The sequence below is a fragment of the Hyla sarda genome, chromosome 1 (genome assembly GCF_029499605.1).
Source record: "Hyla sarda isolate aHylSar1 chromosome 1, aHylSar1.hap1, whole genome shotgun sequence".
Classification (NCBI taxonomy): domain Eukaryota; kingdom Metazoa; phylum Chordata; class Amphibia; order Anura; family Hylidae; genus Hyla; species Hyla sarda.
Window position 1 is genome coordinate 400,994,350 of NC_079189.1, and position 69,809 is coordinate 401,064,158.

Sequence of the window (69,809 nt, forward strand, 5' to 3'; positions counted from 1 at the left end):
CGCATTACAGCAAGGCGGAAAGGATTCAGCAGGTCCAAAATAATTTAAGAAGTATCCTGTACAAAGCGTATAAGGGTCATGTCACAGCACAACAGGGATCTAACAGGGGAAGAGGTGAAAGTAATCCTCCTACTCCCACGAACACACCAGCAAGAACAGGATTCTTTACAGACATGCTGTTGATGGAGGACATGCAGAGCTTTTTAAGTCCTACGCATCATCACAGCCCTTCGGGGTCCACCATCAGAGAATGACTTGACCGACAAGTAGCAGACTACCTGGCCTTAACCACAGATATCGACACTCTGAGGAGCGATGAACCCCTTGACTACTGGGTGTGCCGGCTTGACCTGTGGCCTGAGCTATCCCAATTTGCGCTCGAACTTCTGGCCTGTTCCGCTTCAAGTGTCCTGTCAGAAAGGACCTTCAGTGCAGCAGGAGGTAGTGTCACTGAGAAGAGGAGTCGCCTTGGTCAAAAAAGTCTGGATTACCTCACCTTTCTTAAGAAGAATGAGGGATGGATCCCGAAGGGACTGACTCTGGGCGATACATTTGACTGAACAAGGCCTGATCAGATGAGCTGCCTTGGGCTAAAAATTGTCCACACGCTGCTGTATTTGAACTCTGAATGCCGGATGACTTGCGTGACTTATCCGCCACCAACTAGGGTTCAAGCCGCAATGTTTTAGGGCACTTTCTGCATGGCGAAACAAACAATACCAAATTTTCATCCATGTGTACATGCCTAATTTTTCTGGCCTCTGCTGCTGCACTTGTTATGGTGCAGCAATTTTTCTGGCCGCTGCTACAGCTGCGGCTACGACAAAACCCAATTTTTCATCCATGTGTACATTCCTAATTTTTCTGGCCTCTGCTGCTGCACTTGTTATGGTGCTGCAATTTTTCTGTCCGCTGCTACAGCTGTGGCTGCGACAATACCCAATTTTTCATCCATGTGTACATGCCTAATTTTTCTGGCCTCTGCTGCTGCACTTGTTATGGTGCTGCAATATTTCTGGCCGCTGCTACAGCTGTGGCTGCGACAATACCCAATTTTTCATCCATGTGTACATGCCTAATTTTTCTGGCCTCTGCTGCTGCACTTGTTATGGTGCTGCAATTTTTCTGGCCGCTGCTACAGCTGCGGCTGTGACAATACCTAATTTTTCATCCATGTGTACATGCCTAATTTTTCGGCCCTTTGCTGCTGCACTTGTTGTGGTGCTGCAATTTTTCTGGCCGCTGCTATAGCTGCGGCTGCGACAATACCCAATTTTTCATGCATGTGTATATGCCTAATTTTTCTGGTACTCTCTGCTGACATCTCTGTCCATTTTAGCAACCTGGATATTAGATATATGCTAAGGGTAGCATGGTGGCTCAGAGGTTAGCACTGCTGCCTTGCAGCGCTGGGGCCTTGGATTCAAATCCCACTATTTGCTGCCTCAAGGGGGGCTCTAACTATGTCCTGCCTAATATGGGGGAATCTTATGTGCTGCCTAAAGGGAGGCTCTAACTACGTGCTGCCTAAAGGGGGGCTCTAACTATGTGCTGCATAATATGGGGGAATCTATATGCTGCCTAAAGGGGGGATCTAACTATGTGCTGCCTAAAGGGGGCTAAAGCACGTTATTCCAAACCATTTAGGAATGTTAGGTGATTTATGCCCTTTATGGATTAAAACCAGACTCTGCATCAACTATGTAATTTTCCATGGGAGTTGGATCCCCCTCCGGCACGCCACAGTTCAGGTGTTAGTCCCCTTGAAACAACTTTTAAATCACTATTGTGCCCAGAAAGAGTCCCTGTGGGTTTTAAAATTCGCCTGCCCATTGAAGTTAATGGCGGTTCGCCTGGTTTCGCGGTCCGAAAATTTTATGTTCGTGACATCACTACCCAGATCAGGTTGGATTCATAAGTGGGAGAAAGGCCAGGGATAACACCCTTCGTGCCTTCTCCATGATCCATTATGCTCAAAAACACAATCACCCCCTCTTTTTGCTATCTCTTGACGCCGAGAAGGCGTTTGATCGTGTGAACTGGGGCTTCCTAGAGGCGAACCCCTCCCAGTTTGGTCAATTATTAGGGTACTGATTATATGAGACTTAAAATCATGAGGGCTTACATTTTAAATTCCTTAAATTGTGTGACTACATCAACAGATGGGAATATCTGGGGCTCAGGGCAATCTATATTGTACTAGCGTATTTTTGGCGAGAGGATTATAAGAGTGCTGAAAAAGTGAATCCTTCATTGAGTCCTTGTGGGCTCAATGATTTGAGGCGATGAATCCACCGTGATTCTTCACATAATAATTTATTATTCAAGTTGTCCTGTCGGGGTCCAAGTTTCACCTGTGTGATACCCCAGAATCGGATGGCAAGAGGATTATCTGCATGTATTTCTCTCATATGGCTTGATAATGGAGTATCTGTTCTTGTATTAATAGGGCTTATATGTTTAGAAATTCTCCTTTGTAACTGTTGTATCGTCTTCCTGATATAAAATCTGGGACTGTCATTGTGCTGCACATACGACTCCTGCAGATTGACAGTTGATGAATTGACGTATTCCATATGTTCGAAGACCTACTGAATTGGTGAATTGCTAGGTCCGAGGTAAATATGAGCAGAAGGAACATTTCCCACATGGGTGGGATCCAGTCACAGGAGATCTCAGCCACGTGGGAGAGGTCTCCTCCTGATAGAGACTATGTACCAAATATTCCTGGATGTTTTTACCTCTACGATAAGTGTCTGAAGGATATGGAGTGATGGCCTCTGCAAGGTCTACCTCTGACGTCAACAGAGGCCAATAGCGTTGAAGAATGGCTGTAATTTTGGAATTTTGTTGGTCAAAGGTACCTATACATCTAATAAGTTGTTTATAGGTCTGGGTTGGTTTATCAATGAGTAATTCTTTGCGTGGTGTAGCTCTTGCTCGTGCATAAGCACGATGTAATACTTTTTTAGGATAACCTCTGGCTGTGAAACGTCTGTATAGTAGATCACATTCGCGTTGGAAATAAAGTTCATTGCTGCAATTTCTTTTGGCTCTTAAATAATGTCCGACTGATATTCCCCTTTCGAGCGGGGTTGGATGATGGCTATGCCAATTTAAAAAACTATTTGTTGAGGTTGGTTTACGGTAGATGTTAGTAAAGACATGACCTTGGTGATTGATGGATATAGTGAGATCAAGAAAGTGTAAAGAAGATTCGTGAATTTCCGAAGTAGAGTGCATACCAATTGTGTTGGTGTTTAGGGTCTGAATAAAAGTGTAAAAGTGCTCTTTTGTGCTGTCCCAAAAAATTAAAATGTGGTCTATATAACGACCCCAAAAAAGTATGTGAGAAGTGAAGTCAGTGAGTAAGTCAGAAAACACAATAGTATCTTACCACCACCCAAGAAAGAGGTTAGCCTAATTTGGTGCACAGGGAGTGCCCATAGCAGTGCCTTTCAATTGAAAATAAAAATGGTGATTAAATAAGAAAAAATTGTGAGTGAGTAGGAATTCTAATAACGTGAGAAGGAAGTGATTGTGATGCGTGTACTGAGTGCCTTTGGTTCTTAAAAAGTGATGGACTGCTCTGATTCCTAGTTCATGCTGAATATTTGTGAGTAGGGATTCCACGTCAAGACTAGCTATAAAAGTAACAGGTGGAAAATTGATTTCTTGTAACCAATGGACTGCATCTTTAGTGTCTTTGATAAATTAAGGTAATGATGAGACAAAAGGTGTTAGAAATTGATTGACATATATACTGATGTTTTGTGTTATATTTTCACAGCCAGAGACTATCGGGCGACCTGGAATAGGATGTATCTGCTTATGTAATTTGGGTAACACATAAAATGTTGCGATTGTAGGTGTAGGAATATACAAGAACTTAAATTCATCTTCCGTGATCAGATTATCACCAACAGCATTGCGTAATAGCCCATGTAGTTGAGTAAGAAAATCTGTTGGCTTCTAATTTTTTGTACGTGGAGGTATCATTCAACAACCTAAGGACCATATCTTTATAGTCACTTTTATCCATCAATACTATATTGCCGCCTTTATCTGATGGCTTGCAAACCATATCATTGTTGTTTTGGATCTCTTTAAGAGCCTTCCATTCTTCATTAGTAAACTTGGTAAGATGTGATAATGGACATGTTTTTAATTTGGAAAGTTCAGCATTGACCGTTTTGACAAACGTGTCTATGATAGATAGTACTGAGTAATAGGTGGAGTGAAAATAGATTTGGGCTTAAGACTTGAAAACGGAGGATTTGGATTTTGTACTCCAGTGTCACTCTCTTGATACAGCTCTTGCAGTTCTAATAATGTCTGTTGGTCTCTTCTAGCACGAAATTCAGGATTGTGTTCAAGATTTTTGTGAAATTTATGAAGAGCCAACTTACGAGCAAATAGGTTAATATCCTTGGTCCATTAAAAAATTTCACATTTCGGTGTAGGGGTAAAGGAAAGTCCTTTCCGTAGGACCTGAAGATGTATCTCAGAAAGAGAAAATGAAGACAAGTTACAAATTTGCAAGAGATCTGTGTCTATTGTCTCGGTGGAGGATGATACGCCCATTTTTCTCTGTCTCTCAGTTGGACTCCTGGGTCTAAAAAACTTTGCCCTGCTAGAGAAGGAGGAACGTTTGCATGATGGACTAAAGTTCCAGGCATTATATTCAAGGAAGCATTCATAGGTAATATTGGTGCTGCTGTTGTACTGATTGGTTGAGAAATCATTGGGGTGACTTGCAAGACTGTAGAGGTCGACTGCGAACTCATAGATGATGAGAGTGATCCAGAAGAACAAGAAACGTTGGGTTGACATGCTGTATTCTGGTTTGGATATATACTTTTTGTATAAGTAATATTTGAGTTGGACCGAGGTCCTTTTTTGGGTGTGTACCATCTGCCGGTTCTTGTTTGCTGTTTTTGTAGAGGGGCTCTGTTAGAATTACTGTTTTTTTCTTCTGTACCTGAATATTCAGAGTCTAAAAAATGTCAGTGTAACGTGATGCATATGACTCTTGATTTTTGGGAATATACACTGTGCCAGTGTCGAAGTCTGTTTTGTCACGTATATATTTACGATGTTTGCGTTCTTTAATTTCAAATTGAAAGTGGTCAATATGTTTTTTATGTTTTTGTTCTAATTGTCCAAACTCAACGTGTGGCCGAAAAGTCTGAATTTCCTAAATTTGGCTTTCTAACTGGTTAGTAACTTTTACAAAAGCCCCTTTTTCGTAATCAGGTAGATATTGTAGCATACGGAGGGAGTTTTCCGTTAACAGTCTTTGCCACCCTTGTACAAATACCGGGTCATCTTGATGATAATTTGGAGTTATATTGATGCGTAATCCTCTATATACTATCTTCTGCTGAAAGTAGGTTTCTAAACTAGTAATTTCCCACCACGAGCCATGGTACCTGTTTATACGTTTTTTGTAAATTGCGAAATGCTGAGTGAATATCTGTCTGGTTCAACGGAAGAGTTTGTAGAAAGAGTACATGTGTAGCCTCCGCTTTAAAGGAGTCAATATTTGGTGTGGTTGACAGAAAACATTGAATTATATATCAATGGTCCACAAATTGAGGGTAATTAACCCAGTCTATAAATCAAAATTGAAAAGGGAGGGACCAGTGAATGGAGGATAATTTTTACATTTTATTTACAATTGGTCACTAGAGTGACCACTAGGTATCCATTCTTCCCATAGACCATGCAGTATTAAAACGTAACTTTTAGTGCCAACAAGTTTAAAATCTCTCTAACACACAGTCCTCATGTGAACTAGTAAATGTGAGGTTTAGCAGCTAAGCTGCATAAGTGCTAATATTGATTAGTAGTATAGCTGCTGACTATACTAAACTATTAGTTAGAGAACTGTGGCAGAACTTAAAAACTTAGACGCAAAACCCGTCCGACGTTTCGCCACAGGCAGTGGCTTTGTCAAGGACTCATGGGCTATGGCGTGCAAACAAGCTCAGCAGGGGTTTTTATAACCTCCTACAATGATGTCACTATCCATCAGAAAGCCAATCATGTTTATGTCCCTGTGGATTGGTACTAAAATTGCTGACAGACTAAGCTGCCAATCAGATCCATATTGTGGACCAATGTATTAGGACCACAATGCTATGCACTGTCCCAACGTTTTGATGGACAGTGCAATAGCCCTATTGAGACAGGAGACGTGTCAGCGCTGAACTGATTGGTTCCAGCGGCACTGACGTAGGTTCACGATACATAACTGCGCGCTCTGTTATCCTCAGGTCAGGTTGTCAGTCTATTTTGCGCATGTCTGCTCATCCCGACCTGCGCGAACTAATAGCTGTCAGCGCGATGAGGGGATCGCGCAAGTCTGCGCGTAGAGGCCGACTGTTTGAATTATTTTCCCGTCAAGGGTCCCATTGTTCATGTATGCACCGTACTATGTGCGCAGATTGATAGTGTACTCTGGCAGTCATCGTAGATACGTATGTCTGCGCAACACTTGTATGCGCAGCCTGTAAATTCCCTGCAGCAAACGGTAATGTTATCACATCATTATGTCTTCTTATCTGTTATATATTAAAGACATTTATCACTATGTGTTGATCACTTGTTGTTACTAATGAGAACAGTGTAATGGGCTACACTTGTCCTCCCTTCGCCAAAGAGAGCAGGGGGAGGGGGGGTGAGCCTGCATTTGCAGAGCCCTGCTTGTCCTCACTGCTCAGAGCACTGATTGTCCTCACTGCTCAGAGCACCGCTTGTCCTCACTGTTCAGATCCCTGCTTGCCCTCACAGCGAAGAGTGCCATTTGTCCTCACAGCATAGATCGCCGCTTGTCCTCAGTGTACAGAGCCTTGCTTGTCCTCACTGCTCAGAGCAATGCTTGTCCTCACTGCACAGAGCACCGCTTGTCCTCACTGCTCAGATCCCTGCTTGTCCTCACAGCACAGAGCGCCGCTTGTCCTCACAGCATAGATCGCCGCTTGTCCTCACAGCACAGAGTGCCTCTTGTCCTCACAGCACAGATTGCCGCTTGTCCTCAGTGTACAGAACGCCGCTTGTCCTCACAGCAGAGCCCCGCTTGTCCTCATAGCACAGAGCCCTGCTTGTCCTCACAGCACAGAGACCTGCTTGTCCTCACAGCACAGAGCCCTGCTTGTCCTCACAGCATAGAGCTCCACTTGTCCTCACAGCACAGAGCCCCACTAGTCCTAATAGCACGGAGCCCCGCTTGTCCTCACAACACAGAGCACCGATTGTCCTCACAGCACAGATCGCCGCTTGTCCTCACTGCACAGAGTCCTGCTTGTCCTCACAGCACAGATCGCCGCTTGTCCTCACAGCACAGATCGCAGCTTGTCCTCACAGCACAGATTGCCGCATGTCCTCACAGCACAGATCGCCGCTTGTCCTCACAGCACAGATAGCCGCTTGTCCTCAGTGTACAGGGCCCCACTTGTCCTCACTGCTCAGAGCCCTGCTTGTCCTCACTGCTCAGAGCCCTGCTTGTCCTCACTGCACAGAGCCCTGCGGGGTATGCGTGTGAGCACAGCGCTCCCACCTGTCTGATTGACAGGCAGGAAGCTGCGCTGATGCTTAGCCAGCAGTCTGCGATTTCGGACTCATTGCCAGGCTGGCGTGAGTCCGAAATCAATGCAAAAGCTTGTGGCCAGGGAGTCCTAGGGAGACCCCTAGTGGCCACATTTCAAAACATAAAAAGACATACAAGGAAGCATTTTTTTTTTTTTTTATAAAATCTTATTAAAAAGTTGTTTAATATGGAATTATCTAAAACATATAAAAAAAAATATTTGATGACAGGTACTCTTTAAGTATTTTCTATGAACTTAGATATTCACCTATGCAATAACCCAGAGAAAGAGAATATGGAATAAAAGAGGAGCTGGTGGAATGAAGGGGGTTGTAGTCCTGACTTTGACATGGTCTGGTTCAAAATGCTCACAGTTCCTGGAATAGTTTCACCAGAACTCTGTCATGCCCCCTCCCATTGACTTGCATTGAGGGGGCGTGGTCATGACATCACAAGGGGCATGGCCAACCCCCGCAGTGCGAACACAGCATTCAGAACATTTAGTTTTAAATGCTGGCCAGTGGAGTATGCCTTTAAGGGTGTCTAATGAACTACATACAGTTCACTATGTTCAATGGGCTAGCCATTAGTACACTGCATTTGTCACTATCCTTGTTATGTCTTGCATTTATTTATTGTTGATAATACAATTTGGCAGCACTGGTTTATATCTTTTTACTGGTCAAACAAAATGGAGACTGAACAAGAAACCAAAGAGGTTTTTTTTTACATATGTGACAAACAAGATAAAAATAACCGACAATACATAACAATCCTGATGTATCTTTGCGATGTAGACCAAAACATGATATAAATAGGGTCTTTATCATGTGTTCTTTTAAAACAAAAACCACAACACCATTGTGAACAGAGTGTTGGACAATGCAGCTAAACTGGGCCCATTGATCACTTCTATATGTTGATTAAAAAAAAGAGCTGAAAAGCAGCCAAGCATCTATTTCTGAAGATAAATAACATGTAAGCATACTTTCATATAATAAAACCACAACTGCACCTGGCTTTATGCAATGTGATGAATCTATTAAGTTTGTTTTTTGCAGTATTATGTATCACTGTGTTATTTCCAGGCACAGTGGCAAACATCTGCAGACTTCTTGTAAAAAACTACCATTTAATTAGAACAATAATAATTCACTATCCAAAGAGAGTGTACAGCATGGGTGTCCAACATGCGGCCCACAATGAATATATTTGCTACCTGGACATCCCTGTGTCCCGAAAGATGTTTTCGGGACACAGGGATGCCCCCGTCAATTCTCCGCGGCCCCACATTAAGTTTAAAAATGCCGGAGCCGCCAGGAGATAGGGCAAGCCAGGATGTCACTGACTTCCCATACGTGCGCCCATAGCAACGGAGGCGCGGAGGAGCAGAACATGGAGGTGGAAGACGCGCGCTGGCCAGCATGGTAAGTGACCAGCGGCACGTCAGCTTCGGTGATCAGACCACCGCTCCTCCGGTCTCGGGACCTACAACTATGGCTGGACCGGAGGAGTGGTGGTCAGAGCACTGAAGTGGGTCAGTACACAGGAATACAGCCTCCAGCCATACAGTGTATATGGCTGGAGGCTGTATGTCTGTGGGGGAACATACTGCACCCAATGTGGAGGAACTATACTGCACCTAATGTGGGGGAACATACTGCACCTAATGTGGGGGAACTATACTGCATCTAATGTGGGGGAACTATACTGCACCTAATGTGAGGAACTATACTGCACCTAATGTGGGGAACTATACTGCACCTAATGTGGGGGAACTATACTGCACCTAATGTGGGGGAACTATACTGCACCTAATGTGAGGGGAACTATACTGCACCTAATGTGGGGGGAACTATACTGCACCTAATGTGGGGGGACTGTACTGCACCTAATGTGGGGGGACTGTACTACACCTAATGTGGGGGGACTATACTGCACCTAATGTGGGGGAGCTATACTGCACCTAATGTGGGGGAACTGTACTGCACCTAATGTGGGGGACTATACTGCACCTAATGTGGGGGAACTGTACCTAATGTGAGGGAACTGTACTGCACCTAATGTGGGGGAACTGTACTGCACCTAATGTGGGGGAACTGTACTGCGCACCTAATGTGGGGGAACTGTACTGCGCACCTAATGTGGGGGAACTGTACTGCGCACCTAATGTGGGGGAACTGTACTGCGCACCTAATGTACTTCACCTAATGTGGGGGGACTGTACTGCCCCCTAATGTGGGGGAACTGTACTGCGCACCTAATGTGGGGGAACTGTACTGCGCACCTAATGTGGGGGAACTGTACTGCGCACCTAATGTGGGGGAACTGTACTGCGCACCTAATGAGGGGAAACTGTACTGGGCACCTAATGTGGGGGAACTGTACTGGGCACCTAATGTGGGGGAACTGTACTGGGCACCTAATGTGGGGGAACTGTACTGGGCACCTAATGTGGGGGAACTGTACTGGGCACCTAATGTGGGGGAACTGTACTGGGCTCCGAATGTGGGGGCCTCGTATTGACATTCGCTCACGTCACGCTCCCAGAATTCAAGGGCCAGCATTATTAAATCCTTTTTTGGATGCGGCCCACATAAACTTAAACCTTGTTTTTTTGGCCCATGTTAGCCTTTGAGTTTGACATGCTTGGTGTACAGGGAGGCACTTGTGGATGCAACAGCATTTTATTTAGGTCTGGTCACAGGATACAACAGAGGCCAACGGGCCGTTTCTCGCTCACATGCGCTTAATCATTGTCATTGTTAATGATTGTCTTTCCTATATAAAAAAAAACCCGCAGTTACAAATTAATGCATGTAACACATAACCGTTCTTACAGGTAATGACATTTCTAACTAAAATGGTTTCTCCCCCTAATCTCACTTGCTTAGTGGCATACAAGTGATGGAAAAAACTACACTGTCCACACTTGTGGTTACCCTGCGGTAGTTGTTTTTTTTTTACCAATCACCATCACTGTCCTTATCTTTTTGTTAAGTCAGTGTGTTCTTAACTAATATGTCAAGTACATTTTTTGTTCTTCTGAAATTTTTTTTAAATACTGTTACAAATCACTTTATCCAATTTTTTTTTAATACTGTTACAAATCACTTTATCCATAGGACTGTAGTCAAAAGAAAATTAAAACACTTTATTAGGTATTTTACTACTAGGGGATTTTTTACCTCTATCTGCATGGAACCCTCTTTTCGATTTCTTAGATTGTTTAGGGAACCCCCTATTAGATAATCGCTCACATAATTCTTTAGCCTATGCTAAAAATACCTCTTCACTTGTGTTAATACACCTCAATCTCAACATTTGTCCAAATGGGATTGCTCTTTTTATGTGTTGCGGATGATAGCTATCATACCTTAATAAAGCATTGGTGGCAGTAGGTTTATGATAACCCTCTACAGTTAGTTGCTCATTTCTCACTATTAATTGTACATAAAGAAACACTACATTGTACTTATTAAAAATACTTCTGTTCTGATTTCTGAGTTCTGATTTAAATACATCACAACGTCATGGAATTGTTCTGGTGGGCCCGACAACACTACCAAAATATCATCTATGTAACGAACGTAGAGAGACAAAAATAGTTTAAATGGATTATTCATCAAAAACACAAGTTTCTCCTCCAGGTGGAAAACAAATGTTTTCAAATCAACTGGTGCCAGAAAGTTACACAGATTTGTAAATTACTTCTATTTAAAAATCTGAAGCCTCCCAGTACTTATTAGCTGCTGTATACTGCAGAGAAATGTGTCAAGTTCTCTCTAGTCTGACAACAGCGCTCTCTGCTGACACCTCTGTCCGTGTCAGGAACTGTCCAGATTAGAAGCATATCCCCATAGAAAACCTGTCCTGCTCTTTACAGTTACTGACATGAACAGAGGTGTCAGCAGAGAGCATTGTTTTCAGACTGGAAAGAACTTGACAAATTTCTCTGAAGTATATCTGTAGTATACAGCAGCTGATAAGTACTATAGGGGTTAAGATATTTTAATAGAAGTAACTTACAAATCTATTTAATTTTATGGCACCAGTTGATTTGAAAATTTTTCTTACTACCGGAGTTCCCCTTTAAGGAGAGTGTGTGTGTGGAGAAGAGGTCAGTGTGGAGAGGTGTCAGTTAGTGGAGTGCTGTACAGAGTAAAGAGGAGTCGTAGAGTCTGAGTCAAAGTTCTGCAGGTGAGCAACAACACTACCTACAGGCGTTTCGCTGTCCAGGAAAAGTCCAAGTCCTAAGTTGCGAGGAGAAGAAGAAAAATTGCTGATAAGAGGCCCATAGCACAAGTTAGGAATCAGAGTAGAAAGCCTCAGACAGCTTCGGTCTAAAAAGTCTAAAGTCCAAGCCTGGCGGTAAGCTAATTCTGTGGATGCACTGTAGTGAGTCTCAAGTTAGTGTCAGTTGTCTCAAGTTTAAAGCCTAACTTCTAAAGTCTAAATTCTCCAGTAAAGAAGTCCAGTCAAGTCCATTTACATAAAAAAGTGAAGTACCAGTGTGCCTAGCCAGTTCACTACTGACTACCTTTGCATCTCTCTGTACTACCGTGCTGTGGAAAGACTGTATTGGTATGGTTATAACATCTGTCTGCAATTTTCCTCAGTAAACTTCTCAGTGGTTCTCTGTAACCTTGCATCTGGTGTCTATATTGCCCAGGGAGTGGCCCAGGAGAACTGCTTTACCTTGAAGCATGGTGGTAATGCTACTGTGGCGTCACAAATGATTGTCTGTCTGTTCACTGCACCCCAACACTAACACTACAACATGCATCAATGAATCAGTAGTGAAATGTGAAACACCTAAATGATGTTTGTGTATTTTTTACCTTTGAGTGACATTCTTGGCTCAGTGGCAGGTTTTATAAATCACAGCAAGCTCCTGCAGTGTTTTTTTTTCCTGATTTTGTGAATTCAGGAGGTTGAAAAAGAATGCTTGTGTAATTGTGTGTTTTTCCTGGTGTTTTTTATGCATTTTGACTTGTAATAAGAAAAACTCAAGAACAAGAGCACCTCAAAAAAATCACATATACTAATACACACTATTTGGAGGGAGAAATTCCACAAACTATGGAGGGCAAATCATGGAGGACAGGTGGAAAAACCCAAACAAAAGTTTCCTTTTGGCACTTTTTACTGTTAAAGCTGGTGGCAATCCAGGCCTCTTCCTTGGCAAAAAAAAGTATTTCTATTCCATGACAAAATGGTAATATATGGTGGTATCTAGCTCTCTGCCCTCTAAGATTTGGCTTACCTCTATACCATGCAGCTTTACTTTTACCTCTATTGAGAGGCTTAAGGTTACCTATTGGACCATTGATATTATCATCAAGAGGAAGAGGGTACAATTTTTCCCAGTTAACTGCAAGACCGGATAATATTCCAAATCTCTCAATGCTAGTAATAATTTCTCCCACTGTCTCCTCAGGCTTATTGATAAATAGTAAAATGCAGGGTCAGGTCTATTATGGGACTCAGTGGGACCATTGGTGCCAGGCAGCACTTTTTTTGTTTTTGTGCCCCCTTTTTTTGTTTTTGTGCCACCCAGATCCATGGTAAGGCCAGCCCTACTGCTGCGCCGCTGCTCACTGTTCTAAAGTGGCTGCGACGCCGGGGCAGCCCGAGCTGTTTAATAGCACAGTGGGCACTTTAAGGCAGTGAGCCTGTGGCCGGCCGGCCCGGGTCTGACAAGAGACTCGTCAGGCACCGCCAGAAAGAGTGTGTCTATGTGTATGTCCGTGTGTGGGTCTTTGTGTGTGTGTGTCTGTGTGTGTCTCTGTGTCGGGGGGGGGGGGGGGGGGGTCTGAGCTACCTAATGTGGGGAAACTATGCTACCTAATGTGAGGAAACTGCTACCTAATGTGAGGAAACTATGCTACCTAATGTAGGGAAACTATGCTACCTAATGTGGGGAAACTATGCTGCCTAATGTGGGGAAACTGCTACCTAATGTGGGGAAACTGCTACCTAATGTGGGAAACTGCTACCTAATGTGGGGAAACTATGCTATCTAATGTGGGGAAACTATGCTACCTAATGTGGGGAAACAATGATACCTAATGTGGGGAATCTATGCTACCTTATGTGGGGAATCTATGCTACCTCATGTGGGTAATCTATGCTACTTAATGTGGGGAAACTATGCTGCCTATCTAATGTGGGGAAACTATGCTGCCTATCTACTATGCTGCTTATCTAATGTGGGGAAACTATGCTTCCTACCTAATGTGGGGGAACTGCTGCCTACCTAATTCTTTCACTCTTGGACCCAGGCAGCACAATGTCTTGGGGCGGCCCTGGTAAAATGTAATTGGCATAGCAGATTACTTCATATGCCTAATTCATTGTAACAAAAGTGAGTTTTCAATGTTTCTGGCACTTATTTACTTAGGGGTAACAACGTCACCTTCTGCACTGAACACTCTCTCTCTCTGATGTTACACTGGAGGATGGACAAGACGGAACACCCATGGCAAACTGGGTATGCTATGGCCAATGGTCTAATCTGGTGACCCAGAAGTCTATGGGATCTGGGCGAATGGTGTCTGCTAGAAAAAAGGCACTGCTTAGTTATGCATCAACTTGGTTGTTCAGATGGTGGTGAGCATCCCTTTAGTGATGATTCAACTTAGGTTGGCATACTTGGTATAAAAACTTAGTCAACAGTAGAGATGAGCTACTTGCCGAACTTATTCAAAATCTTTGGTTCGCACACTTGCACCAAAATAAGCCCCAAACACTTTCTAACACAGCCTAACAGCTGTGAAGCTCTCTTTAACAATGCTAAATATGTATTTGAGTGTTTTTTAAGGCTAATTTATGGCAATATGTGGTAACCAATTGTAACCAACAGCTTCTTGAATGCACTGGTGGATTTTGAGGCTTATTCACACTATAATAGAGAGGCATAATTTATCCCTGGTTGTCTGCACAAACCTGCCGGTCTTAAAATGAACACGGAGGTATCGGAGGCCACAGTGTTTTTTTCCAAGCGTTAAAAACAATATTACTTTTTGAGAGTAGCAAGAACTTTTTAGTCTGTTAAGCAAAGAAGATGGCACAGATTTCTCCAGCCGTTCAAAAAATTATCCCTTTTTGAGAGTAGCTACAGAATTGGTGGACTGTAATAGCCAGTGCACAGCAGGAGGGGGCGTACTGGTGTTACTGGTATCAGCCAGCAAACAGCAGGATGTGGCGGACTGGTGTTACTGACATCAACCAGCGGACAACAAGGGTGGTGGTAGTACTGTGTAATCAGTGTCATTTGACACAGATTTTTTCCGAATTTTGCCAGCCAGACAACCCAGGCCTTAACAGATGTGTATCACACTGAAACCAGGCACAATTATATTCCAGGAATGTTTGACAGCAAGATCTAGCACCTGACCTAGACAAGTTTGCCCCAGCCATGAGGGCCAGGCCTGGCTGAAAGTAACAGGTTCAAAAAATATTTTTTGTCAATCCAGGCACAAGTACGGACCAGAAATGGACCTTTAGAAAGCGTTCTTGGAGACGTGAAACTGTTGGTGTTTGTGCTCCTCTCTATCTGAGACCTGCTATGAGGCAATAAAGAAGCAGATTTTATTTGCAAGATTCCTGAGTGCCGCCTGCTATTTCTCTTACTATTCACTATACATGGTCTTACTTTATTTGAGCACCGGATCGCTGTATTGAAGAGGCAGACTCTATAAATCTCTATGATCTACAGTGGGGCAAAAAAATATTTAGTCAGCCACCAATTGTGCAAGTTCTCCCACTTAAAAAGATGAGAGGCCTGTAATTTTCATCATAGGTAAACCTCAACTATGAGAGACATAATGAGAAAAAAAATCCATAAAATCACATTGTCTGATTTTTAAAGAATTTATTTGCAAATTATGGTGGAAAATAAGTATTTGGTCAATAACAAAAGTTAATCTCAATACTTTGTTATATACCCTTTGTTGGCAATGACAGAGGTCAAACGTTTTCTCTAAGTCTTCACAAAGTTTTCACACACTGTTGCTGGTATTTTTGCCCATTCCTCCATGCAGATGTTCTCTAGAGCAGTGATGTTTTGGGGCTGGCGCTTGGCAACACGGACTTTCAACTCCCTCCAAAGGTTTTCTATGGGGTTGAGATCTGGAGACTGGCTAGGCCACTCCAAAACCTTGAAATGCTTCTTACAAAGCCACTCCTTTCTTGCCCGGGCGGTGTGTTTGGGATCATTGTAGTGTATTACTGATGGTAGCCTTTGGTCATTTACTGGGATTTTTGCTCAACGTTCTTGTGATCATTTTGACACCACAGGGTAAGATCTTACATGGAGACTGTTAGGATTCGGCAGGCTGGATGTGGATCCTCTGTATCAGCGAGGGATTGGTGTGGACCGTACCAGTGGAACGGTTCTAAGCTGCTACTGGTATTCACCAGAGCCAGCCGCAAAGCGGGATGGTCTTGCTGCGGCGGTAGCAACCAGGTCGTATCCACCGGTAACGGCTCAACCTCGCTGACTGCTGAGAAGGCGTGGGACAGAAAGACTAGACAGAGGCGAGGTCAGACGTAGCAGAAGGTCAGGGCAGGGGGCAAGGTTCGTAGTCAATGGTGATAGCAGAAGGTCTGGAAACACTGGTATGGCAAACACAGGAAACGCTTTCTCTAGGCACAAGGCAACAAGATCCGGCAATACTGGGAAGGGGAAGTGAGGTTATATAGAGCAATGAGCAGGTGGAAGCTAATACAGTGATTGGGCCAGGCACCAATCAGTGGTGCACTGGCCCTTCAAATCTTAGAGAGCTGGCTCGCGCCCTAGAGAGCGGAGCCGCGCGCGCCAGGACGTGACAGCCGGGGACCGGGACAGGTAAGTGGATTGGGATACGATCCGCGAGCGGGCGCGTCCCGCTATGCGAATCGCATCCCCGTCGGCAATGTCAGTGCAGCGCTCCCGGTCAGCGGGTCTGACCGGGGCGCTGCAGAGAGGAGAACGCCGTGAGCGCTCCGGGGAGGAGCAGCGACCCGGAGCGCTCGGCGTAACAGTACCCCCCCTTAGGTCTCCCCCTCTCTTTGTCTGCTTGTCCCTTCATAGGAGACGAGGCCATTGGGGGAGATTCTTGAGTTTCCTTCCGGAAGGCAGAGAAGTCCTGGGTAACTTCAACACTGGCAGGCAATCCAGAAGAAGTGGGAAGGGGGAGGGGGGGCAGAGGGTGAAGCTTGCCACGGGGCAGAGTGTTACCAGGAAGGGGGCTATGAGGAGGCAAAATCCCAGCTTGCTTTTTGCCGAAAATATCCTGGCAAGCCTTGGGCGGAGTCGGTATGGGTGGCACCTCAGGAGTTAGACAAGTGGGAGCAGATGTGATGCATCGTTTGTGGCAAGATGAACCCCAATTCTTGATCTATCCGGTGGTCCAGTCAAGGGTAGGAGAATGATGTTGGAGCCATGGCAGACCGAGGAGGACTGCAGAGGTGCAGTTGGGCAGAACAAAAAATTCGATTTTTTTCGTGATGCAGTCCAATGCTCATAAGCAGGGGTTCTGTGCGGTAACGCACAGTGCAGTCCAATTTTACTCCTTTGACCGAAGAAATGTAGAGCGGCTTGATGAGACGGGTCACATGGATGCTGAACCTATTAAAAAAAGAGGCCAAAATAAAATTTCCCGCAGAACCAGAGTCCAAGAAGGCCACAGCTGAGAAGGAAGAGTTGGCAGAAGGAGAAATCCGCATGGGCAGAGTGAGACGTGGAGAAGCAGACTTCACACCAAGAGACGCCACTCCCACGTGAGCTGGGTGCGTGCGTGCTTTTCCCAGACGCGGAGGACGAATAGGGCAATCCACTAGGAAATGTTCGGTACTAGCGCAGTACAGACATACATTTTTGTCTCTGCAGCGAGTCCTCTCTTCATGGGTCAGGCGAGACCGATCCACTTGCATAGCCTCCTCGGCGGGAGGTACAGGGGTAGATTGCAAAGGATACTGGGAGAGAGGTGCCCAGAGATCAAGGTCCTTTTCCTGGCTGAGTTCCTGGTGTCTTTCAGAAAAACGCTTGTCGATGCGGATGGCCAAATGGATAAGTTCATGCAGGTTGGCAGGAATTTCTCGTGCGGCCAGCACATTCTTGATGTTACTGGATAGGCCTTTTTTGAAGGTCGCGCAGAAGGCTTCATTGTTCCAAGATAATTCAGAGGAGAGGGTACGAAATTGGATGGCATATTCACCCACAGAAGAATCTCCTTGGACGAGGTTCAACAAGGCAGTTTCGGCAGAAGAGGCTCGGGCTGGTTCCTCGAAGACACTACGAACCTCAGCGAAGAAGGACTGAACAGTGGCAGTGACAGGATTGTTGCGGTCCCAGAGCGGTGTGGCCCATGACAAGGCCTTCCCAGACAGGAGACTAACCACGAAAGCCACCTTTGACCGTTCTGTGGGAAATTGGTCCGACAACATCTCCAAATGTAGGGAACATTGAGACAGGAAACCACGGCAGTGTTTAGAGTCCCCATCATATTTGTCCGGCAGGGACAAGAGGAGGTTAGGAGCGACCACTTGCTGCGGAGGAGGTGCAGGAGCTGGTGGAGGAGATGGTTGCTGCTGTAGCTGTGGCAGAAGTTGCTGTAGCATGGCGGTCAACTGCGACAGCTGCTGACCTTGTTGGGCGATCTGTTGGGATTGCTGGGCGACCACCGTGGATAGGTCAGCGAGACTTGGCAGCAGCACCTCAGCGGGATCCATGGCCGGATCTACTGTTAGGATTCGGCAGGCTGGATGTGGATCCTCTGTTTCAGCGAGGGATTGGCGTGGACCCTACCAGTGGACCGGTTCTAAGCTGCTACTGGTATTCACCAGAGCCCGCCGCAAAGCGGGATGGTCTTGCTGAAGCGGTAGCAACCAGGTCGTATCCACCGGTAACGGCTCAACCTCGCTGACTGCTGAGAAGGAGTGGGACAGAAGGACTAGATAGAGGTGAGGTCTGACGTAGCAGAAGGTCAGGGCAGGCGGCAAGGTTCGTAGTCAATGGTGATGGCAGAAGGTCTGGAAACACTGGTATGGCAAACACAGGAAACGCTTTCTCTAGGCACAAGGGCAACAAGATCCGGCAATACTGGGAAGGGGAAGTGAGGTTATATAGAGCAAGGAGCAGGTGGATGCTAATACAGTGATTGGGCCAGGCACCAATCAGTGGTGCAGTGGCCCTTTAAATGTTAGAGAGCTGGCGCGCGCGCGCCCTAGAGAGTGGAGCCACGCGCGCCAGGACGTGACAGTCGGGGACCGGGACAGGTAAGTGGATTGGGATGCGATCTGCGAGCAGGTGCGTCCCGCTATGCGAATCGCATCCCCGTCGGCAATGTCAGTCCAGCGCTCCCGGTCAGCGGGTCTGACCGGGGCGCTGCAGAGAGGAGAACGCCCCGAGCGCTCCGGGGAGGAGCAGGGACCCGGAGCGCTCGGCGTAACTGAGCCCCAGATCGAGGGAGCTTATCAGTGGTCTTGTATGTCTTCCATTTTCTAATAATTGCTCTGACAGTTGATTTCTTTACACCAAGCTGCTTGCCTATTGCAGATTCAGTCTTCCCAGCCTGGTGCAGGTCTACAATTTTGTTTCTGGTGTCCTTCGACAGCTCTTTGGTCTTGGCCACAGTGGAGTTTGGAGTGTGACTGTTTGAGGTTGTGGATAGGTGTTTTTTATACTGATAACACATTCAAACAGGTGCCATTAATGCAGGTAAAGAGTGGAGGACAGAGGAGACTCTTAAAGAAGAAGTTACAGGTCTGTGAGAGATAGAAATCTTGCTTGTTTGTAGGTGACCGAATACTTGTTTTCCACCATAATTTGCAAATAAAAATGTTTACAAATCAGATAATGGGTTTTATGGATTTTTTTTTCTCATTATGTCTCTCATAGTTGAGGTCACTGAGGTATACCTATGATGAAAATTACAGGCCTCTCTCATCTTTTTAAGTGGGAGAACTTGCACAATTGGTGGCTGACTAAATACTTTTTTGCCCCATTGTATCCCATCACATAAGGTTGGAGTGGTGCAAACGTGTATTTTTACTTTTACTCTACAGTCCAGGAATGTTTGACAGCAAGATATAGCACCTGGGACAAAACCAGACAGGCGGCACATGCCTGGCTGGCTGGAGGTTGCACCAGCAACCGTCATGGCATAGTGGTTTACCGTGTAGAGGATGAGGTTAAAGGGGTACTACCGTGGGAAACTTTTTTTTTTTTTTTTAATCAACTGGTGCCAGACAATTAAACAGACTTGTAAATTACTTCTAATAAAAAATCTTAATCCATACAGTACTTTTTAGGGGCTGTATACTACAGAGGAAATGGTTATCTTTTTGGATTTCTCTTATGTCATGACCACAGTGCTCTCTGCTGACCTCTGCTGTTCATTTTAGGAACTGTCCAGAGCAGGAGAAAATCTCCATAGCAAACATATGCTGCTCTGAACAGTTCCTAAAATGGACAGCAGAGGTCAGCAGAGAGCACTGTGGTTGTGACATAAGAGAAATCCAAAAGGATAACCATTTCCTCTGTAGTATACAGCCCCTAAAAAGTACTGGAAGGATTAAGATTCTTTAATAGAAGTAATTTACAAATCTGTTTAACTTTCTGGCACCAGTTGATTTAAAAAAAAAAAAAAGTTTTCAACAGTAGTACCCCTTTAAGAAAAATGTGTTTTTTATTTGAATTTTCCAGCCAGGAGGCCCGGCCTGGCTAGGTATACTTCATGTGCTGACGTAGAGGCCTAATTCCTAAATTCAGACCCTGGCTGTGCATTACTTTCTCTCTGCAAATACGGCACTGTGCCTGCTTTCCTACATCTGGTAACATAGTAAAGAATTTCCACATGGCAGGATAGTGTAAATAGCTAGGTGCATCACCACCCGACTGTGCCCCTGTCCTAGAATGTTTTTTTCTCAAGCCTTCAGATCCAGCACCAGTGTCACTGTCACTTGCTCATGAGCTGCTCATACCTAAATGCCTGCTGACATCCTCCTCTCTAAACTCCTCTTCATCACCCCCACTACTCCAGAAGACTGGTGGTGCCTTACAGTATCCCCACCACGCCTTCCACCACCAGTCCCACTAGTGCTATGCTTGGCCATTGCTCCCCCTCCACCACCTCAGCAACACGCTCCAAAGGCTGACCATGACACAATTCTTCCTCGGCTCATGCTATCGATCTGCGTAGCAGTAGAGGATTAAGCAAAGACTGATATGAGGAAACAGAGCAACTAGGACCAACAATTCCCTAACCAGACATATTTTTTTAAAATATTGTTAAAGATTTTCTTTGCTGAAACCAATATAATATTCATGAATAACATATTAACAGGGCTGATCCCTGTGAAATGCACCCCCTTTTAAGGCGCTACTATGTCCCACACAGACAAATGTAAATGATATTTTCTTAAACCAATATAATAATTAAGTAAAACGAATTAACACGGCTGATCCCTGTGAAATGCTCCCCTTGTTAAGGCACTACTATGTGCCATACATGGGTTGTTTGCGGAGTAAATTGCCATGCTATGTTTAGGGCACTTTGCATATGTATCTCGATCATACAGGTCTGCCGCAGCACAGCTTTGCTCAGTTCACTACTTGTTGTGTTTTTTGTTTGCATGAGCCTTCAAAAAGGCTTTCTGGGCTGTATGGTACACGATGAGTCTTGTGTATGAATGAACAGGACATCCACCTGTAAACAACCCACACACAGGCTGGGGATGAGCACTTCTTATTAGCCTTCAAAAAGGCTTGCTGGGCTTTGTAGTACACAGTGCTTTTTACATATTTACCATGCTTTTACCGGTTCCTGCGAGCCGTGAAAAACGCGAAATTCTGGTCGAATGCGGGTTTGCCACAGTCAGTTCGCTCCTCTCTAGTCAACATGTACTCCAGCATATGCACTCCAATTTGAACATGCTGCTGCTCCCTGTGGAAGGGGTACCGCTGGCAGAGGTAGTGGAGTGTTGACTCAGTGGGGAGGGGAGAAGTCTGCTGCTGATACAGTGGTATGTTCTTTCAGCACCAATCAGATCATGTGTTTTCTGCAAAAATAAGTAAATAAAAAATAAACTTTGAAAAAATTGCTTTATGGATAAAAATTTTCAACAAGTTTAAATCTGCTGCATACAGTGGCATGTTGGCATATTTGATGTACAGGATTTGAAGCTGCAGATTTTAAGCTATAGAGTTCAATGTAAACTAATTGACTGAACACAGCTTCAAATCTGCAGCTTCAAATCCTGTACATCAAATATGTGCAGGATACTGTACAAGTCAATAGACCGTTAATAAGAATTTCAACAACTTTAAGTCAGCTACACACATGGGCATGTGTCATTCAGCGACAAGTAGAAAATGGCAATGATTTACTATTGTAAACACGACATGTCTTGTCGGGTTGTGCGCCAGATTTGGAAAAGCCCGACCAACTCACCATTCTACTTAGAAATCCCCCCCCCCCCCAAAAAAAATGGGCATGACTGTCGGGGGAAAGGGGGTGTGGCCACTGAAAAGGGGCGTGTCCCCGTCATTTTCACAAAAACCCAACATATTTACTAAGGTTTCCACAGAGAATGTGGTGGATTTGAGCTGAGGAAAACCCTACAGATCAGAGCAGGTGTAAAAAAAAAGCAAAATGTAGGGAAAAGTGCAAAATGTAGGGAAATCTTAGTAAATATCGTGGAAAAAAAATTGTAAGGAATAAAACCCACAAACAAAACTACACTCCACTCTTAGTAAATCAGGGCCAATGTGTTCTCATTATTAGTCTTGTGATCATGATGTGGATGTTCTACTGCTGGAAGCTCAGAGGAGAGGCAAAAGATGGAAGAAGATGAAGTGTCTGTCAATTACATCTATACGTCTGACAATCATTTCTATCCAGGGGAGATAGAAAGGAGGATGACCTGTAGAGAAAGACTCATGAATGATGTGAGGCAGGAGGTAATTCTGACCTGGAAGCTTTTCATCTTGCATATGGAGATCTCATTCTCACCGATCTGCATTCCCATTTTAGGCACAGGAATCAATTTTAGCACTGCAGCACTGCAGAATATGTTAGTGTTATATAGATAAACAAAAGTTAATGTCAGGGCCATCCTTAACACAGGGCGAAAGGGGCAGTTGCCCTGGGCCCAGTTATTCCCAAGCAGCTTCCCCTTGAGCCCTGCACTTTAGCTTTTAATTGTGTGTGTATCTTTAAGAGACGCACTGAAAATTCAAAGTACTTCCTGCCCACCTTTTCTCTCTCCTGTGGACAGCCATGAACTGTGATTCCCGCACACATAGGCAGACACTGCTGATACTTCCCTCCCCCCCTCTAGTGACTGCAGCCAGAGACTGGTGTAGGATACTATTGAAAAAAAGTTGTGAATGCTGCAGAGGACTTTTTGACAGGCAGGTGTGGCTTTTCCTTCAATCAAAAGCTCCATTTCCCCTGCCTATGTAAATCTGAAGCCTGGGAAAGCTGAGTGGTCCCTACTGCTGGTTCTGGTATGTCTTTTTATGAACACACATCATGTCCCTAGGGATTACGGTATTTAGGAAGTGACTAATTTAAATTTTTATATGATATTTAACATGTTTTGTCTACAGTAATAAATAAATGTCATCTAAACATTTTATCAGAGCTCCATCATTTCTTTATATTCCCTTACCTTTGGGAACGTATATTCATATAAGGAATAAGGACCAGCACCAGCTGTAGTGCCCATTTTTTAAGCAAGGCCACCTAGCTTTCCCAAGCTTCTGATATACAGTATGCGAATACTGGTAAACTACTCTCTGCCTTTGGGGGACCTTAGTACTATATGGAGGCAGTGTGGGGGACCTAACTACTATATGGTGACAGTGTGAACGGTCTAACTACTACACGATGGCACTGTGAGGGACCTTACAACTAAACGGGGGGCAGTAGGGGGGTCCTTATTACTATAGTGTGCAGTGTAGGGGCCTTACTACTAAATTAGAGGTGAGCATTGTGTGAGAAGCCTAAAACATTTGGCAGATTCTGCAGTTACAAGGCAAGAGAAGTCTTCATAATGCCATGGCTGGATAGGGAAGAGAACTGAAAATCCAATCAGAGAATACGCCACCTGTGACTTACTACATGTAACTGTAAATGATCACCTCTATGGTCTGCAGAGCCTGTGAAGTGCTGGTATCTACTTTTATATGGTCACTATATGGGGGGGGGGGGGGTAAAATATTGCTTTATATATAGTAGATTTTTTTTCAATAATAGAATGATGGTGTTATCCAGTCACTATGTGGTGTATTGGTAGCGGTCATGGTGTGGTGAGATTATGTGGTATTAAGTAATAGGTGGAGTAGAAGATGCCCCAAAAATTGCTTGCCCATGGTTAAAAGATAATTAAAGGTGGCCTGAATTATTATTTGTTTTACTGTGCAATGTAACTGTAGAGGAGGAGGAATCCACTGACACTGGGCTAAATATCATACCATCAGACTCTTCCTTCTTCTGAGATGACCGAGAATGAGTCAAACAGTCCGCATTGGTTCGCAATGTATTCCATGAGGTATTCTGCCAAAAGAAGGAACAAGATCATTCTTAGGGTGGAGGAATTTCAGCAGCAGAAAGTTCCACTGTGGAATCCCATTGACAGAATAGGACTGTGGAATTTCCCAGCCAAAATTTCAAAGCGGAAGGTGTAGGTAAGGGTTAATTTAATTATCATTCATTTTTATTTGACATATAGGTAATATGTGTACCAGGTATTATTGAAATATCTCCAGCCGTACAGAAGTTATGGGAAAACATGCATTTCCTATTTATTTGCATGGGACTTTAAACAAATACCCAGACCCTCACAAATGGGGGTAGTTAAGGGTTAAATTAACTATCCCATATTTTAAGTGGACATATAAGTAACATGTGACCAAGTATTATTGAAATATCTCCAGCCATTTGGAAGTTATGCAGTAACATGTATTTCCCATAGACTTGTATGGGACTTTAAACAAAAACCCCAACCATGGCAAATGGGGGTGAGTAAGGATTAATTACCTATCCTATGTTTGTTGTTGACATATAAGTATAATATCTTTAGCCATTTGGACGTGATTGGGGAATATAAATACACACATTGAGTTTTTATATATATATATATATATATATATATATATGTATATATAGATTAGTGTCACGATTCGGCTTACAGGTGGTGGATCCTCTGTGTCAGCGAGGGATTGGCGTGGACCGTGCTGGTGGACCGGTTCTAAGAGGCTACTGGTGTTCACCAGAGCCCGCCGCAAAGCGGGATGGTCTTGCTGCGGCAGTAGCAACCAGGTCGTATCCACTAGCAACGGCTCAACCTCGCTGACTGCTGAGAAGGCGTGGGACAGAAGGACTAGGCAGAGGCAAGGTCAGACGTAGCAGAAGGTCGGGGCAGGCGGCAAGGTTCGTAGTCAAGATGGAAAGCAGGAGTTCAGGTAACACAGGCTTTGGACAACACTAAACGCTTTCACTGGCACAAGGCAACAAGATCCGGCAAGGGAGTGCAGGGGCAGTGCGCAGATATAGCCAGGGAGCAGGTGGAAGCCAATTAAGCTAATTGGGCCAGGCACCAATCATTGGTGCACTGGCCCTTTAAGTCTCAGAGAGCCGGCGCGCGCGCGCCCTAGAGAGCGGAGCCGCGCGCGCCAGCACATGACAGCAGGGGACCGGGACGGGTAAGTGACTTGGGATGCGATTCGCGAGCGGGTGCGTCCCGCTGTGCGAATCGCATCCCCGACGGCCATGTCAGTGCAGCGCTCCCGGTCAGCGGGACCGACCGGGGCGCTGCAGGGAGAGAGACGCCGTGAGCGCTCCGGGGAGGAGCAGGGACCCGGAGCGCTCGGTGTAACAATTAGTTAGGAGTAGCCGTATTAGTCCAGTGACTATTAAAAGGTATTACAAGATACTGTAACTACCGATGATTTTGCTTTATATATATATATATATATATATACATATATATATATACATATATATATATATATATATATATATATATATGTAGTAAAATATTGTGATTTTCAGTCCACCATAGACTATGCATTAAAAAAAAAAACACACAAGTCTGCTTTAACAAGTGTGGGGGGCGTAAAAAGAAAAAAAATACCTCAGGAAAGCTCTAACCAACTTTTTGACAACATTTTATTGGGAATTATATAGGTATATAATCCTCAATCTCCCTATACAAACTCTTACCCTAATAAATAATCATAAATCCCTAAAAACAATTGTAAAATAAGCAAGGTGGCTATGACGTTTCTTTGTTCATGGTGGCAGTGTTTTGGTTCAACTTATTAGGCACCACGATCTGAACAAAGGTAAGTGTTGTGAAGTCAATAAAAGACCTAATTAAGCACAAAAGGAAGGATTAAAGTGTCTGTACCTGTGTGTGACAGTGGTCTCGCAATTCTTCTGTGATTTTTACCCCAATATTTATTTTTAATAGCATACAAAAGGACGGAGGTGATTTACCCAGGATGCAGTGTGGCCGAGACATGACATCACTAGTCAGGTGTACAAAACGAGCCTGTCCTGCTTTAATGGGTGGAGTGAACGCTGGATGGGAGGAAGATCATTCTGCAACTAATTGTGCTTTAACAGCTGTAGGCACCCTGGTCAGAAAACACTGGTGTAGTTTGAGGGAACAAACTCCAACTGGAAATACCCAGTTCACAAAAAGCCACAGCATTATAGTAATCTCCCAACATAGCCATTTAGCCCCAAAACAAGCGCAGATCCTTCCTAAGCAGTCTTACTGTCTGGCAGGTATGTACTAAAATCGCCTTATGGTGGATAACCCCTTTAAATGAGCATGCGTCATCTTCTTGCGAACTTGCGGAAATATTCTGCTCAAATATTCTGCTGCAACACAGCAGAAACATCTGCCACATATTTCTGTGTCTGCAGAAACAATGAGCTTGTTCGATTTTTCTGTGGATTCCACAGGTCTACACAATTGGCTGTTAAAAATAGCCAAGAGATAAAAAGGATAAAAAGTAAGAGTCCTCAGCTGTTGATCACTTATAATGTCTAACTGAAAAAATTATAGCAAATAGTAAGCAAGATGCACCAATGACAAAGATCCTGAGGAAAATATATGTATTTTCAGTTACAACTTTTTAATCTGTTACAACATATTATGGTTAAATGAACTACCTATTTTCTCATTTTTATATATATATATATATATATATATATATATATATATATATATATATATATATATATGAACTTCAAAAGGTTATATACCCCACCTTCATACTATACACATTTACGTTGAGGGAGTTTTTGAACAGGCATATTTCATAGTGTACCTGGAGTACCACAGTGATACATGCAGAGCATCCACCTGTACAAAAACTGTGAAATAGATTAAAACCAACTATAATATAGAAAAAATCAACTGGATTATAACCAATAATTATAGCTAATAGCTATAATATACTTAGAGCTTAGCTCTTTTTGAAAAAATATCTAAAATAAAAAAAAATATATATAAAACACATAGAGCATTTGCAACGTGATATAGTATAGTTTACTTTTCCAAACACTAATGTCTCTAGTGTTTCACAGTTTTCGTTATAGATATTATCATTAATATCTGTAATCATCATAAACCTTTTTTTCTGGAAAAGTCAATTTTAAGAAGTTAATTAATTTCCCTGGAACTCATGTCAGTTTTGTGACAGTGAACTTCCACTGTGTTGGGAAACTGATAGACTGATTTTTGGAACTGGAACACGACTTTATGTCCAGCCAAGTAAGTAACTGAAATATTGCATATCTTTCTATTTTTTATTTGTCTTTTGTATTCAATTTATGTTCAATTCATGGTTTCTGTTAAACATTTTTATCATAATCTGCTTTGTTTATGGTTTGAAATTTGGTTTAAATCTATGTTGTTGTCACTTTTATTACGATTACTCAAATGACTGTATTTTATTAAAACTAGTTTATTCTTAGACAAATGTATATAATTACTAAAATCGAGTGAATTAAGCATATGTAATTGAAATATTTTTAAAAACAAATTTACCCATAACTTAATATACAGTAAATTTAAATATGTAACATGTAAAGGGAACAATATACATTATTTTCAAAATTATGAAAAATGTTACATACCGTATTTCCCCATTACAATTTTATATACTTTCTTATATGTAATACAATTTTATAGCATTCAAAATGGGGAAAAAAATAAGGTAATGTGAAGTATACTTATTTTTAAATTAACGAAACATAATATAATGATAATTAAAAACAGGTACTCCTTGTACACATGTCATGTACACAGAGTATACATGAGACACAGTTTAAGAACCTAAGATTTAGACAATAAACTAATTACATTCAGCTACATTATATTCTGTAATTGGGTAACATTCATTTTTAAGTATAGGTCTACCCCTAGTATAACATTATTTTCATCTCATCCTTATGATGCAAAATATCTCAAAATACAAATGTCATGTCTATAGCTGATGAGCAACTGCTTTTAAACCCAATGCCCTTACTTTGGCCAGTTTCTGTAGGTTATTGATTCTATTTCTTCAGATCATTAGACTAGATTTTACATCATTAGACTAGATGTATTCGAGGCCCAATAAGGTCTCTATATTACGCACATGTTCTTGTTCTTCGGCTGATCGATGGGCATTTTTCACAGGGCAATAGTGTTCGGATAATAATTGCGCCATGTAATAGGACCCCAAGGCTATGATCACCGAGGGTTTTTCAGGGATATTTAATTTGTAAAAATGTATCCGCAAAATCACTGACAAATTGCATCCGCATTCTAAACATTAAAGTGCTCTGTGTAATTCTATGTAAAAATACAGATGCATTTTTTTTTATTTAACAATTTGTTTCTCATTATATATGCATGTTGTATACGTATATGTATCTAAACTAAAAAGTAGTTTAGATTTAAGTTGAAAAAGTCAAATGTGATGAATCTTAAAAATGCTAAACATGCTTAAAACTAAAGAGCATTCATGGGGATAGTATAGATGAAGCAAGAGACTTGTGTAAAATGTGTGACACTTTTGCATCTGAACTTGCTTCATCGATATATTTATCAAGAATTTGTGCCATTTAATGCAACTTTTTGCCATGTTCATCATTTATTGGATTTTTTAGGCTATAAAGGAGGGCATGGCTTAAGAGTTGTGGGTTTTTAGAAACATTTATTATATACAAAAATTAAAGGGGGAAAAGATCTAAGATGCACTTCTTTTCCCCCTTTAATTTTTGTATATAATTGTGCTGGGAAAGACCTTTTGGTTGGGTGCATGACTGCTAACAATATTTCCAGTTTTCTATGTAAACATTTATTATATGCAACTTTTTAAAAAGTCGCATTATTTGTGTGTAACTGCACTCCATTTTTAAGGTGACACAAAAAACCACACAACAAAAAAGTGCATTGAAAAAATGTATTAATTAATCATACATCATGTGACAATATCATAAATTTTCAGCAAATAAAACTGGCATAAGGGAGAAAGGGCTATCTGTATGCAATTGTACTGTAAGCTTAGTGTGAATAGAAGGGAGGGAGGAAAGAGCTATAGTATCAGCTTATGCTGGGTATTTCTCAGCTATTCACGGGAAACAGACACAAAGGAAACACACACACAGAAAAGTGTTACTGAGCCAGGATTTACCTTTCAGTTAGTTGTGAACCATAAGGTAAGGATAAATATTTTCTATGTATCATAATGATTATTAATTTTGTTTTTCTATTGCATTCTATAAAAAAATGATGTGTCATATATCTGACCTACTTTTAAAGTGGGTAACTTAGTGTAATACTAAATTAGTCTTATTGCTAAACCTATGAGACACCATATTTCTTCCATGGGTCAGAGGTATACATCAGGAATATTCCCCATCATGTACTTGCAACATATACCTCTGATGTATGTAACTGTGTAGCCATACATTAAGGCTGGGTTCACATACAGTGGGGATCAAAAGTTTGGGCACCCCAGGTAAAAATTTGTATTAATGTGCATGAAGAAGCCAAGGAAAGATGGAAAAATCTCCAAAAGGCATCAAATTACAGATTAGACATTCTTATAATATGTCAACAAAAGTTAGATTTTATTTCCATCATTTACACTTTCAAAATAACAGAAAACAAAAAAATGGCATCTGCAAAAGTTTGGGCACCCTGCAGAGTTAATATTTTTTATTATACTTTAATTATACTTTTTGGCAAGTATAACAGCTTGTAAACGCTTTTTGTAGCCAGCCAAGAGTCTTTCAATTGTTTGAGGTATCTTTGCCCATTCTTCCTTACAAAAGTCTTCCAGTTCTTTGAGATTTCTGGGCTGTCTGTCACGCACTGCTCTTTTAAGGTCTATCCATAGATTTTCAATTATGTTGAGATCAGGAGATTGTGAAGGCCATGGCAAAACCTTCAGTTTAATCCTCTTGATGTAATCCCCCGTGGATTTCGAAGTGTGTTTAGTATCATTATCCATTTGTAGAAGCCATCCTTTCTTTAACTTCAGCTTTTTCACAGATGGCATCAAGTTAGCATCCATAATTTGCAGAAATTTTATTGAATCCATTTTTCCTTCTACTCGTGAGATTCCCTGTGCCACTGGCTGCAATACAACCCCAGAGCATGATTGATCCACCCCATGCTTAACAGTTGGACAGAGGTTCTTTTCATTAAATTATGAAATTAAGAAATTATTAAATTACCCTTCTTCTCCAAACGTACCTTTGCTCATTCTGGCCAAAAAGTTACATTTTAACCTCATCAGTCCACAGAACTTGTTTCCAAGAAGTTTTCTTCTGATGACTCTTCCATGAAGACCATATTTGTACAAGTATCTCTTTATAGTGGAATAGTGTACCACAACTCCAGTGTCTGCCAGATCTTTCTGGAGGGATTGTGCAGTCAAACGTGGGTTTTGAATTGTTTTTCTCTCAATCCTGCGAGCTGTTCTGTTTGATATTTTTCTTGGTCTTCCAGATCTTGCTTTAACTTCCACTGTTCCTGAGGACTGCCATTTCTTAATTACATTCTGAACAGAGGATATTGACATCTGAAAATGTTTTGATATCTTCTTATAGCCTTCTCCAGCTTTGTGAGCATCAACTATTTTCAGTTTCAGATTTCTAGACAACTGCTTAGAATAACCCATGGTGCTGATTGTTGGGGCAAGGTCAGATGAGTCTAGGCATTTAAAACCTTTGAGATTGACATCACCTGATCTTCCCAGATGATGATTGAGAACAATCCATGACACTGGCAGGTCTCAGCTTTGCAAAGGGGGCAGTGCATGCTATAAATTCTGCAGGGTGCCCAAACTTTTGCAGACGCCATTTTTTTGTTTTCTGTTATTTTGAAAGTGTAAATGATGGAAATAAAATCTAACTTTGGTTGACATATTATAAGAATGTCTAATCTGTAATTTGATGCCTTTTGGAGATGTTTCCACCTTTCCTTTGCTTCTTTATGCACATTAATACAATTTTTTACCTGGGGTGCCCAAAATTTTGATTCCCACTGTATGTCCGGCATCCTGCATCGATGAACTCATCCTAGATCTCAACACAACTGATGCCATAACAACGTGCATCAATTGTATGACATCAGGCGTTTATAGTTTCTGGACGCTGGACAAAGGAGCGCAGCTCACGTGTCTTCCAGCATGTCCAACCATCCGGCGTTAAAATTGAGACACTGGATTATTGTGAACTGTTCCATTCAAATGAATGGGATCAGTTCTAGCATCAGTTTCCCTCTGGTGCACGCTGGAGGAAAACTATGCCAGATGCCGGACATATGTGAACGCAGCCTTACATATGTTATCTACTGGCTGAAATACAAAAAGAACTATACTATGCGGAAAAGTTTTTTTGAGGTGACCCATTGTAGAGAAAAGAGCAGTCTGCTGTATATTGTTATACAATAAAAAGTATGCTGGTGTATACAACCTTGACAGAAGCCAAGGACACTCTTTTAGCCTCTGTTGGGTCAATGGAAGCCTATGACTAAGTTTGGCATATACACGGGAGCGTTCTTGATTCATACAAGATTTATCAATCTGTCCAAGACAAAAACTGTCTTTTTTGCCGACAACAACCAATTACAGCTCAGCTTTCATATCTTACCGAGCTCAAGTAAAAATAAAGCTGGACTGTGATTGGTTGCTGTAGGCAAACCACTCCAGTTTTTGCCTCGGACAAGCACCTAAATGCCCGAAACCTCTCAATAGTACAACAATATACACTTTTCAAGACAGAACACAAATGATAACAAGGGAGATTTATCATTGTTGCTTTTGGAAAGTGAGTTTTGAAGTTTTTGTTTTTTTTTACATATTTATCATACTATCACAGGGGGTTGATAAATTTGGTGAACATAAGCAAACAACAATAAATCACTTCAGAACAGCACTTTGTAACACCACCTCCTCTCCTCTGTGGTTTTTCTGCACAAAAAGTCTCAGTTGCGACTTTTTGTGAGACTTTTTAAAAGGGCTCTCCAAAGGCAAGGCAGATCTAGCCAGGTTTGAAATGCGACTTTTTGGAGGGGTTTGAAACATTTTTATGTGTACATAACATGTGCACTTCATAAATTCGCAACCACTGCAAAGGGAAAACTGAAAATTGCTTAGGTATAATGCTGTTTGCTACTTTATGCCTACCTAGAAAAGTAGCAAAAAAAAGTGCTACAGTGCATGGGCAACATTTTGTGCACCTGGAGTAAGCAAAAAAAAAAGCTCTAAATGCAGTGATAAATCTCCTCCAATCTCCTTTCCTATAGGGAACTGATTCAAGGGCGCTGTACATATGATAAAGCTGTTAAAATACATAAGGCAAAAAGCAAGTACAATAAATATGAATAAACTAAATGAAAGACTAGAACATATGGAAATGGGACCCTGCCTATAAGGGGTTACAGTCTACAATACAAACACAATACAAAAAAATAAGAATTTCTTTTAAAATAAAATAAACTTAAGACTACATTTTTCTTAACTAATTAATTCATTAATTCATTTATTCATTCCAAATTAATGCCACTTCAGTAAGAAGTTATTTAGACTTTAGGAAGCTGAAACCTAAATATAGTAATCTCATTCTACTTCTTTTCATGTTGTGCAACATATTACTGATACTTATCAGATGATATTATCTGTTCTTTATATCTCAATATTTTCCCTTGATTTTAACCAAATATAAGCCAATCAAAATTAATATTATGGTGGATTTAGAGAATAGTTAAATGTGGAATTTTCTTTTATGAATATAACTGTGGTCTTTTGTTATTCCAGGGGAGAGACCAACCACAGCTCCTCATGTGTTTGAGCTGAAAGATAATAGTGATGTCCCCACTATCGCCTGCCTGGCAAAAGATTTCTACCCTAAGGATGTTGAAATTTATGTTAATAACAGGAAACAAGAAAATGTTAGTACAGTTTTGTCTAAAGAAGGATTGTACAGTGCGGTCAGTGTTCAGACTATGAAGTCAGATAACTTTAAATGTGAAGTCAAGCAAGACCAGAACACGATTACAGCTGTCAAAGGTAAAAAAGTATTTAATATTTTTGATTTTCCAAAATAACATATATGTATTAATTTCTGGTCTGTTTAACCCTATAAGAAGTCCAGATGTAGTCAACATTTATGCTGTAAGAATGAAAATAAATCAGGGAAAAATGTAAGGGAAAAAAAAGCCTATTCTTATTGCTGTAATTGCATGTATACCTTAGAGCAGTGTTTCCCAACCAGGCTGCCTTTAGCTGTTGCAAAAAACACAAATGCAGTGTTAACCCAGTCTTACATCTATCCATACAAATCTAACAATAATTTCCACAAAGATTCATTTAGAAATATTACCTTAAAATTTCAATTAGAAAATATTTTTTCAGAAAATACAGTAGCCATTATATAGTGGACAATGTAGCATTACGAGCTACTAACATTGACCATGATAGGTTTATATACATTTTCCAACAATGGAAAGTTGGGGCTGTATAAGTTATTTAAGAATGCAAGAACTATGTAAAAAAGTGATACTAAGGCAATTTAACCCCTTAAGGACTGAGCCTTTTTCCGTTTTTGCACTTGTTTTTTCCTTACCTTTTAAAAATCCTAACCCTTCCAATTTTGTACCTACAGACACGATGATGGCTTGTTTTTTGCACCACCAACTCTACTTTAAGTACAAAATGAATGTCCAGCACTAGGTGTTCAGATACAAATTCTTGGCTCTGTTTTAGGATCAACATGATAAAACAGGCACAATGAAACCTCTTAGAGGTTTCATCGTGCCTGTTTTATCCTGTTGATCCCAATAAGGAGCCAATACCTAGTGCTGGACATTTGTTTTGTACTTGGATCTTGCATTGAAGCTGGGGCGGTGACGGCGGGTCCGCGGCACAGGTGTGCTCAGTGAGTTGGAGTGGAGCTGTACTACTACCAATATTACCAACTCTACTTTGTAATGAAATCAGTCATTTTACCCAAAAATCTATTCCATTTTTTTATGGAAAAAGGGGGGTGATTCAAACTTTTATTAGGGAAGGGGATAAATCCCATTTATTAACAATTTTTTTACCCTTTTTTTGCAATGTTATAGCCCCCATAGGGGACTATAACATACAATATATTGATTGCAGACACTGATCAATGCTATTCCATAGCATAGCATTGATCGGTGTCATCGACGCTCCACTGCTCGTGCCTGGATTTCAGTCACGGAGCAGTGAATCGGCAATCGGACAACAAGGAGGCAGGTAAGGAACCTCCTCGTGTTTCACCGCGGTTGTCCTAATCAGCCCGACTGAGCTGCCGGGAAGCTTTTAGTTTCACATTAGACACAGGGATCAACTTTGATCACCGAGTCTAAAGAGTTAATGCCGGACATCTGCCTGAACGGCAGTGTCTGGCATTAGCCACGGGTTCTGGCTGCTGACAGCAGCCAAGACCATGCGGGTATGATACGAGCTCAGCTCCTGAGCTCGCTTCATAACCCTGCCATGCAGCAGCACCGTTAATATGCAGTGTTCTGCAGCAAGGGGTTAAGGAAGAAATGGCTACAAAAACAGAAGAAAAGACCAAGAGGTATGGTATCAGCTTTAAGTACTTTTTCCCATTTTATTATGCAGAATTTAATCGCACATCTGAAGAGGAAAAAGATCTTATAGTCCCCGAATGTGAGAAAATAGATGGCACTGGAGGTCAGTGATACATTATACACGCTGAGTAAATAAAATGTCATATGTCTCTATTATAGTATATACTAAATATGGATTTTGGTATCATACAACAGAAATAAGGTCCTTTTAACATCACAAGCTGGAAATCCATTTTCCTATGTGTCTTTTTACAAATCAGAGAGGTGAGATTGTTTTTATATTCATTAAACACTTTTCTGTATTTCAGATCACAGCACTGAACAAATAAATACGCTCTCCTTTACTGTACTGGGGATGAGGGTATTGTTTGCCAAAACTGTGGCCTTTAACCTTCTCTTGAGTGCAAAGATCTTCATAATGTAAGGTAAGAACAACCTAACTAAACATCTAAAATAACAAAAAATATGCTTTCAGTAAAAAAAACTGCAGTGAATGCTGTAGCAACCATTTTTTTTTTTTTTTTTTTTTTTTAACATTACTGTTAAAAAGATAGAAAAAAAAAAGTGCAGTACCATGTTATCTAGAAAAAAGTGATGGTGACTTTTTTTAAATGAATGGCCTAGTCTCCGGAAGGGCCATCAATATCAGATCAGTAGGGGTCTAACAGTACACATCTGTAGGGTGATGGTCTGTATCGGACACACTCACTTCATGTTTGGGGCCTAGGCTGGGGTTTAGTGGACAATGAGTGAGGAGTCCTGGATGGTAAAACTAAGTCTGGACTGTCTGGAACACAACTGTTCTGCCAATACTTGTACAGAGCAGTCATTGCCTGTACTCCAAACCACTCATAACTATGCATTAGGACATGGAGCCTCCTAAAAAAATGTTTACACATTGCTGCAATATGATCTTTCCTCTAACTTTGCAGTTGCGCTTTACCCCCCTAAGGGAGCAACCAGTTTTAATTTTTGGAATTTCATTTTATCCCCCTCACCATCTAAAAGCCATAACTTTTATGTTATGTTTTTTTTTTTTTTTTTTTGTGGGACCAATTGCACTTTGCAATTACACCCTTCTTTTTATTATAAAATATACTGTACAACATTTACTATAACATATAAGGGTGTATTCACACATATAGTATCCCGTGCATATTTGATGTTCAGTCAATTAGTTTACATTGAAATCTACAGCTTGAAATGCTGCGCATTAAATACCCGCAGGATACTGTATGTGTGAATAGACCCTATAAAAGTATTTGATGCAAATGTGGGGGGTTCAGGATACTTCAATTAAAATAACACCCAATTTGTATAGTTTTATGTTTTACTACTATTTTAAAATTGGAAATCTAAAAAGAATTCTTTAAATCCCCCTATTCTGACCCCTATCATTTTTTTTTCTGTCTATGAAGCTGTTTGAGGGTTCATTTTGGACGTGATTTGTAGTTTGCATTGGTTTCATTTTGTGGAACTGAAAAAGTGTAAAGTCATGTGACCTTTTTATTCATGTGTGAAAGGTATATAACCACAGTTAACCTAGCACCCAAGTATTGGGGCACTTAATTGTTATTGTACTGTTTTAATTTAAAAAGGTGCTGACTTTGAGCATTGCCATATCTACCTAGTTGTTGCATTTAAAGAGTAACTGTTTTCAAACTAAACTTTTAATATATTCTTCCTTATGTAATTATGAGAAACTTTGCAATTTACTTGCTGTTAAAATGTTCAACCTTTATATGTTTTTAATGTGATTGAAAAGACGACCACTAGGTGGCTCTGTTCTGTTCACTGTGCAAGTCAAACAGTTAGTTTGGTCTCCTGAGTATGGCAGGAGACCAAACTCAGGAAGTGCATGTGGAGCATGGAAAAGGCACAGCTCTCACAGGCTTCAGTAACGTTGCGCCTGCTGGGGAACGCCCACTTTCTGCTCCCGGGAGCTCACACAATGTAAGCAAGGGGTAAGGTATGATACAGAGCTACTAAAGTTGGGAAAAAATGTAAGGGTAGGAGGGGTGTTAGGAGTAGTTAGGGAATATATTCTGAGTTAGTTTAGAAAATATGGTTTGATGACAGGTACTCTTTAACCCCTTAAGGACTCAGCCCATTTTGGCCTTAAGGACTCAGACAATTTAATTTTTACGTTTTCATTTTTTCCTCCTCGCCTTCTAAAAATCATAACTCTTTTATATTTTCATCCACAGACTAGTATGAGGGCTTGTTTTTTTGCGCGACCAGTTGTCCTTTGTAATGACATAACTCATTATATCATAAAATGTATGGCACAACCAAAAAACACTATTTTTGTGGGGAAATTAAAACGAAAAACGCAATTTTGCTAATTTTGGAAGGTTTCGTTTTCACGCCGTACAATTTATGGTAAAAATGACGTGTGTTCTTTATTCTGAGGGTCAATCCAATTAAAATGATACCCATTATTACATACTTTTATATTATTGTTGCGCTTAAAAAAAATCACAAACTTTTTAACCAAATTAGTACGTTTATAATCCCTTTATTTTGATGACCTATAACTTTTTTATTTTTCTGTATAAGCGGCGGTATGGGGGCTCATTTTTTGCGCCATGATCTGAATTATTTTTTGATACCACATTTGCATATAAAAAACTTTTAATACATTTTTTATAATTTTTTTTTTAATAAAATGTATGAAAAAAGTAGGAATTTTAGACTTTTTTTTTTTTTCGTTCACGCCGTTAACCGTACGGGATCATTAACATTTTATTTTAATAGTTCGGACATTTACGCACGCGACGATACCAAATATGTCTATAGAAAAAAAAATTACGCTTTTTGGGGGTAAAATAGGAAAAAACGGACGTTTTACTTTTTTATTGGGGGAGAGGATTTTTCACTTTTTTTTTACTTTTACATTTTTTTAAATTTTTTTTTACACTTGAATAGTCCCCATAGGGGACTATTCATAGCAATACCATGATTGCTAATACTGATCTGTTCTATGTATAGGACATAGAACAGATCAGTGTTATCGGCGATCTTCTGCTCTGGTCTGCTCGATCACAGACCAGAGCAGGAGACGCCGGGAGCCGCACGGAGGAAGGAGAGGGGACCTCCGTGCGGCGTTATGAATGATCGGATCCCCGCAGCAGCGCTGCGGGCGATCCGATCATTCATTCAAATCGCGCACTGCCGCAGATGCCGGGATCTGTATTGATCCCGGCACCTGAGGGGTTAATGGCGGACGCCCGCGAGATCGCGGGCGTCGGCCATTGCTGGCGGGTCCCTGGCTGCGATCAGCAGCCGGGATCAGCCGCGCATGACACGGGCATCGCTCCGATGCCCGCGGTTATGCTTAGGACGTAAATGTACGTCCTGGTGCGTTAAGTACCACCGCACCAGGACGTGCATTTACGTCCTGCGTCCTTAAGGGGTTAAAGGGGTACACTGCCACTAGACATCTTATCCCCTATCTGGCTGAGATTGCAGGGATTCCCAGCGGCAGGACCCTGCAATCAGACATCGTAAGATGTCTAGGGGCGGAGTACCCCTTTAAGGGGTTCTGTCTGTGAGCATTCTTACATCTACCTATTTGCTGAATTAAAGGGGTTATCCAGCAATAGAAAAACAGAGCTCAGTTCCATTGAATTCCCACACACAACCTGGGAACAGACGTGGATCTGTTTTTGAATGAAATTAGCTCTGTTTTTCTACTCCTGGAAAACCCCTTTAATTACACTAAACCACTGAGGGGGGAATTTATTAAGACCAGAGTTTTATATGCCGGTCTTAAGTAAAATCCAGGTGCATCTATGGCTGCCTATGCAGCAGCCTCAGAAGTTTATGTCAGCTTGAAGCGTTAAGCATGTGGGTGGCCAAGCCTTCTTCATGCCAATCAATGCCTCATCAAATACATTTCTTGCCCACCTGGTGAGCAAGCATAAATTTGCCAAAAGTGTAAACATTTTCGCAAACAAGCGGTTGCTTGATTTTCTTGGATGTTTAATTTTCTCCCCCTCAGTGGCAAACACATGCCCCTCAAGCAATCTAACGATCACAGGTGATTTCTTTTTTTTGGAATCAGAACTAATGCCAAAAGTGTTATAATGAACCCAGCACAATCACAACTTTTGGCATGTCTAGGCATGTCAAAAGTTGTTTTAAATGACGTAATAGAGTAATCTTTTAATACTCAGGTCAAAGAACAGGAAGGAGTAAATGTGATGTCATTTTCTATGTGATATCAGATCAATCATTACTAAGGCACCTTTTACATTGGGTCTTGAGTATTGGTGTACATATACAGTGGGGTAAAAAAGTATTTAGTCAGCCAAAAAATTGTGCAAGTTCTCCCACTTAAAAAGATGAGAGAGGCCTGTAATTTTCATCATAGGTATACCTCAACTATGTGAGACATAATGAGAAAAAAAGATCCTGGAATGGCCTAGCCAGTCTCCAGATCTCCACCCCATAGAAAAGAGGGAGTTGAAAATCCGTGTTACTCAGTGACAGCCCCTAAACATCACTGCTCTAGAGGAGATCTGCATGGAGGAATGGGCCAAAACACCAGCAACAGTGTGTGAAAACCTTGTGAAGACTTTCAGAAAACATTTGACCTTTGTCATTGCCAACAAAGTGTATATAACAAAGCATTGAGATGAACTTTTGTTACTGACCAAACTCTTTTTTTCCAACATAATTTGCAAATAAATTTGTTAAAAATCAGACAATGTGATTTTATGGATTTATTTTCTCATTATGTCTCTCATAGTTGAGGTATACCTATGATGAAAATTACATGCCTCTCTCATCTTTTTAAGTGGGGGAACTTGCACAATTGGTGGCTGACTAAATACTTTTTTACCCCACTGTATACAGTAGAATCTCCCAACTCACGGGGAGAAAAAGTGTCCCCTATTGGGAATAATTGCTTGAAAATCTTTCTAGATGCCACTTTATTCCCCCTGTGCCCTATGCCAAATCATCCCCCATTATGCCTGTGGCACATCATTTCCCCTTTATCCCCTCTGTGCCATTTCATTCTCCCATTATTACCCTCTGTGCAAATTTATCACCACTTCTTTACCATCTTCTGTGCCATTTCTTCCCCCCTGTGCCATTTCATTCCCCCTTTATCCCCCTGTGCCACTTTATCCCCCCTGTACCCTGTGCCAAATCACACCCCCCTTACCCCTTGTGCCACATAACTTTTCCACTTCCCTCCTCCCCCTATTGTTCTTCTTACCTGACCAGCAGGCTCAGGTGCAGGGGTTCTCAGTGGGTTTTGACGTTCTCCTGATGTCCTCTGCGCTGCACTTCCTGAGAGCAGCGGCGGCTGGGGGCACTGACTATTGACATCAGCAGCGTCACTCCTCAGTGCCCGCAGCCGCTGCTGCTCACAGCCTCCCAGTGAAGAACAACAGGGGGAGTAGATAAGGGGAAAAGTGATGTGGCACAAGAGAAATGGCACAGGTAGGATAGGGGGGGGGAATGGCCCAGAGATTGGTAAAGAGGGGGTGATGAATTTGAACAGAGGGTAATAAAAGGGGAATGAATTAGCACGGGGGGGATCAAGGGGATAGGATGTGGCACATGGAGTTAAAAAGGGGGGGGAGGATTTGGAATGAGGGATCAGGGGAGTGGGGAAGAATGATGTGGCCGGCAGATGTACAGAAGCAGGAGAACACATAAGCCTTGTTGTCCCCTATTAGGAGTACTTTGTCCCCTATTGGAAGTGTTTTGTCCCCTATTGGGTGTGTCCGCGTCTGCCTTTGGGAATGTCTCCTATTCGGAGGGTGTAAATACATTAAGTCTTATGGGACTCCGGGGAATGACAGAGAATAAAAAACTGTCCGCTATTGGGGGGTGTCCCCTATTGGGAGGTGTCCGCTAAGGGAGATTTTTACTGTACCAGAAAAGCTCCACAGGTTCATAGGCTGTATACCCCTGGGTTTCCATTTGTTAACCATATAAAATTGTGCAGACTCTACACAGCCGGATTCATTATAAAAACATATGCCATGCGGTATATGTTATTTACAGTGGTGCATTATGTGTAACAGATGACAGTGTGTAGTCATAGGCGTGCGCAGCCTATTGCATTAGGGTGTGCACCCTAAAGCACAAACTCACGCCGCGCGCGTGCATATATGTATATATATACGCACACATACACACAGTTAGTATAGTTCCCCCACATTAGGTGCAGTATAGTCCCCCCACATTAGGTGCAGTATAGTTTCCTCCACATTAGGTGCAGTATAGTTTTCCCCACATTAGGTGCAGTATAGTTTCCCCCACATTAGGTGCAGTATAGTTTCCTCCACATTAGGTGCAGTATAGTTTCCCCCACATTAGGTGCAGTACAGTTTCCCCACATTAGGTGCAGTATAGTTTCCCCACATTAGGTGCAGTATAGTTCCCCCACATTAGGTGCAGTATAGTTCCCCCACATTAGGTGCAGTATAGTTCCCCCACATTTGGTGCAGTATAGTTCCCCCACATTAGGTGCAGTATAGTTCCCCCACATTAGGTGCAGTATAGTTCCCCCACATTAGGTGCAGTATAGTTTCCCCCACATTAGGTGCAGTATAGTTTCCCCCACATTAGGTGCAGTATAGTTTCCCCCACATTAGTTGCAGCATAGTTTCCCCCACATTAGGTGCAGTATACTTTCCCCCACATTAGGTGCAGTATACTTTCCCCCACATTAGGTGCAGTATAGTTTTCCCCACATTAGGTGCAGTATAGTTTCCCCCACATTAGGTGCAGTATAGTTTCCCACATTAGGTGCAGTATAGTTTCCCCCACATTAGGTGCAGTATAGTTTCCCCCACATTAGGTGCAGTATAGTTTCCCACATTAGGTGCAGTATAGTTTCCCCCACATTAGGTGCAGTATAGTTTCCCCCACATTAGGTGCAGTATAGTTTCCCCCACATTAGGTGCAGTATAGTTTCCCCCACATTAGGTGCAGTATAGTTTCCCCCACATTAGGTGCAGTATAGTTTCCCACATTAGGTGCAGTATAGTTTCCCCCACATTAGGTGCAGTATAGTTTCCCCCACATTAGGTGCAGTATAGTTTCCCACATTAGGTGCAGTATAGTTTTCCCCACATTAGGTGCAGTATAGTTTCCCCCACATAGTTTCCCCCACACCAGCTCTTGTTGGTCACTTACCATTCCGGCCGGCGCGCGCATCCTCTTCCTTGAATCTCCGCTCCTCTGTTGCTATGGGCGCACGCACGGGACGTCAATGACGTCCCTGCGTGCGCTACTTCCCGGCGGCCCCTGTGTTTTGAAAGTTAACACGGGGGCCACTGTAGAAAGGTAACCGGGACATCCTTGTGTCCCGAAAAGATCTTTCGGGACACAGGGATGTCCCGAATGTGACGGGGGGGTCCTCTGCGGGCTGCTCATGGTGGCCTCGGATGCCTCCCTGGGCTTGATTAGGGTGTGCCTGGGCACACCCGGCACACCCCGTGCGCACGCCTATGTGTGTAGTGCGAGCATGACTCTTCAGAAGACTGCCTCCACCCCCATTACTTAGAACAGGTACTTTGAATATAGTGTATGCTGTTTTCTTTTTTTTTACAAATTATGCATTGGCCAGAATATACAGGGGCATTATTGTCATCATATTACCATCCTGAACAACAGGTAGGTATTGGTTTGGGCGCCTATATCCTCCTTACAGGTACCCTTTAAACTGATGCATAAATGGGTGTTTTGAGGATGTAATTGCACAGTTTATTACTGATGGTTCTTTCTTTTTGCAGACATCAATGGGCCAAGTGAAGATTATTGTACTTGGACTTTACTCAACTCAATATTTTCATCTAATGGGGCCACAGAATCAGCAGCTTCTTCTGGACTCTCCTAAATATTAAAAGCAGATTCTCCCATATATTATATCTAGATAAATATGAAATACATTTTCATTGTGCCAGTTATTTTGCTGATATTATGTATATTATTTGTGCTTTATCAGAACTAACAGAAAAATGAACCTTGTTGTCCTTAGTAAACCAATAAACTCTCAGCTTTCATTGCTTAAACTGCTCTAGAAAAAATTAAAGATACACTGAAGTCCCTAGGAGCAACAAGGGCAGTAAGGGCTGGACTGGCCATCGGGCACACTGGGCTTTTTTTTGTTTTCTTTTGTCCAGCCCTACAGAAAGTACCCACCTTCATCAACCACAGCACAGAAGCAGAAGACTGCTGTTTAAACAGTCTCCTGCTTCTGCATACCTCCGGTGAGCAGCTTGACAGGGTGAAGAGCCATTGGCTCCTCACCCTGTAATCAATCACAAGAGGTGGTACCTTCTGCTCTCCGGCGCATAAGTGACATTATCAGACGCTGGAGCGCAGTGGAATAGGGAAAAAACAGGCCTGAAGGATCCGACAGGGAAGATGACCAGCAGCAGGAGGTGAGTGTGTTGGCGGAAGGTGGGCAGAGCGGGGGGGACTGCTGTCTAGCTAATGTGGATGTGGGGAACTGCTGCTTACCTAATGTGGGGAACATCTGCTGCGTACCTAAGGCTGGGGACATCTGCTGCCTACCTAATGTGGGGAACTGCTGCCTAGCTAATGTGGGCGACTTCTGCTTTCTACCTAATATGGTGACTTCTGCTTACTACCTAATGTGGGGGACTTCTGCTGCCTACCTAATGTGGGGGACTTCTGCTGCCTACCTAATGTGAGCGAACTGCTGCCTTCCTAATATGGGAAAACTCCTGTCTACCTTATATGGGGATTTCTGCTGCCCACCTAATGTGGGGGCACTGCTGCCTATCTCATGTGGGGGACTTCTGCTTCCTTCCTAATGTAGGGAACTGCTGCCTACCTAAGGTGGGGGACTTCTGCTGCCTAGCTTATGTGGGGGACAATGTACTACATTCCTGTCTAGCTAATATGGGGACTAACTACCAAGCTAATAGGGGGGCTACCTACTACCTACATAGATTATATGGGGGTTTTCATACAGGGGACAGCTATCTGGGGGACTTTACCTACCTGGGGACATGACCTACTAGGGGCCACTACCTACTGGGGGCACTACCTACCTGGGGGACACTACCTACCTGTACCCACATCATACATACATATATCTATTACACACACACATACACACACCTATCATACATACATTCATCTACACACATCATTCATACTAGAGAGGACTTAGTTAAAGGTTGGGGGGGCGAGAAGTCTGGCGGACATTTGAGTTGGAGGGGTGTAACAGAGGAGCTGGGAGGAAAATTTAGGGTACTGGGGAGGGAGCCGAGGACTCTGGAGGAGGATGACGCAGAAGGACAGAGAAGTCTGGAAGAGTAGGGAAAAGAGGGGTCTGGAGGAGGCGGACTGAGGAGGACAAAGGGGTCTGGTGGAGGAGGATGAAGGAGGACAGATGGGTCTGGAGGAAGAGGACAGAGGGGTGTTGAGGTGGAGAATGGAGGAGGACAGAGGGGTCTGACGGAGGAGGACAGAGGGGTCTGGCGGAGGAGGATGGAGGAGGATAGAGGGGTCTGAAGGAGGAGGACAGAGGGGTCTGGAGGATGGTGGAGGACAGAGGGGTCGATGATGGAGGAAAACAGAGGGGTCTGGAGAAGAAGAGAAAAGAGAGGAGTGGAGGAAGAGGAAAGAGGGGTCTGGAGAAGGATAGAGGGGTCTGGAGGAGAAGGATGGAAAAGGACAAAGGGGTCTGTAGGAGGAAGATGGAGGAAAACTTAGAGGTCAGGAGGAGGAGGATGGAGGAGGACAGAGGGGTCCCAAGGATGGAGGAGGACAGAGGGGTCTGGAGAAAAAGAAAAAAGAGAGGTCTGGAGGATGATGGATGCGGACAGAGAGGTCTGGAAGAGGATGGAGAAGGAAAGAGGGGTCTGGAGAAAGAGGATGGGGGAGGGCAGATGGGTCTAAAGGAGAAAAATTGGTCTGAAGGAGGAGGACAGAGAGGTCTGGAAGAGGATGGGGGAGGACAAAGAGGTCAGGAGGAGGAGAATGGAGGCGGACACTGCATGGGTGGAATTCAGCCGCATTGAGAAGAAACAATGTGTGGCAGTGTTCGTATTACATGGGCACTATCAGATATAAAAACTTTTCATATTGTCACGATTCGGCTCACAGGTTGTGGATCCACTGTGTCAGCGAGGGATTGGCGTGGACCGTGCTGGTGGACCGGTTCTAAGAGGCTACTGGTGTTCACCAGAGCCCGCCGCAAAGCGGGATGGTCTTGCTGCGGCAGTAGCAACCAGGTCGTATCCACTAGCAACGGCTCAACCTCGCTGACTGCTGAGAAGGCGTGGGACAGAAGGACTAGGCAGAGGCAAGGTCAGACGTAGCAGAAGGTCGGGGGCAGGCGGCAAGGTTCGTAGTCAAGATGGATAGCAAGGGTTCAGGTAACACAGGCTTTGGACACACTAAACGCTTTCACTGGCACAAGGCAACAAGATCCGGCCAGGGAGTGCAGGGGAGGTGATCAGATATAGTCTGGGAGCAGATGGAAGCTAATTAAGCTAATTGGGCCAGGCACCAATCATTGGTGCACTGGCCCTTTAGGTCTCAGAGAGCTGGCGCGCGCGCGCCCTAGAGAGCGGAGCCGCGCGCGCCAGCACATGACAGCAGAGGACCGGGATGGGTAAGTGACCTGGGATGCGACTCGCGAGCGGGCGCGTCCCGCTGTGCGAATCGCATCCCCGACGGCCATGTCAGTGCAGCGCTCCCGGTCAGCGGGACTGACCGGGCGCTGCAGGGAGAGAGACGCCGTGAGCGCTCCGGGGAGGAGCGGGGACCCGGAGCGCTAGGCGTAACACATATGTTGTACATCTTGGTAAAACAATAGTTTTTAGTATAAACTTCTTTAAAATAAATTCACATTTTATTAAAGAAAACTTCCTTTGCAAATTCCACCACTAGGGGTCCCCATAACTCCTGGGACACCGCAGCATGAGCGTGTCCAAGGGTCATGGACACAAGATGGGTGATTGACAAGGCTGCAGGAGGAACATAGTTTGTAGCAACACTGCTGTAACACAGAGTTTTACCAAACATGTGCCCCCAGCTGTTGCAAAACTACAACTGGACAGTCAGAGGATGTCTGGGCATGCTGGGAGTTGTAGTTTTGCAAAAGCTGTAGGCACACAGCTTAAGGCAACAGTGTACCTCCTGTGGTGACCTTGTGTGGAGGTAGGGTGTAGCTGTGCAATGATGAAAGGGTGCTGGATTAACCCTTAATTGTCGTGATGCCAGGGTGCGGGTTCTTCCTCAGTATATATATATATATATATATATATATATATATATATATATATATATATATCCTACTGCCACCCGTCCCAGGAACGATTGGGAGAAATAAAGGATTGTCCACAACCGGAGGTTTAGTAAACTGGAAATAACTTTACTGCAACTTTTATGCAGATTAACAGGTAGTAACAGTCTTTACAGAGGACCGGACTTTAGGTTCCTCAAAGTTGGTTGGGAGCTTGTAGGGAATATAAGCTCTGAGGCTTGCTTTACGCTGTTCCACTGAATTTAGGGTTTAGTTTAGGTTCAGTAGTCACGTAGATTTAGGATTGAGTTTAGTTGAACTCACGGTTTTGTATTCGGCTGAAGTTAGCAGGCTTCATGCCTTTGCACAGAGTGATGCTTTCTCTAGAGATGATCAGGAGCAAGAGAGATGTTAGAGAGGAACCAAGAGAGCGAGGATTGGATACAGCGCCCTTATGTGGCAAAGGGGCAGGCTCATAGCTTATTGGTTCCACCAACTGTCAGTCCCTTCACAAAGCATTGTGGTACATCATGTGACCCACTCACGTGATCTGGAAGGTCCTTAAGCTTAACCTAACCATAGACTTATTAGTCATGGTATAGTCATGGCTTATTAGTCATATCTATAAATTATATACAATTATATACATCAAACATATAAAATTAAAGAAGGAAGAGGTGAGAAGGAGTTATCCCACTAGGAGGATCCTACCGGTACGCAGGAAAGCTGACTTTGGGGACTTAGCACACAAGGTACGGTACGAGGTACGGTACCGGGATACCACAAACCCCCTTACTTGAGATAAGTCGACCTCGACGACCGTCCCCTAAGGCAGAGGGATGAAGTACTGAAAGTTCTGAAACAGTCCTGAGCATACTTTCAAAATGTCCTTTTGTCAGGCTGTATTAATATACAATAAGAGAGTCTTTGTGCATGAAAATGTCCTTGCAAGCTCTGAATAAACTTATTATTATTTTCCATTTGTATATCAACAAAATTACTTAACTTTAATGTACAGACATAAGTACTGATAAACTCATGAACAAAAATGTATTGTCCATGAATTTAGGAACAGGATGACATTATTAGGCAAGAAATACATCCTAGTATCTATTTACTTTATTTTTCTTTCTTTAACTGACTAGAACTATTATGAGTACGTATGATAAATTGGGAGTTACTACATACCAAGACATTAGAAATCTCACATTACATATTAGTCCTCAAATGCGCATTGCACTGTCTCACTTCAGAGCCCTGTGGTATTTCAAGGAAACAGTTTAGGGCCACATATGGGGTATTTCCATACTCGGGAGAAATCACACTACATATTTTGGGGGGCTTTTTCTCCTTTTACCCCTTATGAAAAGGAAAAGTTGGGGTCTACACCAGCCTGTTAGTTTAAAAAAAAAAAAAAATTACACTAACATGCTGGTGTTGACCTTTACTTTTTATTTTCACAAGAGATAAAAGGGAAAAAAGACCCCCAAAATTTGTAACGCAATTCTCCTGAGTAAGGAAATACCCCACATGTGAACGTAAAATGCTCTGTGGGCGCACAACAAGGCTCAGAAGTGAGAGTGCACTATGTACATTTGAGGCCTAAATTAGTGATTTGCACAGGGGTGGCTGATTTTACAGCAGTTCTGACATAAAGGCAAAAAAAAAAAATATCCACATGGGACCCCATTTTGGAAACTACACCCCTCACGGAACGTAACAAGGGGTATAGTGAGCCTTAACACCCCACAGGTGCTTGACGATTTTTTTTTTTTTTATTGGATGGGAAAATAAAAATACAAAAAAATGTCACTAAAATGCTGGTGTTACCCTACATTTTTCATTTTTACAAGGGATAATAGGAAAAAAGCCCCCCAGAATTTGTAGCCTAATTTTTTTCTAAGTAAGAACATACCCCATATGTGGATGTAAATTGCTCTGCGGGTGAACTACAATGCTCAGAAGAGAAGGAGCGCCATTGGGATTTTGAAGAGAAAGTTTGTCAGGAATTGAAGGCCATGTGTGTTTACAAAGCCCCCATAGTGCCAGAACAATGGACCCCTCCCACATGTGACCCCATTTTGAAAACTACACCCCTCACGTGATGTAATAAGGGGTACAGTGAGCATTTATGCCCCACAGGTGTCTGACAGATTTTTGGAACAGTGGTCCGTGAAAATGAAAAATGTAATTTTTCATTTGCTCAGCCCACTGTGTTAAAGCTCACTTGGCCCCTGACTTCCATTCCAAACAAATTCCCTTTCCAAAAGCTCAATGGCGCTCCTCCTCTTCTAAGCATTGTAGTGCGCCAGCAGAGCACTTGACATCCACACATGGGGTATTTCCATACTCAGAAGAAATGGGGTTACACATTTTGGGGGTAATTTTCTCCTATTACCCCTTGTAAAAAATGAAAAATTTGGGGAAAAACCGGCATTTTAGTGAAAAAATTTTTGTTTTTCATTTACACATCCGATTTTAACAAAAAGTCATCAAACACCTGTGGGGTGTTAAGGCTTACTGGACCCCTTGTTACGTGCCTTGAGGGGTGAAGTTTCCAAAATGGTATGCCATGTGGGGGGTTTTCTGCTGTTCTGGCACCATAGGGGCTTTCTAAATGTGACATGCCCCCAAAAATAATTTCAGAAAAACTCACTCTCCAAAATTCCATTGTCGCTTCTTCCCTTCTGAGCCCTCTACTGCGCCCGCCGAACACTTGACATACACAAATAAGGTATTTCCTTACTCGAGAGAAATTGGGTTACAAATTTTGAGAGGCTTTTTCTCTTTTTACCTCTTGTAAAAATTCAAAAACAATGTCTACAAGAACATGCGAGTGTAAAAAATGAAGATTTTGAATTTTCTCCTTTATTTTGCTGTTATTCCTGTGAAACACCTAAAGGGTTAACACACTTACTGAATGTCATTTTGAATACATTGAGGGGTGCAGTTTTTATAATGGGGTCATTTGTGGGTATTTCTAATAGGAAGGCCCTTCAAATCCACTTCAAACCTGAACTGGTCCATGAAAAATTCCGATTTTAAAAATTTTGTGAAAAATTGGAAAATTGCTGCTGAACTTTGAAGCCCTCTGATGTCTTCCAAAAGTAAAAACATGTCAACTTTATGATGCAAACATAAAGTTGACATATTGGATTTGTGAATCAAAATACAATTTATTTGGAATGTCTATTTTCCTTACAAGCAGAGAGCTTTAAAGTTAGAAAAATGCAAAATTTTCAAATTTTGGAATTTTTCACCAAGAAATGATGCAAGTATCAACAAAATTTTACCACTATCATAAAGTAGAATATGTCATGAAAAAATCTCAGAATCAGAATGAAAGGTAAAATGCTTAAAGTGAAATTGGTCAAATGTGCAAAACACACTCTGGTCCTACAGTGAAAATTGGCCTGGTCCTTAAGGGGTTAAAGTGTACCTGCCATTTGCAAAAACTTTGCATATAATGTAAAAATTTGTATATTTCTGGGTAACAAATGCTGTCCCTGCATCTATTGCCTCTGTGTCTCTCTGAGGATACAAAATACAAGAAGTAAGGGCGGGACAAGCAGGGCTCCGTGCAGTCTCCTGGCTTGTCAGCCAGGAGCATGTCACAGAGCCTCACTGCACAGAGCCCTGCTTGTCCTCACTGCACAGAGCCCTGCTTGTCTTCAGTGTACAGAGCCCTTCTTGTCCTCAGTGTACAGAGCCCTACTTGTCCTCACTGCACAGAGCCCTGCTTGTCCTCAGTGCACTGAGCCCTGCTTGTCCTCAGTGTACAGAGCCCTTCTTGTCCTCAGTGTACAGAGCCCTGCTTGTCCTCAGTGTACAGAGCCCTGCTTGTCCTCACTGTACAGAGCCCCGCTTGTCCTCAGTGTACAGAGCCCTGCTTGTCCTCACTGCACAGAGCCCTGCTTGTCCTCAGGGCACAGAGCCCTGCTTGTCCCCAGTGCACAGAGCCCTGCTTGTTCTCAGTGTACAGAGCCTTGCTTGTCCTCAGTGTACAGAGTCCTGCTTGTCCTCAGTGTACAGAGCCCTGCTTGTCCTCAGTGTACAGAGCTCCGCTTGTCCTCAGTGTACAGAGCCACGCTTGTCCTCAGTGTACAGAGCCCTGCTTGTCCTCAGTGTACAGAGCCCTTCTTTTCCTCAGTGTTCAGAGTCCCATTTGTCCTCAGTGCACTGAGCCCTTCTTGTCCTCAGTGTACAGAGACCTACTTGTCCTCACTGCACAGAGCCCTGCTTGTCCTCAGTGTACAGAGCCCCGCTTGTCCTCAGTGTACAGAGCCACGCTTGTCCTCAGTGTACAAAGCCCTGCTTGTCCTCAGTGTACAGTGCCCTTCTTTTCCTCAGTGTTCAGAGTCCCACTTGTCCTCAGTGCACTGAGCCCTTCTTGTCCTCAGTGTACAGAGACCTACTTGTCCTCACTGCACAGAGCCCTGCTTGTCCTCAGTGCACTGAGCCCTGCTTGTCCTCAGTGTACAGAGCCCTGCTTGTCCTCAGTGTACAGAGCCCTGCTTGTCCTCACTGTACAGAGCCCCGCTTGTCCTCAGTGTACAGAGCCCCGCCTGTCCTCAGTGTACAGAGCCCTGCTTGTCCTCACTGCACAGAGCCCTGCTTGTCCTCAGGGCACAGAGCCCTGCTTGTCCCCAGTGCACAGAGCCCTGCTTGTTCTCAGTGTACAGAGCCTTGCTTGTCCTCAGTGTACAGGGTCCTGCTTGTCCTCAGTGTACAGAGCCCTGCTTGTCCTCAGTTTGCAGAGACCCGCTTGTCCACAGTGTACAGAGCCACGCCTGTCCTCAGTGTACAGAGCCCTGCTTGTCCTCAGTGTACAGAGCCCTGCTCTTCCTCAGTGTTCAGAGCCCCACTTGTCCTCAGTGTACAGAGCTATGCTTGTCCTCACTGCACAGAGCCCTTCTTGTCCTCAGTGTGCAGAGCCCTGCTTGTCCTCAGTGTACAGAGCCCTGCTTGTCCTCACTGCACAGAGCCCTGCTTGTCCTCAGTGTACAGAGGCCTTCTTGTCCTCAGTGTGCAGAGCCCTGCTTGTCCTCAGTGTACAGAGGCCTTCTTGTCCTCAGTGTGCAGAGCCCTGCTTGTCCTCAGTGTACAGAGCCCTGCTTGTCCTCAGTGTACAGACCCCACTTGTCCTCAGTGTACAGAGCCACGCTTGTCCTCAGTGTACAGAGCCACGCTTGTCCTCAGTATACAGAACCCTGCTTGTCCTCAGTGCACAGAGCCCTGCTTGTCCTCAGTGCACTGAGCCCTGCTTGTCCTGAGTGCACAGAGCCCTGCTTGTCCTCAGTGTACAGAGCCCTGCTTGTCCTCAGTGTACATAGCCCTGCTTGTCCTCAGTGTACAGAGCCCTGCTTATCCTCACTGCACAGAGCCCTGCTTGTCCTAACTGCACAGAGTCCTGCTTGCCCTATATTACAAATATGCGTATAATGTTATCAGCTACATTACATAAAAAGTTTTTGCAAATTACATTGTCCCTTTAACTTTTATTACTGCCAATATAATAAAAATTGTTTCACCCATAGTGTAAAGCAAGCCAAATGATACATATGTGAGGCTCACTAGGGTATAAATCGGCTCACAATCGGGCCTCCTTCTTAACTTTCATAAACATGTCAGATAATTGACTAATATTCAATAGTTAAGAAATTAAATAAATGAATGTCCCTTTTAGGTGTACACTTTAAAGATCCCCTAGGGTCACAGTGTTGATGAGCAGGATATCACTAAATATGACACCTTGATGGTGACATTTCGTTACATTGGATAAAGGCATTCATTGAGAGAAGTGCATTTCAGTCTTCTACGGCATCCCGGTGTGAATACATTTATTTATCATAATGGTCAGACTTTCTTATCTTTGGTGGATGGGTCCTTGTATATCTGGAAAAATGATTAAATAAACTACTGACTCCCTGACGCTGATCCTCCCTCTTGACCCACCAAGAGGAGCGTCCTTTCTAAAAAGCATGACCCCACCACCACCACTCTAACCTTATGGGTCCCTCAGCCTAATTTAGTAACACCACTATAACACCTTCAATAGGAAGCCCCAACATGTTTCTGCAAACAGCGATACCTACTTCCTCAGAGGTCAAAATCAAACATATGGACCATATATGAGCATATATATAAAAAAAAAATTAAAAAAAAATCTTACCAGTGTATCTCCTATCTACATCCCCTGGAAGACTAGGAAAAAGAAGGGATCCCTGCAGGGGGCTGAGAATGAGAGGGGAGCAATATTGGGGACTATAAATGAAAAGGTTAGCAATTTAAAGATATGTGAGTGAGGAGTTGTCACGATGCCGGCTGGCAGGTAGTGGATCCTCTGTGCCAGAGAGGGATTGGCGTGGACCGTGCTAGTGGATCGGTTCTAAGTCCCTACTGGTTTTCACCAGAGCCCGCCGCAAAGCGGGATGGTCTTGCTGCGGCGGTAGTGACCAGGTCGTATCCACTAGCAACGGCTCAACCTCTCTGGCTGCTGAAGATAGGCGCGGTACAAGGGAGTAGACAGAAGCAAGGTCGGACGTAGCAGAAGGTCGGGGCAGGCAGCAAGGATCGTAGTCAGGGGCAACGGCAGGAGGTCTGGAACACAGGCTAGGAACACACAAGGAAACGCTTTCACTGGCACGATGGCAACAAGATCCGGCAAGGAAGTGCAGGGGAAGTGAGGTGATATAGGGAAGTGCACAGGTGATCAGACTAATTGGAACCACTGCGCCAATCAGCGGCGCAGTGGCCCTTTAAATCGCAAAGACCCGGCGCGCGCGCGCCCTAGGGAGCGGGGCCGCGCGCGCCGGGACAGGAACGACGGAGAGCGAGTCAGGTACGGGAGCCGGGGTGCGCATCGCGAGCGGGCGCTACCCGCATCGCGAATCGCATCACGGCTGGAGGCGGTATCGCAGCGCCCCGGGTCAGTGGACCTGACCGGAGCGCTGCAGTGAGGAGAGTGTAGCGAGCGCTCCGGGGAGGAGCGGGGACCCGGAGCGCTCGGCGTAACAGTACCCCCCCCCCTTGGGTCTCCCCCTCTTCTTAGAGCCTGAGAACCTGAGGAGCAGACTTTTGTCTAGGATATTGTCCTCAGGTTCCCAGGATCTCTCTTCTGGACCACAACCCTCCCAATCCACAAAAAAAAAGGTTTTCCCTCTGACCTTTTTGGATGCCAGAATCTCTTTGACGGAGAAGATGTCCGAGGAGCCGGAAACAGGAGTGGGAGGAACAGATTTGGGAGAGAAACGGTTGATGATAAGTGGTTTAAGAAGAGAAACGTGAAAGGCATTAGGAATACGAAGAGAAGGAGGAAGAAGAAGTTTGTAAGAGACAGGATTAATCTGGCACAAAATTTTGAAAGGACCAAGATAGCGTGGTCCCAACTTGTAGCTAGGGACACGGAAGCGGACATATTTAGCGGAGAGCCATACCTTGTCTCCAGGGGAAAAAATGGGAGGAGCTCTTCTTTTCTTATCCGCGAACTTCTTCATGCGTGATGAAGCCTGTAAGAGAGAATTTTGAGTCTCTCTCCATATGATGGAAAGGTCACGAGAAATTTCATCCACAGCGGGCAGACCAGAGGGCAAGGGGGTAGGGAGGGGGGGAAGAGGGTGACGGCCGTACACCACGAAAAATGGGGATTTGGAGGAGGATTCAGAGACTCTGAAGTTATACGAGAATTCGGCCCATGGTAGAAGATCTGCCCAGTCATCCTGGCGGGAGGAAACAAAATGTCGTAAATAATCACCCAAGACCTGGTTAATTCTTTCTACTTGTCCATTGGATTGAGGATGATAAGCAGAAGAAAAATTTAATTTAATCTTGAGTTGTTTACAGAGAGCCCTCCAGAATTTAGACACGAATTGGACGCCTCTATCCGAGACGATCTGCGTAGGCAACCCGTGAAGACGAAAAATGTGTACAAAAAATTGTTTAGCCAACTGAGGCGCTGAAGGAAGACCAGGAAGAGGAATGAAATGTGCCATTTTGGAGAATCGATCAACGACCACCCAAATAACAGTGTTGCCACGGGAAGGGGGTAAGTCAGTAATAAAATCCATACCAATCAGAGACCAAGGCTGTTCGGGGACAGGCAGAGGATGAAGAAAACCAGCGGGCTTCTGGCAAGGAGTCTTATCCCTGGCACAGATAGTGCAGGCTTGTACAAAGTCCACAACATCCGTCTCCAGAGTCGGCCACCAATAGAAGCGAGAGATGAGTTGCACAGATTTCTTGATGCCCGCATGACCTGCCAGATGGGAGGAGTGACCCCATTTGAGGATTCCGAGGCGTTGGCGTGGAGAAACAAAGGTCTTTCCTGGAGGAGTTTGCCTGATGGAGGCTGGAGAAGTGGAAATCAGGCAGTCAGGAGGAATGATGTGTTGCGGAGAGAGTTCAACTTCAGAAGCATCCGAGGAACGAGAGAGAGCATCGGCCCTAATGTTCTTATCGGCAGGCCGAAAGTGAATTTCAAAATTAAATCGGGCAAAGAACAGAGACCACCTGGCCTGGCGAGGATTCAGCCGTTGGGCAGACTGGAGGTAGGAGAGGTTCTTATGATCGGTGTAAATAATAACTGGAAATCTTGATCCCTCCAGCAGATGCCTCCATTCCTCAAGTGCTAATTTAATGGCTAGAAGCTCTCGATCCCCGATGGAGTAGTTCCTCTCCGCCGGAGAGAAGGTCCTAGAAAAAAAACCACAAGTAACAGCATGCCCGGAAGAATTTTTTTGTAGAAGGACAGCTCCAGCTCCCACTGAGGAGGCATCAACCTCCAATAGGAAGGGTTTAGATGGGTCAGGTCTGGAGAGCACGGGAGCCGAAGAAAAGGCAGACTTGAGCCGTTTAAAGGCGTCTTCCGCTTGAGGAGGCCAAGACTTGGGATCGGCATTTTTTTTGGTTAAAGCCACGATAGGGGCCACAACGGTAGAAAAATGTGGAATAAATTGCCTGTAATAATTGGCGAACCCCAAAAAACGTTGGATAGCACGGAGTCCGGAGGGGCGTGGCCAATCTAAGACGGCAGAGAGTTTGTCTGGATCCATTTGTAGTCCCTGGCCATAGACCAAGTATCCTAGGAAAGGAAGAGATTGGCATTCAAACAGACATTTCTCTATTTTGGCATAGAGTTGATTGTCACGAAGTCTCTGAAGAACCATACGGACATGCTGGCGGTGTTCTTCTAGATTGGCAGAAAAAATCAGGATATCGTCCAGATATACAACAACACAGGAGTATAAGAGATCACGAAAAATTTCATTAACAAAGTCTTGGAAGACGGCAGGGGCGTTGCACAGGCCAAAGGGCATGACCAGATACTCAAAGTGTCCATCTCTGGTGTTAAATGCCGTTTTCCATTCATCCCCCTCTCTGATGCGGATGAGATTATAAGCACCTCTTAAGTCCAGTTTGGTAAAGATGTGGGCACCTTGGAGGCGATCAAAGAGTTCAGAGATGAGGGGTAGGGGGTAGCGGTTCTTAACCGTGATTTTATTAAGACCGCGGTAGTCAATGCAAGGACGTAGGGAGCCATCTTTTTTGGACACAAAGAAAAATCCGGCTCCGGCAGGAGAGGAGGATTTACGGATAAAGCCCTTTTTTAAATTTTCCTGGACGTATTCAGACATGGCAAGAGTCTCTGGGGCGGACAGAGGATAAATTCTGCCCCGGGGTGGAGTAGTGCCCGGGAGGAGGTCGATAGGACAATCATAAGGCCTGTGAGGAGGTAGAGTCTCAGCTTGTTTTTTGCAAAAAACATCCGCAAAGTCCATATAGGCCTTAGGGAGACCGGTTACAGGAGGAACCACAGAGTCACGGCAAGGGTTACTGGGAACCGGTTTTAGGCAGTCCTTGGAACAAGAGGGCCCCCAACTCTTGATCTACCCAGTGGACCAATCCAGGGTTGGGGAATGAAGTTGAAGCCAGGGAAGTCCAAGGAGAATTTCAGAAGTGCAATTGGGGAGGACCAAAAGTTCAATCCTCTCGTGATGAGATCCGATGCACATTAGAAGGGGCTCCGTGCGGAAACGTATGGTACAGTCCAATCTTTCATTGTTTACACAATTGATGTAGAGGGGTCTGGCGAGACTGGTCACCGGGATGTTGAACCTGTTGACGAGGGAGGCCAAAATAAAATTTCCTGCAGATCCGGAGTCCAAGAAGGCCATAGTAGAGAAGGAGAAGGCAGAGGCAGATATCCGCACAGGCACAGTAAGACGTGGAGAAGCAGAGTAGACATCAAGGACTGTCTCACCTTTGTGCGGAGTCAGCGTACGTCTTTCCAGGCAGGGAGGACAGATAGGACAATCCTTCAGGAAGTGTTCGGTACTAGCACAGTACAGGCAGAGATTCTCCATGCGGCGTCGTGTCCTCTCTTGAGGTGTCAGGCGAGACCGGTCGACCTGCATAGCCTCCACGGCGGGAGGCACAGGAACAGATTGCAGGGGACCAGAGGAGAGAGGAGCCGGGGAGAAGAAACGCCTCGTGCGAACAGAGTCCATATCCTGGCGGAGCTCCTGACGCCTTTCGGAAAAACGCATGTCAATGCGAGTGGCTAGGTGAATGAGTTCATGTAGATTAGCAGGGATTTCTCGTGCGGCCAGAACATCTTTAATGTTGCTGGATAGGCCTTTTTTAAAGGTCGCGCAGAGGGCCTCATTATTCCAGGATAATTCTGAAGCAAGAGTACGGAATTGTACGGCATACTCGCCAACGGAAGAATTACCCTGGACCAGGTTCAACAGGGCAGTCTCAGCAGAAGAGGCTCGGGCAGGTTCCTCAAAGACACTTCGGATTTCCGAGAAGAAGGAGTGTACAGAGGCAGTGACGGGGTCATTGCGGTCCCAGAGCGGTGTGGCCCAAGACAGGGCTTTTCCAGACAGAAGGCTGACTACGAAAGCCACCTTAGACCTTTCAGTGGGAAACTGGTCCGACATCATCTCCAAGTGCAGGGAACATTGGGAAAGAAAGCCACGGCAAAACTTAGAGTCCCCATCAAATTTATCCGGCAAGGATAGGCGTAGACCAGAAGCGGCCACTCGCTGCGGAGGAGGTGCAGGAGCTGGCGGAGGAGATGATTGCTGAAGCTGTGGTAGTAACTGCTGTAGCATAACGGTCAGTTGAGACAACTGTTGGCCTTGTTGCGCTATCTGTTGTGACTGCTGGGCGACCACCGTGGTGAGGTCAGCGACAACTGGCAGAGGAACTTCAGCGGGATCCATGGCCGGATCTACTGTCATGATGCCGGCTGGCAGGTAGTGGATCCTCTGTGCCAGAGAGGGATTGGCGTGGACCGTGCTAGTGGATCGGTTCTAAGTCCCTACTGGTTTTCACCAGAGCCCGCCGCAAAGCGGGATGGTCTTGCTGCGGCGGTAGTGACCAGGTCGTATCCACTAGCAACGGCTCAACCTCTCTGGCTGCTGAAGATAGGCGCGGTACAAGGGAGTAGACAGAAGCAAGGTCGGACGTAGCAGAAGGTCGGGGCAGGCAGCAAGGATCGTAGTCAGGGGCAACGGCAGGAGGTCTGGAACACAGGCTAGGAACACACAAGGAAACGCTTTCACTGGCACGATGGCAACAAGATCCGGCAAGGAAGTGCAGGGGAAGTGAGGTGATATAGGGAAGTGCACAGGTGATCAGACTAATTGGAACCACTGCGCCAATCAGCGGCGCAGTGGCCCTTTAAATCGCAAAGACCCGGCGCGCGCGCCCTAGGGAGCGGGGCCGCGCGCGCCGGGACAGGACCGACGGAGAGCGAGTCAGGTACGGGAGCCGGGGTGCGCATCGCGAGCGGGCGCTACCCGCATCGCGAATCGCATCCTGGCTGGAGGCGGTATCGCAGCGCCCCGGGTCAGTGGACCTGACCGGAGCGCTGCAGTGAGGAGAGTGTAACGAGCGCTCCGGGGAGGAGCGGGGACCCGGAGCGCTCGGCGTAACAGGAGTCATGTTTGGGAACTTTTTTTTATCAATTGTGTTGATTTGTGTGCTGTACATATTTGTCAATTCCATTTTTTCTGTGCAAACTTTAAAAAAAATGTAAAAAAATGTTATTATTTTTTCCATCCATTGGGTAATATCACATATAAAAAGAAAATATGAAATGACTGTTTAATGGAGGCTTAGTAACAGGAAACCAGATGGTTGGATAGCAATGGAGGAGTAACCACATACACCCAAATACAACATTTTAATGTACAAGAGACGTTATCATATGGTTTCCGCTGATAAAATATAATTTCTTGTGGTTATAAAGTGCTGTGAGAATATGAGAAATGCAGGTCTAGAACAACCTGTGGGTAACTGGTTAATTAAAGATTTACATTTCACAGAAATATTACAAATGTTAAAACAACAGAGCATTTTGTATGGACTGCACAGTACTTATGCAGCATCATCACAAAGGGGATTCACACTATTGTATACAACCTTAGAGCAGTTGTGCAGCAATTGTACAGTTAAAACATCTGTCCCGGGGTTGCCGCCCATTTTCTGATGTCCATTTCCTCCTTATGTATTTTAAATGTATGTCCATTGTTCTTTTGAATAAAGATATTTGGCCCTGATTTACTATGAATGGAGTGTAGTTTCTTTGTGGGTTTGAATTCCCTACAATTTTTTTCTTTCCTACGGTATTTACTAAGGTTTCCCTACAGTTTGCACTTTTCCCTACATTTAGCTTTTTTTTTTTTTTACACATGCTCTGATTTGTCTGTTTTTTCTCAGCTCAAATCCACCACATTTTATGTGGAAACCTTAATAAAGATGTTGGGTTTTTGTGAAAATGTCGGGACACGCCCCCTTTTTGGTGTCCCCACCCACTCTCCCCAATGACCACGCCCCTTTCTTGGGTTTACTCAGTAAAATGGAGTTAGTCGGGTTTTTCCAATTCTGGCGCAGAATCTGGTGCACAACCCAACAAAACATGTCGGGTTTACAATAGTAAATCAGGGCCATTATGATTTTTCCATAATTGTTTTCAATAGCTCCATTTTTTTGGGGGGGGGATTATTTAGTGCATTGTATAGTATAGTACAGAGTGCACTGTATGCATTATTATCTTGATTTTTTATGTTTGCAGTGCATAGTATTATTAGTACACATTTTGGGGGGGATTCATCAATATTTGTCTATTGTAGACACAGTTCTACCCCTTTACACTTCTTGTCTATTATACACTCTCAGAATTTACTAAGGCTGTGCACTCCTTTGATAAATCTTGTGCAAATATAGAAGCGCCCCCCCCCCCCCCCCTCGCTCTACCGTACACTCCTTCTCTACCTCACAGGAAAAGTGGATGTAGGGATTTTGTTCTATTGCTTTGAGGCCAGGATTCAATTGTGGTTTTTGTCCATCATAAAAAACGCCAGAAAACTGTCCCAGCTTTTTCCTGCATTTTGTCAGTTTTTCTTGTGTCTTTTTTCTTGCATTTTTGCTGGTGTGTGGAAACCAAAAAATGTACTAAACTTTTTTTTTTTTTCTTCGAAATTTAGATATGTGAATGCGGAGGACCATGTCAGATTTTGTGGATTGCGATGATGAACAGCATTTTTTTTAAATGTCAATAAAGGGGTTAATGAGGGCTGTGGGGGAGTGTTTTTTTTAAATAAAATTTATTTTCAATGTGTTGTGTTTTTTTGTAATTGAATTTTCAGGCTTAGTAGTGGAAGGCGTCTTGTAGACATAATCTATTACTAGGCGGGGTCTTAGCATTGGCCCCCAAAACAGCTAGTGCTAACCCCCAATTATTACCCCAGTACCCACCGCCACAGGGGTTCCAGGAATAGCTGGTACCAACAGGGCCGGAGCATCAAAAATGGCGCTCCTGGGCCTAGGCAGTTACAGGCTAGCGTTATTTAGGCTGGGGAGGGACAGTAACAATAGTCCTCCCCCACCCTGTTAACGTCAGGCTGTTGCTGCTTGGTTGGTATCTGGCTAATACTGAAAAAATTAGGGAACCACACACTTTTTATTTATAAAAAATAAAAATAAATACTTTTCAGTATATGCCAGATACCAACCAAGCAGCAACAGCTTGACGTTACCAAGGTTAGCGAGGACCATTGTTACTGGCCCTCCCTAGCCTAAATAACTCCAGCCTGTTACCGCAATGGCCCAGGAGCGCCATTTTTGACGCTCCGGGACTGTTAGTATCAGCTCTTCCTGGCACCCCTGTGGCAGTGGGTACCGGGGTAATAATTGGGGTTTAGCGCTGATTTTTAGGCTAACGCTAAGCCCTGGCTTAATAATGGATTCCGTCTATAAGACAGCTTCCACTACTAACCCTGAAAATTCAATTATAAAAAACAAGACACATTGAAAAAAAAAATTATAAACAAAAAGAAACACTCCCCCACAGCCCTCGTTAACCATTTTATTGAAGAAAAAAAAACGCTGGTCATCGTTGCAGTCCACCGAATCTGACGTAGTCCTCCGCATTCACGTATCTGAAATGAGAAGAAAAGAAGAACAAGAAATGTGGGTTAGTAAAATTTTTTTTTTACTCTCCCCTGGGAAGAGCGCACATAATGCAGCATGTTCCTAAACATGGAGCCTCCAATTGTTGCTAAACTACAACTCCCATCATGGGGGCTGTAGTTAACCAACAGCTGGAGTCTCCCTGTTTGGGAACACACTGCCAGAAAGGCTCTGTTCACATTATGCAAAATGCATAATGTGAACAGAGATCTGTCCCTCTGCCCTTGGACTACTACTCCTATCATGGGACAGTCTACTCCCATCATGGACAGATTCTGCCCATGATGGGAGTTGTAGTCCAGGGGCTGAGGTGCAGATTGCACCGGGTCATTCTGCAGAGACCCGCTCCGATCCGCATTTAAGTAAACAAGCCAGTGGTACATGCGGCTACATCGCGCTGCCCGCAGGCTTCTACATACACTGTCATAATTCATAATCCCTGCTGCCAGGAGAGGGGAGCTCTGATTGGTCAATAGCTATCCACCAATCAGAGCTCCTGTCTCCCGGCGGGGATTATGAATTATGACAGCTGTATATAGGAGCCGTCGGGGAGCACAATGTAGACACATGTAAGGCCGTTAATTTAGTTAATAAATGCGGATCGCAACAGATCGCCAGTGAATGATCTGATGCGATCTGCATTTAAGTTAGCAAGCCGGGCGGTACATGCGTCTACACTGCGCTGCCCGCAGGCTCCTATATACACTGTAATAATTCATAATCTCCACCAGAACACGGGAGCTCTGATTGGAGAATAGTTATTGACCAATCAGAGCTCCCCTCTCCTGGCGGCGGTGATTATGAATTATGACAGCTGTATATAGAAGCAGCGGGCAGTGCATTGTAGATGCATGTACCGCCCCCGGCTTGTTATCTGAATAAATGTGGATCGCAGCGGGTCTCTGCAGAATGACCCGGTGCGATCTGCACCTCAGCCCCTGGACTATAACTCCTATCATGGGCAGAGTATTTCCATGATGGGAGTAGTAGTCCTAAAAGTCCGGCAGCCGGGGGATGTGCTAGTGCCATCCCTCAGCAGCACTGTGGTACTACAACTACTCCCATCATGGGACAGACTCTGTCCCATGATAGGAGTAGTAGTCCAAGGGCAGATCACTGCAGTTCACTCTCCTGCGATCCGCATTTATTAACTATACAAGCCACCGATAGATGCGGCTACACTGCACTGCATGCTCCTATGTACAGTTCTTATAATTCATAATCCCTGCCGGGAGAGGGGAGCTCTGATTGGTAGATAGCTATTGACCAATCAGAGGATTATGAATTATGACAGTGTATACATGAGCCGGTGGCAGCGTGGTGTAGCCGCATGTACCGCCAGCTTTTACAGTTAATAAATGCGGATCGCAGCGGATCTCTGGATAATGACCTGCTGCGATCTGCACCTCAGCCCCTGGACTACAACTCCCATCATGGGCAGAGTCCGTCCATGATGGGAGTTGCAGTCCTTACTGTGTGAAAATAGACAATTTGGTACGTGTCCTCCGAGGTGGTGTATATTTGCACAAAAAAATTTGACTTGCGTTCTTTTTGTGCGTCAAAAAAAAAAAACGCAGGTAAATCCATGTCTATATGAAAAAGGGCTCTACGGTACACTCAAAGGGTGACAACTTTAGAAAAAGTTCCACCGAAAAAGACGCACAAAAAGAATGCAGAAAATATCATTGCGCAAGATTTTGCGCAAGAAAATACACTTAAAAGTACTCTATATAGGTTGATGAATCCCCTCCCTATGGCACTATTATTTGTGTATTATATCCTTCGATACTATAGGACAATGCTATAAGCAGAGATAAGCATGAGGCTATTTGTGAACACTGAACTGCATGACTGTGGGACATTTATCATTGTAGGTGAAGCATTTTTTACACCTTTTTTTGCATGTAGGTGAACAAAATGTATTAAATAGATATAGGGCATTTGATGAATTTTGTGCAGATACACATTTCCTGGAATTTCTCTGGTTTATTCGCTGTGCAAAAATTAGCAATTATTTTTTATCATGCTGTGCAAAAAAATTTCTACACCAAAAAGCTAAGCCAGGTCTGGGCTGGTGTATTTCTGCGACATTTTGGCAGTTTTTGCAAAAATCCAAAAAATCTGAAAAAGTCGCAGTTGATAAATACATGACCACTGCATAGTGAAAAGGATAAATGGTGCACTGCAAGTCAACATTGTGAAGAATGTCTATTTTAAAAAGTTGCATAAAAGTCGCAAAAAAAAAACACTGCACCTAAACTTCTCCAAAGATAGACAACAAAACAGCTCTAAATGCAGTGAGAAATTTCCCCCTATTTATAAATATGAATACATTTGGATTATTGAGTCATTATGAAGATAAGCAAAAACATGTGCAGCAAACACTTACCTCTATGCCTAGGAGTAGATTTTCATGCCTACATTTGAACTGATTTACAGAGACCTTCAAAGATCTTTCCAGGATTTTGCCACAATATATATGCTGCACCTTCCTGAAAATATTCTTATCTATATCAGAAGTTAAGTTGGAGTCCCGTTACAAGTTTGAGCAGCCAAAGGGCATGCTAGGAATTGTAGTTATGAAACAGCTGGAGGCACATAACTACAAATTTCAGTATGCCCTTTGGCTGTACGTGCATGCTGGCCGTTGTACTAGTAGCAGCTAGTGGCATGCTTTTTGATTGAGCTTTTGCATAACTTCCCAGCATGCCCTTTGGCTGTGCATGCCGGGAGTTGTAGTTTTGCAACAGCAGGAGGTGCATAGGCCTTACCTCTTGCTGCCAGATGCCTCCGCTGCCACCAGTAAGTGGAGGTCCGTGCCGCTGTCCCGATGTCCCTGCTGCTGCCGCCACACACTGAGTGGCACCCACTCTCGCCCAGGTGCCATCAGTGCCACGCCTCAGCAGGACCCCGCAACGATCGTGAAGTTGCACCAGTTCCACCTTACTTCTGCTGGGCAAGGGTGACTGGTGCTTTCTCAGAATTTACCCATGAATCAGGGTGATCTCACTCCCATTAGATAAAAGTAGCCATCCCAGCCTGATCACCGTGTCCGGAGACGCATTGATCTTGAGACACCATGCCGTAAATGTACAGCGTTGTGCATTAACAGAGGTCCACTACAGCACAGACACCTAAGGGACCATTGAAATTCTTATCCCCTCAGACTCAAGAGAAACTACTTCAGGTTACAATGTGGTGACAAAGAAGAAATGAAAAATGTGCTTCAGGTCAGGGCAAAGCTGATACAAAGGATGTCTTCAGTAAGTATAGAAGGTAGCCAGGCTTGCTTCCACGCGATCCTGGTAGGCCTTGACAACAAACATGAATCTTGTCTTCAGAATTCAACTTTAAACTTAAATTTGTACTCTGGTGGAAAACATTTTATAATTTTTTTTAACCAAGTGGTGCCAGAAAGTTAAACAAATTACTTCTATTTAAAAATCTTAATCCTTCCAGTACTCATCAACTGCTGCATGCTCCAGAGGAAGTTCTTTAACAAGTCACAGTAGTTATACTTTATCAGATCATACAAAAATACTTGTAGTGAAATACGATAATATATATATATTTATTTATTTTTGTCAGACTACCTAAGATTTGTGTAATAGAAGATAAAAGTGAACATAATAGAAAACACCCAGTTTGTTTCTCCACTGCTGCACAGAAAGAGAAAAAGACTTTCTGCAAATGTAAATAGTTACTACATTGCTCCTTTGTTGCATATCTAGGAAAATCTTTTTAGAACTGATTCTAAGGGAAACCTCAGCAGTCAGAAAAGCCACAACAAACACTAGAAGCAGGCCATGTTGTGGTCTTAAAAAGACATAGCATGATGTATAACAACAAATATGCGGGTTAACAGGGATTTAGCTAAATCAGACATTAGTTTTATGACATCTCTAGTTTGAAAAGTCTTGGTGGATCACAATGAATTCTCCCCTGTAAATGCTTGTGAAGTCATTTTTGGTGGAAGTTGATGCACTCTATTTCTTTTTTGTATTCCATTACCACCTGCTGGCTAGTGTTGGTATGACTACATTAAAGTACAAAAGCATAAACTAATCTTTTAAAAGGTTAGCCCATGAAGTGTGTTTGTTTGCAATGGATAGGCATACACATATTAAGGCAGTTTAATGCTAAAAATAAATGCAAGAATGGTAAATCATTTACTTTCATAATCTTCTCATACTTAGTTGGCACTATTGCAGTAGTGTAGGTGGGATGCTGTAATGCACCATATTACTTTGCTTCTCTCTCTGGCTGCACTTTTAGCATAGCCCTGTACTTCAGATTCCACCCCTGAGAAGTTACATGTTCCTATAATAATATCCCTCTCTAAATCGCAAAAAAAAAATTGTCCTTCCAATCCCCTGATCTGTGGTATCTGTCCTGCCGACAGCACTGATGTAATTCTTCTCTGCTTGTCAGAGGAGCAGACTGCCATTGCACATACTTAGCATCTCCTGCTATGCTGAGAAGATGCTGCAGCATCAGAGATAGCTTGTTCACTAGACCAGGTATCACTCCCCATCTCCAATAAAGGGTGAAGACAAAGCAGTAAAATCGCACATGTGTGTCCACTCTGGCATATTTACTAAGGTGATGATCTTTTAATGTGATTCAATAAAGTATTCCAAACGTGTGACTAATAGGGGTATTCCAGGATTTTCTTTTATTTGACTGTGCTACAGAGGCTCTAAAATTATTGTAGTTCATAATATAGTGTCTGTACCTGTGTTTCATGACTGGTCTCGCAATTCTTATGTGATCTTTGCCCCGATGTTTATTTTTAACACCATACAAAATGACTGTCAGCTCAGGTTTTTCCAGGTTGCAGTGTGGCCTGAGACATTACATCACTAGTTAGGTGTTGAAAGGATCCTGTCATCTTCAACTGGGGCAACTCCTGGGGGGGGGGGATCATAATCCACAGGGCTGCAGGGAATTGTAGCTCAAGTGTGCTGCAAAGGTAGAGGTGACTGATGTGTGGGGAGTAAAGTGACCTTACAATTACAAACAAGGGTTCATGGGACTTGTAGTCGGAGGGAGGGAACTCCAATGGAAAAAAGTAATTTCACAAAAAGACAGCAGAGCGGCAATAGTGGAATCACAACACAGCCATTTAGCCCCAAAGGCAAGCACAGATCATTCCTAGGTATGCTCATTACTGTTTGGCAAATAAGTACTAAAGTCACCTTATGGCGGATAATCCCTTTAACCCCTTGGGGTCTCAGGGTTTTTCCATTTTTGTACTTTCGTTTTTTCCTCCTCACCTTTTAAAAATCATAACCCTTTCAATTTTGCACCTACAGACCCATATTGATGGCTATTTTTTGCGCCACCAATTCTAATTTGTAATGACATCAGTCATTTTACCAAAAAATCTACAGCAAAACAAAAAAAAGATAATTGTGCAAAATTGAAGGGAAAAAAATCTACCATTTTGTAAGTTTGGGGGCTTCAGTTTCTATGCAGTAAATTTTTCAGTAAAAATGACACCTTTTCTTTATACTGTAGGTCCATACGATTAAAATGATACCCTACTTATATAGGTTGGATTTTGTCGTACTTCTGAAAAAAAATCATAACTACATGCAGGAAAATTTATATGTTTAAAATTGTCATCTTCTAACCCCTATAACTTTTTTATTTTTCTGCGTATGGGGGCTAATTTTTTGCACTGTAATCTGAAGTTTTTATTGGTACCATTTATGTTTTGATCAGACTTTTTGATCACTTTTTATAAAAAATTTTACGGTATAAAAAGTGACCAAAAATACGCTATTTTGGACTTTAGAATTTTTTTGCACGTACGTGACCATGCAGTTTAATTAAAATTATATTTTTATAGTTCGCACATTTACACATGCGGCGATAGTACATACGTTTATATTTATTTTTATTTATATGGGGGGGTTTTTATGGGAAAAGAGGGGTGATTTTAACTTTAATTAGGGAAGGGGTTAAATCACATTTATTAACTTTTTAAAAACTTTTTTTACACTTTTTTTTTTTTTTTGCAATGTTATAGCCCCCATAGGGAGCTTTTTTTTACAGTTTAGATGCGGCGATCAACTTTGAACGCCACGTCTAAAGGGTTAATAGCGCATGTCAGCACGACCAGTGACGCGCGCTATTAGCACCAGGTTACAGCTACCGTTAGAAGCCAGGACCAACTCGATATGACGTGGGGTCACCGCGTGCCCCTGCGTTGTATCACGGCAGCAGGACCAGGACGTACAGATACACCCTGAATCCCCAATTACATTTTGGGGGACAACCCCTTTAAAGGGAATGAAGGGATCCTGGACAGATAAGTAGGGATTGACATGGTATTATATTACACCCAGTTGAATCCATTTTTCTCAGGAAGATGTTGGCAGCCAAGCAAGCAACAGACATTTTGGTTTACTTATAATCAACAATAACAAGTGGAACATTGGGTAATACAGTTCCTATATGGACCTTAGGCTGCTGTATATCTGGTTCCTGGTTCTATGTATCTGGCCAGGAAAAAAGGTTAGTGGTTAGGTCCTGCATCACATGAGAAACCTTGGCGTGGTGTGCGGGCTCAGGTATGTCCTTCATATAAGGATATACTGGCTAATGTCTCAATTTTACATCAGTTTTGAGGATTAGCTAATATCATTGTATATATTTACCACAGGATTGAAACCCCACTTTTGTCCATAGGTGCGGGTCCTTGAGACTACGTTGTTTTGTTTTTCTGTTTAAAGTTAGTCATGTTGTACGCATCCATATACACGTTTATCAGGTGTCAGGATGTGATTGTGGTACTTGTGACAGTCTGCAGGCATTCTCCATTGCATGCAATTTTTGCTGGGGACATCGCCCTTAGCAACGGTTGACAGGTGCAGGACCTCCACCCCAGCGAAGGTGCACAATTGCACTTGGGGTTGAGTTTCCTGCTATAGCCATGTCCATGCAAATATAGGCCGGCAAGCGTCTTTTAAGGCTTATACCAATGCACCCTTTTATCTTATTGGGTAGCGTTGGGGGTTTCACCTGTGAGGCCTGCTATATCTAGACCAGCAAGGGTGGGGCTTGTAACCTGTCTCCCCCCTCCCATTGTATGTGTGCTGAGTTCACACTGGAGGCGACTGGGGAGCAGTCTGCAAGTTGGACCTTAGGCTGCTGTATATCTGGTTCCTGGTTCTATACATCTGGCCAGGCAAAAAAGGTTAGTGGTTAGGTCCCGCATCACATGAGAAACCTTGGCGTGGTGTGCGGGCTCAGGTATGTCCTTCATATAAGGATATACTGGCTAATGTCTCATTTTTACATCAGTTTTGAGGATTAGCTAATATCATTGTATATATTTACCACAGGATTGAAACCCCACTTTTGTCCATAGGTGCGGGTCCTCTACCCCATTGTATGTGTGCACAATTGCACTTGGGGTTGAGCACCTGTTATCACCTTGAGACTACATTGTTTTGTTTTTCAGTTCCTATATGACCTACCTTTTTTCATTTAAACTAGATAGTTCTGGTGTTCATGGTCCATTTCTTTGTACAGAAAAGGGTTTGGGCTGGGTTTGCCAAAGTGTAGGTATGCCACTGAATATGAGGCCTTGTTTTTGTGGAATTAGTTGTACATTTTCACACCTTAAGGGTACGTTCACACATACGCAGATTTGATGCGCAGGATTTTCTGCTGCAGATTTCAATGCAAACTAAATGACTGAGCACAACTTCTAATCTGCAGTTACAAATCCTGCGCATCAAATCTGGATGTGTATGTGTGAACATACTATACTTTTATAGATTGTTACTGTTTTATATTATCCTATTTTCTAATATAATTGTATCTATTGGTGGTGAGTCACAAGGGCCCTGTGACCACACCATCTAGTTTATTACTTTCACTAATAAATGTATTTTATTGCATCTATTTATGTTAACTTATTTACATAGAATACAATTAACTATCTTGGTCCCTATTTTCCCTACTTCATTTGCTCGGTTTCTAACATCACATAATCTCATATATAGTCATGGCCGTGAATGTTGGCACCCCTGAAATTTTTCAAGAAAATGTAGTATTTCTCACAGAAAAGGATTGCCGTAACACATGTTTTGCTATGCACATGTCTATTCCCTTTGTGTGTATTGGAACTAAACGAAAGAAGGGAGGAAAAAAAGCAAATTGAACATTATGTCATACTAAACTCCAAAAATGGTCTGGACAAAATTATTGGCACCCTTTCAAAATTGTGGAAAAATAAGATTGTTTCAAGCATGTGATACTCCTTTAAACTTACTTGGGGCAAGTGACAGATGTGGGCAATATAAAAATCACACCTGAAAGCAGATAAAAAGGAGAGAAGTTCACTTAGTCTTTGCATTGTGTGTCTGTGTGTGCCACGCTAAGCATGGACAACAGAAAGAGGAGAAGAGAACAGTTTGAGGACTTGAGAACCAAAATTGTGGAAAAATATCAATAATTTCAAGGTTACAAGTCTATCTCCACGAATCTAGATTTGTCTTTGTCCACATTGCGCATCATTATCAAGAAGTTTGCAACCTATGGCACTGTAGCTAATCTCCCTGGGCGTGGACGGAAGAGAAAAATGTATGAAAGGTGTCAACAAAGGATAATCCGGATGGTGGATAAGCAGCCCCAAACAAGTTCCAAAGATAGTCAAGCTATCTTGCAGGCTCAGGGAGCATCAGTGTCAGCGCAAACTATCCATCAACATTTAAATAAAATGAAACCCTATGGCAGGAGACCCAGGAAGACCCCACTGCTGACACAGAGACATAAAAAAGCAAGACTACATTTTGCCAAAATAAACTTGAGTAAGCCAAAATCCTTCTGAGAAAAAATCTTGTGGACAGATGAGACCAAGATAGAGCTTTTTGGCAAGGCATATCGTTCTACTGTTTACCAAAAACGGAATGAGGCCTACAAAGAAAAGAACACAGTGCCTACAGTGAAATATGGTGGAGGTTCAATGATATTTTGGGGTTGTTTCGCTGCCTCTGGTACTGGGTGCCTTGAATGTGTGCAAGGCATCATGAAATTTGAGGATTACCAACGGATTTTGAGTCGCAATGTACAGCCCAGTGTCAGAAAGCTGGGTTTGCGTCCGAGATCTTGGGTCTTCCAGCAGGACAATGACCCCAAACATACGTCATAAAGTACCCAGAAATGGATGGCAACAAAGCACTGGAGAGTTTGGAAGTGGCCAGCAATGATTCCAGATCTAAATCCCATTGAACACCTGTGGAGAGATCTTAATATTGCTGTTGGGAAAGGGTGCCCTTCCAATATGAGAGACCTGGAGCAGTTTGCAAAGGAAGAGTGGTCCAACATACCGGCTGAGAGGTGTAAGAA

General features: G+C 43.4%; 1 gene segment (V, D, J or C); it reads left to right on the forward strand.

Annotated features, from left to right (window-relative positions):
* Window positions 1–22,418: 22,418 nt before the first annotated feature.
* LOC130367603 (T cell receptor delta constant-like) lies at window positions 22,419–42,735 on the forward strand. The segment is given in 6 exon segments: window positions 22,419–22,538; window positions 27,289–27,370; window positions 32,913–33,164; window positions 34,749–34,820; window positions 35,026–35,142; window positions 42,478–42,735. Coding segments are annotated over 5 exon segments (642 nt in total).
* The last annotated feature ends 27,074 nt before the right edge of the window (window positions 42,736–69,809 follow it).